Source organism: Prorops nasuta, unplaced genomic scaffold (assembly GCF_024137725.1).
Source record: "Prorops nasuta isolate Cenicafe-Biocafe unplaced genomic scaffold, Cenicafe_Pnas_1.2 PNAS00007, whole genome shotgun sequence".
Lineage (NCBI taxonomy): Eukaryota > Metazoa > Arthropoda > Insecta > Hymenoptera > Bethylidae > Prorops > Prorops nasuta.
The window spans coordinates 4,595,022-4,667,110 of record NW_027116804.1 but is presented as its reverse complement, the minus strand read 5'-3'; the positions used below and the strand labels follow the sequence as shown (position 1 = coordinate 4,667,110).

At 31.7% G+C, this 72,089-nt stretch overlaps 2 protein-coding genes and 1 long non-coding RNA gene across 5 annotated transcripts; all 3 read right to left on the bottom strand.

The window, feature by feature from the left end:
* Positions 1-14,758: 14,758 nt before the first annotated feature.
* On the bottom strand, positions 14,759-15,907 carry LOC136775114 (uncharacterized). Its single transcript, XR_010822886.1, has 3 exons — positions 15,833-15,907; positions 15,633-15,767; positions 14,759-15,270 (listed from the first exon to the last, which is right to left on the bottom strand). It is a non-coding gene; the product is annotated as an uncharacterized lncRNA (long non-coding RNA).
* Positions 15,908-18,259: 2,352 nt separating this feature from the next.
* LOC136774821 (uncharacterized) lies at positions 18,260-21,028 on the bottom strand. Of its 3 annotated transcripts, none has more exons than XM_066729306.1 (11): positions 20,986-21,028; positions 20,612-20,830; positions 20,450-20,536; positions 20,252-20,329; positions 19,691-19,907; positions 19,488-19,604; positions 19,338-19,415; positions 19,080-19,244; positions 18,782-18,996; positions 18,500-18,659; positions 18,260-18,425 (listed from the first exon to the last, which is right to left on the bottom strand). In XM_066729306.1, exons 2-11 carry the CDS (start codon positions 20,645-20,647, stop codon positions 18,307-18,309), a joined length of 1,272 nt encoding a protein of 423 aa, XP_066585403.1. In that variant the 5' UTR covers positions 20,648-20,830; positions 20,986-21,028; the 3' UTR covers positions 18,260-18,306. The 3 variants fall into 3 exon arrangements, with proteins under 3 accessions (XP_066585403.1, XP_066585404.1, XP_066585402.1); XM_066729307.1 differs by having other exon boundaries at positions 20,612-20,655; positions 20,733-21,013; XM_066729305.1 differs by having other exon boundaries at positions 20,612-21,013.
* Positions 21,029-44,766: 23,738 nt separating this feature from the next.
* Positions 44,767-48,103, bottom strand: LOC136774924 (uncharacterized). The gene is made up of 7 exons (XM_066729396.1): positions 47,968-48,103; positions 47,812-47,898; positions 47,571-47,699; positions 47,366-47,500; positions 47,183-47,266; positions 45,046-47,064; positions 44,767-44,972 (listed from the first exon to the last, which is right to left on the bottom strand). Exons 1-7 carry the CDS (start codon positions 48,101-48,103, stop codon positions 44,767-44,769), a joined length of 2,796 nt encoding a protein of 931 aa, XP_066585493.1.
* Positions 48,104-72,089: the final 23,986 nt, after the last annotated feature.

The following is a 72,089-nucleotide window of genomic DNA, read 5'->3' as shown; positions in this document are numbered from 1 at the left end:
CTACCAAGAGGGGACTAACCCTCTGCGGCATTTTCCTCCCTCCTATGGGAGATTTCTCCGGGGACTGCCCGGGAGAAGTTAACCCTCTCCTTCCCCTCCACACTGCCTCCGAGGACTACCTCGGACCCAGTGTTCCGACCCTAAACTCCAGGGCTCTCGACAGAGTCGGGTATTGGGAGGGGTAGATTCACTCTAGGGGTTGGGGCGGCTCAGAGCCACCATAGCTCTGGGAGAAGGGGGCTGAGGGGTAAGGGGACTTCCCCTTCCCTAAATCCAACTCTCCTACTTCGCTTCCTCCCGTGGCTGGGGATTTTACTAGGGAATACCCTAGGGAAAATTGTCCAGTCCGGGAGTTTATAAGTCCGCGTTCCTTCCTGGGGAATTCTAGTCTTTGGGGTTCTTGGGAATCTTCGATTACCGAAATTCCCTAGAATTTGACGACAACAAATTCCCTAGGAAGTCGATCATTTTAGTCTAGCGGTTCTTTGTAAATATATTTATACATTTTATTTATTTAAATAAAAACTCCTTTTACCTCTTATCTTGGGCTTTGAAATATTTTATTCTAGAATAAGACCTTCTCTTCTGACCACAGGTTCGGAGCCAACTTGGGACATTGTTTCGCACATTATGTTAACTATAATATAATTTCAACACCTAGTCAGGAAGCAATTGATTGAAATCAAACTATGTACAAAGATATAAGTAAGGAAGAAAAATAAAAGTATATAGATATATATATAAATTTGGCATTAAAGCCTAATTCCTGTCATCGTACAGGCTATGGAATTTATAATCCGACTCATCTTAATAATAGTTAACTTTCCTTATTGGAAATACTAAACTATATGAGTGCAATTGGAAGAGCTTTGTATATATATCCTATATTTGGAGTTGGATTCAATAATACTTCCTACGTAGACCTGCTATGCCCTACTAGATCTGGAGCCACTAAGCTAATCACAAAGGAATATTAATACTTAAACGTTGAGTCCTACTGTCGGTCCTCAACGCTTACCTTCATGCAATAAACAATATAGCAAAGTATAAGCCAGGCATGCACAGCAGTGTCAAATTTAAGGTTAGGGGTAGTGGATGGAGTGAAGTCCCCAATTGAACCTCTTGACAGTTCCCAATTCCCTGTCTAGCCTCCTTCCTTCCTTCTTAGTATATCGAATCCAGTCTCGGGGTCCACTTACATGGGTATCCGAACTCGATTAAAGCTTTCCTTGGATTTTCCACAATTCGTCCTGCCTCAATGACGGGTAAAAGTGGTGTGTCTGCGCCTCAGTTTTCGGTCGACCAGGCGATCGTGACAGCTGTGCATGGGCCACAGCGCCGCCACCCGGGATCGAGCGAAACCTCATTTGAGCGCGGCGTTTTAAAAATCAGAAACAATTCATGTAGCAAGGCAAAAGAATTTGCCTTGTTACAATATAAATTTGAAGTAAAAATTTCTTTGCCCCTTTTTACACGCAGGTAAGCAATTTGATCTCTCATTCCGTTATATATATCTGCTTCTTGTAAACAGTTAATTTCAATTTCGTTTAAATTTATTTGTTGGGATTTCCCTAGAATTCTGACATCTTCGTTCGTATCTCTGTTCATTTTCATTGACAATTTATGTTTCATGATTTTATGAGCATTAAATGTTTTCATAGTATTCATTAATTCAATATCTATTTTGTTTGGACCATGATTAACTTTCTTCAGATATCCATTACCGTCTTCAAAGGGAAAGGTTGACCACATCCACATTGGACCCCAAACCCTAACATATTCAACGATGTGTGTCAACTGATGCACGTTAAACGAACACTTTTTTAAAACGTACAGTGTTTCAACACCTTTCACAAAAATAAACATTAGTCTTTCGGCTAAATTTAGATCGTTGAAATGAATATTAACTTGCAACAAAATTCTTGTAGCATACACAAGCATTAAATAATGTTCATAATATTCTGTCTTCATTCTGCCTCTCAAAATTATACGGGAGTAAAATAAAAGAAAATCTTTTAACTCTGAAGCTTTACAAAATTTCCAATGTTTAATTTCTCTAGGTTTTCTTATGTTTATGTCTGTAGATTTAATGCACAACATATATTGATTGATTTTTTTGCGTGTGCAAAAAATTTATGTAATATGTCTCATTTTTGTTGTTAGTATCAAACCATAACATCATAAGCATTCGAACAACTCCCAAAAGAATTGCATGCATATAATCTGGCACAAAACCCTTACTGATGTTAAAAGAGGGAATCAATGATGTAATAGTAGGTCCTTTAATCCCATTTATATGAATTAGATTCTCTTTACCAGCTTCTTTGGCTTGTATAATCATTCTTTCTTTAGTTCGAATGATTGGATCAGTTTTAATGAGAGGATAGATGCGGTTATGCCCCATCCCTGTTTTAAAAACTTCCCCAGGATGCTCACAAAACGTACATCCGTACTCTCCATTGAATTGCATGATGTTTTGAACTGAAGCTCTTGCTGGACACTCTAGGGTTGCGATTGGTGCTAGTACCTTACTATTTACGAAATAGTTGGTTACCTTGTCGCGCCACATAAAACCTTCTTCATACAGAATTTTTAGTTTTTCTTGAAATGGTTGCAAGTATGCATTCATATTTGGTTTTCCGGCTCTACTATAAAAAAGACCGCATAAAAATTGAAAATTTCTTCTATTTCTTGCTGGAATATTCAAAATTTGTACTTGGATAATCCACAATTGAGCGTTAGAACTGTTGGCAATGGGAATTCCATCTGTATTCCATGATAAAATAATGTCGTATTCATTTTGAGAATAGCTTTTCTCCATTTTTCTGTATTCTTAGCCACATGACACATCACATATTAAATTTGAATTGTTAGTATTACGATCTGCTCTGTGCTCGACAATTAATACTTTTAAATTTTGCGTTTCAAATGCATTAATTAATAAGGATTTTAAGTCATATTCGTGAAAAGTTCCATTAATACTGTGTATGGTTATTCCCGTCAGTGTGAGGGGCCACTCACACTACGGGTTTTCCCATTACCTTCGCCCGTCCTTTTCTATCGGTATCAGGGCGCCAGTTGGTCAGTTGGGTGGCCAACAACCCTACGTTATCAATTGGGTCCTTCGACCCCATTCTCTATGCATCTTATACAGCCCTGCGGCCATGCACATGGACGGTAGCGGTAGCCAGGGTCGCTCAGTATGCTAGGTCGTGGAGAGAGGGGAGGGTTCCTTACGGAAGTCCGAGCCTCGCAGACCTACCTGCTGAGGGGCATACATTCATCCCTCACCACCCACACCCAGGTGGTGGTGAGGAGTGCGGGAACATGCGGTATCATTTGCCAAGCATAGAGCCTGCCAGGAGCGGACCACCACGGAGGCAATGTTCGCGGCCCGTCCAGCCATAGCGCAAGCCTATGGGATTACGGAGGGCACCGGGACACATTCCAACGGGCTAACTACGCCCCTGCACAACCCACTATGCATTGGCCGGTATCGAGTCGTGACGTACGTGCAGGCTGGCCTATAGCACACGTCTCACGTACGCGAACCGACCCATGGCTGTCTGAGTGCAGCGTCACGCGCTCACCAGCACGCACGGACACATCAGCACAGTCCCATGGTCGCGTTCCGACTGCCCTGCTATGGCAGTCTGCGCACGACATTCGCGCAGCCTGCTTGACGCGCGTAACCAGCGTTCAAGCCAGACTCGATGTTCTATTTCCCCTCCTCGTGGGGACTTATAGACACTGTCATTCCTTTAGGACTCCCCGAGGCCGCTTCTCCTTATATCAGGTTGCCTGGGTTGTTTGGCATGGCCCAGCCTTACTTCCCAGGACAACCTGGACATCGTTTACTGGGGCTCCGGTCTTTTCATCCGGGCCTCTGCCTGTCAACGGGGTCTATCCTTGACGTTAGCTATAATCCACTCGTGAGCCTATCTCACGAGTCGGTAACGTAGGGTTTAATAATATCCACTGTTCGGTAGCTTTCATACTTTTTATTCGGTATCTTGCATACGTAACGGGGAATTTCGTTACAACTGTCATTAGTACAATTATCACAGATAAGATCAAATGAGGACTGGTTATTAGATGTGCCCAAATATCGGGAACATCTTTCACAAAAATTATGTTTTTTTATTATTTTACAATTATCCGGCATTGTTGTTTCCAAAAGTTTCATTAACTTATACTTTGTTTTCGGCATATTATTTGGTTTTGGCAAGAGCAAACAAAGTAGTTTCAATAAGCCATCTAACGATTTTTTTGACAAAGAGTTTTCAAAACAAAAATTTAAAATATGAACAATTGATTCTCCTACACTAAGATCCCCGTTTTCATAAATTTTTTGGTTTACCAAAAAAACATTATATTCAATTTCTGTCATTATACTTGAATTCGATATACTAGTTCTTTCCGAATTTTCATTAAATAAATCCTAGTAATTATTATGCGCATCATATTCATCACCATAATTATTAATTTCATCAGAAATATCAATATTTCGCTCGCTACTTTCAGAATTATTACTGCCTTCTTGGTTTTTATCATCGTCGTATTCAGTTGTTTTGTAAACTCACTTCTTAAATTGTTATCTTATCACTTTAACATGAGGGCGTAAGATAATTCGTAAGACATAAGGACATAATGTATAGGATGACCATAAACCATAACTTTCGATTTTCTTAAGTGACTACCGGACGACGTACCTCTCTCACGGATGTCTCCCGAGTGTTCGCTTGCACCATCCCCACTCTCTTACTTTTCTACAAGCTAACCAATAAGATTTAAGCAACAACGGTTACTCTAATTCTCGCAATCCCAATTCCTAGTATCCTCAATTGGGCTCAACCATTTGTTTACACTTTTTAGTTCTCTAACCGTTTCGACATAAAACATAATACCTTAGCATAATACTGTTTACTACATTCGGCCATTCCTGATTTTAGGTCGTCCCCGGCCGTCACTTAACATTTATTTTGATAATTTACAAACAAACAAAATTAAATTGAAGTTTCTTATAATGATTTTGTATAACACTTATTTTGTATTAAATTATTCAATCACTTTCGTATGTGTGATTTTCTCGCCATGGTTTCATATTTGCAGCCTCCCATACTCCTTCATACGGACGCTGTGACATTTGAAAGTCTTCGAGATCTGCAATTACATATCTTCCATTTCTCAGTTTCTTTTTGACACGATAAGGTCCTTTATAATATGGTGCTAACTTATTGGATAATGCTTCTACATTTTTAATTACCACTAAGTCATCTACGTCGTATTCATGCGCTGCTTTTCGTCGCTTATTTACATAGTTTTCGTTATACATTTGCGCCTTACAAATTTTTTCGGATGCAATGGTCCTAATATCATTTAGGTCTCTTTTTTCCTCAGTATTTTGTTCTTGTAGCGCTTCTTTGAGTTTGTCTAATACCCTACCTTTCTGTTCAATTCCGAATAAAAGTTTACTAGGCGTTTCTCCTGTAGTTCTACATTTTGTATTATTAATAGCAAATTCTATATCTTGTAACGATTTATGCCATAATTCTCCTTCATGATATTTGCCTAACGCGGGTCCTAAAATTCTATTTATTCTCTCTACTTGTCCATTTGCTTGCGGTGAACAAGTTGCTATTTTTATATGTTGCACATTAGATTCTTTCATGTATTCTTCGAATTCTTTAGAGGTAAAACTTGTTCCTCGATCGGATATCAATATTTTCGGTCTACTATATACTCGGAAATAATCTTGCAAACAACGTATTGTTTCTCGAGTAGTTGTAGTTTTAACAGCGTAAAATCGTACAAATTTCGTAAAAGCATCTACAATAAGAAATACATATTTTTTTGACGCCTTAACCCTTTCTATGGGTCCGTAATGATCTATATGGATAGTTTCAAATGGTAATTGACCCTTAGGTATGCTGTGAAGTAATCCTTCTCGTTTTCCTACAGGCTTTGAGTACGCTAAACACTTTAAACAATTTGTTATGTGCTCTTTTACCTTCGCTTTAAGATTTGGAAACCAATAATTTTCCTTAATAAGTGAATACGTTTTTTCAGTTCCAAAGTGACCATATTCGTTATGATACTTTTGAATAATTTCTCGCTCCATTTCTTTTGGTACGAAAAATAAAAGCTTTCCGTCATTTTTTCTGTAGATTACACCGTTACGCATTTCATACATCTTGTCCTGTTCGTTTTCTAATCGCAATTTTAGGTTTTTAATTACAGGATCTAAGGATTGACATATAGCAAGGTTTAATTCGAATGCATTTTCTTCAATTATAGCTATATTAGCGCGGCTTAACGCATCTACATGGGCCATTTTCGATGCTAATCTATGTTCAGTTGTATAATCGAAGTTTTGAAGCTCTAATGCCCATCTGGCTATTCTAGGGTTAATTTCTTTCTTGTTTAATGTCATAACTAAAGCATTACAATCTGTCACTATCTTAAAAGGTATTCCTTGCAAATAAATCTTAAACCGTCTTAGCGCATATATTATAGCTAGAGTTTCGAGCTCATAACTATGATATCGTGACTCAGCTTCAGTTGTTTTCTTCGAAAAATAAAACACGGGATGATATTTATTATCAGCTTTGCACTGTAACATAACAGCACCAAAACCTAAAGCGCTCGCGTCACAATGTAACTCGGTTATATCGTTAGGATTGAATATACTTAATACTGGAGCATTTAACAATTTCTCCTTTAGTTGATCAAACGCGTCTATTTCTTTGTTACCTAACATAAATGGAGTATTCTTTTTTAACAAATTATACAAGGGGCTAGCTAACAAGGAAAAATCTTGTACAAATTTTCTAAAATATGAACATAACCCTAAGAAACTCTGTAGTTCTCGAGCATTATTGGGGATCGGAAATCTCTTGACTGCAGCTATGCCTGCGTCGCTTGGTTTTACTCCTTGATTGGAAATCACATATCCCAAGAATTCTATTTCGGTGTACATAAATCGACATTTGTCTAACCGTAGCTCTAAACAGTTTTCTCTTAATACTTTATACACCCGTTGAAGAATATTCAAATGTTGTTCTGTTGTCTCAGTTGCTATTAAAAAGTCGTCCATATATGCAACAATATGACCTTCGTTAATAAACTCACTCAATATCTTGTTTACAAATCTCTGAAAATTAGCCGGAGCATTTTTTAAGCCAAAAGGCATACGTAAATACTCGTATTGTCCGAATGGTGTTACAAAGGCTGTATACTTAGTGAGCTGGGCCATTCCACGTCAAAACAGACAGATTTCGGAGTACAACACCGATTTTTTTCTTAAAAATATGTGTTAATATATAAGAAAATACAAGACTTTTGGCGCTAGTTTGAGTCAAAAATCTTTTTTCGTTTCGGAGATACGAGCTGTCAAAGTTTGCAGTTTTACCGTTTTTGGTAAAAACACGTAATCTTTAAAAATTTATATCTCCTAAACGAATAAAGATAGAAGACTCTGGCTGGAACGAGTGTACTCAGAAAGAATCATACTTTATTAGAAAAATATAAAAAAAGACAGTTTGTTTTAATTGGTTAAAACTATTAACAATTAAAATAAACATTTGAATTAACAAATGTGTTGTCATGCTCTGACAATTATAAAAAAATATCAGGAATGTTCCTTGGAATGTCCTCTACAAAGAAAAAAATTAAAACGCGTATACTCTCTTGGTGTTCATAGTAAAAAAAATTATTTTATCACGACGCGCACGGCCAGAAGCGTCGTTCGAGCGGCGTAAACCGGTGAAGCGCATGCGTAACTGAGCGCGACTAGTCTCTACATGTCGGAATCCATCAATCTATGAATAATGCGAGTTAATAACATGTTTTAATTGTTTGTTTATGTTTTTATAACTATTATAAATTAACAATATATTTATTATTATTCTGCTTTATAAGCAGTCGTTATTTATTTACAAAATAATTAGCAATAAGACATTTGAACATGGCATTGAATATACAAATTATATACTAATTTATATTTACATATTTTATTAAATTATGGCAGAAGAAAATATTATGAATATGAAATTTCTGTACTGAAAATATTTAACAAACTTTAACAATTGTATAATTATCTGATTGAGGAAAAGCTTTAGTTTGTAATTGTGTCTTTGAATCTATCGTTAAAAATGCACGATAATTTCTAGTTCCTTTAACTATTTTTACTTTTCAAAAAAATCTCGTTTAAATTATTTTAATGCTTATTAAAACACTTCGTACGAGATTTTTTTGAAAAGTGAAAATAGTTAAAGTAACTTGAAATTATCGTGCATTTTTAACGAGATTCAAAGACACAATTACAAACTAAAGCTTTTCCTCGATCAGATAATTAATACAATTGTTAAAGTTTGTTAAATATTTTCAGTACAGAAATTTCATATTCATAATATTTTCTTCTGCCATAATTTAATAAAATATGTAAATATAAATTAGTATATAATTTGTATATTCAATGCCATGTTCAAATGTCTTATTGCTAATTATTTTGTAAATAGATAACGACTGCTTATAAAGCAGAATAATAATAAATATATTGTTAATTTATAATAGTTATAAAAACATAAACAAACAATTAAAACATGTTATTAACTCGCATTATTCATAGATTGATGGATTCCGACATGTAGAGACTAGTCGCGCTCAGTTACGCATGCGCTTCACCGGTTTACGCCGCTCGAACGACGCTTCTGGCCGAGCGCGTCGTGATAAAATATTTTTTTTCACTATGAACACCAAGAGAGTATACGCGTTTTAATTTTTTTCTTTGTAGAGGACATTCCAAGGAACACTCCTGATATTTTTTTATAATTGTCAGAGCATGACAACACATTTGTTAATTCAAATGTTTATTTTAATTGTTAATAGTTTTAACCAATTAAAACAAACTGTCTTTTTTTATATTTTTCTAATAAAGTATGATTCTTTCTGAGTACACTCGTTCCAGCCAGAGTCTTCTATCTTTATTCGTTTAGGAGATATAAATTTTTAAAGATTACGTGTTTTTACCAAAAACAGTAAAACTGCAAACTTTGACAGCTCGTATCTCCGAAACGAAAAAAGATTTTTGACTCAAACTAGCGCCAAAAGTCTTGTATTTTCTTATATATTAACACATATTTTTAAGAAAAAAATCGGTGTTGTACTCCGAAATCTGTCTGTTTTGACGTGGAATGGCCCAATGTGACAAAGATACATCTTAAGAATTTCTTTATGCAAATAATACAAAATGTAGTGAAACTCTTAAAGTAAGAATGTGTATTCTAATAATTAAATTTTATTGGACGGGAATATAAATTGAAATATATAAATAATTATATTGTTAACAATAATCAATTTTATTTAACAATATTAAAAAAGGAAAAGTACAACATTTTAAATAATATATTGAAAAGTGACATATCAACTCGTTATAAATAGCTTTGCTGAAGAAAGATACAATAATTTTCTACACAAAAAATATGTATTACAAGATTTTATTTGAAACTGCGCGATACTCAGTGAGAAATTAATTTAATAATGATAGAAACTCATTGTGGAAATCATATCATTTTTAAATAGTTTTCTCACTAGATATATTGCAGCCGAAGGCGCTATAATTGCGGCCAATATTTAGTGAAATGGCGTTTTAAACGCAGCCGTGGTGTTAATATTGTTGAACATGTTAAGATGTTTTTACCCATTATAACAACTTTCAACATTTATAAAAGCAGCCGTTAGAGATACGAATAACGTAATATTGAATTAATTAAATTTCCTTAAAGAATATGATAAACGTACCTTTTGAATTTCTGGGCCATGTTTTCTTTTGAACGATATGATCGTTCGCATATATCCATGATTTATCCTTACGTATCATAAACGTATAATGACCAGTTGCAGCATCCTTGCCGTCATGGAAAATCGCACAATTTGCTTTATAAACTTTATCACCCATTTCTAATTTCTCAATAGGTATACCTTTAATGTTTCAGTTTTTAAGAACAATCCAATCTTTAACGTTTTCTATATTTTCAGTTTTGGTATTATATAATGATAATTTAACAATCAGAACTTTGTTAGTAACTGTACTAGCAATTTTTTGCTGAAGTTCTAAAGAACTCATGCAATTACTGCACAAAGAATTCAATAGTTTTTTTCCACTTAGAGAAGTTGCTCTAAATTATTTCTTTCATGTGCTCCAAGAATTACTTTTGCATAATTTTTTGGGAATTAACAAACTCTTCATACCATCAAATAGCGTAAGTAATAAAATATTATTATAAGATTGGGTAATATTTGTATGATAACATGAAGTACTACATTTGTCCGTTTTTGTTAGATGATGTTGCACAACGCGATTCAAGCAACTTAATTTATCACACAGAGCAGTGATTAAATCACCAGCATCATACTGCCGCTTTCCAATAAATTGGATTTCAGCATATTGTCTAATATCAATATTCTCTAAAGATTTATCAAAAGTTTCTGTAAGCAAAAATAAAAGATTTTAGAGAATTGTCTGCTCCTATACGAAATAGTACACTTCTAATTGAATAACAATTTACAATGCATTGTATAACTGCATTTGCGTATGAAGAAATATAATCACGTTTCATTATTCCTCTTATGTATTAATCAATATCATTTACATATACAGCAATTAATGACAAATTTAGATGATGAAAGTTCTACTTATTACTACAACCTTCTATCCTCATTAAAATTAGTCACCAAAAATTTTCGTAAGTTATAATGTTTCATCTGCATATCTTTACGCAAACATGTGACTGCTTAGCCTATTTCCCACTATTCTAGATGCTCCTTCTTGTTTCTGATATAACCAGTAAATAAGAAAATTATAATATAAACATTGCTAATTAAGATAAAATATGTATAAATTAAAATTAGATATGTATTATACGATACAATTTTCTTTCAATTGTTGCTTTGCTACTTATAGCTCAAGTCATATATAATAGTTCCCAGGCTTACTGTTTAAACATACATATACATCGGTTAATGAAAAATTAAAATGATGAAAGATCTGCTTATTACAACAACTTTCTATCCTCATTAACATTAGTCACCAAAAGTTTTTGTAAATTATAATGTTTTATCTGCATATCTTTACGCAAACATGTGACTGCTTAGCCAATTTCCCCCTATTATAGATGCTCCTTCTTCTTTCTGAAATAACCTGTAAATAAAACAAAATTTTAATATAAACAATGCTAATTAAGAGAAAATTTGCTTGGATTAATGTTGGATACATATTAAACAATATAATTTTCTTTCAATTGTTGCTTTGCTACCTAAAGCTCAAGTCATACATAATAGTTCCCAGACTTACTATTTAAATATACATATACAAAAATTAATGACTATTTTAAATGATGAAAGATCTACTTATTACTAAAACCATCTATCTTCAATAGTTAGGCACTAACAGTTTACGTATGTTAAAATGTTTTATATGCTTATCTTTACGCAAATATGTGACAGCTTAGTCAATTTTCCACCATTGTAGATGCCCCTTCTTATTTCTATGATAACCTGTAAATAAGATAAATTTATAATTTAAAAAAATGCTATTTAAGAGAAAATTGGTTTTAATTAAAATTGGATACGTATAATACAATATAATTTTCCTTTTAATTGTTGCTTTGCTACATAAAGCTCATCTCAAACATAATATAATTGAATAATTTTATAATATCCACAAATGGTTCATACTCAACATACAGCTGCTGGATACAAATTATTTCTACTCTTTTTTTTCATTCGGATGCTTGTTGTTGCATTATTTAAGAATATATTGCCTGGCAATCATTTTATAAGAATATAATAACAATACAAGAGGCTATGAACCGAAAATGTGATAATATTTAAATTTCCACTACCTGTAGGTCACAAATTAAATTGAAATAAGTATCTCAATATTATTGTATTAGAGTTTATTGATAAGCACCATGTATCACTATATACCAAACAGAATTCTCCAACATAATCTGAAACTAATACAAAAAAATATATCTGTAAAAACATGAATATGTATTTATATATTTTAATATTTTTGTCTTACAATTTTATAGATCTTACGCAGTGTAAAATACCAGACCTCTTTTTAGTCGAAATCTATATTTATCATCCTCCGTAGCATTGTCTAATTGAATGATTTTCTAATATCCATAAATGGCTCATACTCTACATAATCACCCCGTTACCAAAATTGGCTCAAATGATGTAAAAATGACTGAATTTCTGGTCATAATGACGTCATCTCGACCAATCTTGCTACTGGGGCAGCTCCTGGATACAATTTGATAACTTCTATTTTATTTTCTCATTCCGATACTTGTTGTTGCATTTTTGAAGAATATATTACCTGCCAATCATTTTATAAGAATATAATAACAATAGTTTAAAATATTAATGGTATATGACTGCATATAAGTATATAAAAGTACTTATATATAGATTCATTTTTTAAACATACGTACAAACCAAGTTATGGCCAATTTAAATGATGAAAGAAGATTTATTTTGTTAATACAACCTTCTAACCTCATTGAAATTAGTCACAAACAGTTACTGTATGGCAAATTATTCTTTCTGTCTACCTTTATATATTTATCATTCTCATTGATCTTCGATTATTCCAACTATTTTTTGCATATTTCCAAAACAATCTGCTATTTAGGAAACAATAATAATATTCACTAACATATATAACAGAAAGACGAAGACTGAATTAAATCTAAATATTAATTGTTAAATGTTATTTACTTTCTAATTTGTCCATCGTAATCCATTATATCTGATTTAAATAACCTGAGTAAGCTTAAAGTATATGCTGGTATACAACTGCGTATATAAATATCCCACAAAAAACAAGCTTTGCTTGTAAAAAAAGGACCGCAAGTACATAAGTCGTATCTAGTATGATTAATATATAGTAATATAAAATATTTTAATTAAAAAAAAATAGTGAAATCCAAATGTTAGGCAAGTATAAATTTTTTCCATGGCGAAAATTGAAATTTAGAAAAAAGTAAATAGTAATACAAAAATTACTTGCCAGGCCCGTTGTATGCAATCGTATTAAATAGCCACATTTTTAACTTACGAGAAGCAATGCTTATATTGCAAGATAGCAACTTACACATGAATATTACGGGCCCGGCAAGTAATTTTTGTATTACTATTTACTTTTTTCTAAATTTCAATTTTCGCCATGGAAAAAATTTATACTTGCCTAACATTTGGATTTCACTATTTTTTTTTAATTAAAATATTTTATATTACTATATATTAATCATACTAGATACGACTTATGTACTTGCCGTCCTTTTTTTACAAGCAAAGCTTGTTTTTTGTGGGATCTTATAACGTTTTGTAAGAATATAGGAATTAAAACTAAAAATTGTTTTAACTAATTCAATCTAATAAAACATTTTCCAATGTTCTCATCGTTCCATAATGTAAAGCTTCAATTCGAGATATTAATTTATTAATCTATTAAATATAATACAAAATATTACAATGATGAGTTCTTATCATAATTACACTTTTAGAGGCATTTAACATAGGATTCAATGACTGTTTGAGTTATATTTTCAACATCATATACCCAATATCACATTAAAGCCTTTCGCTTTCAAAAATTTGTTTCTAAATTTACCTTTAAATCCACTTTTTTCTTAGGTGTTACTCTCACTATCATCTTTGCATTATGGCTCTTTCCCTGGTAAACTAGTGACATTTATATATTCTTTTCATTAATATAAACTGTAAAATATATACCAGTTAATGCAATGGAAGTCTATGTTTTTTAGGTATACTGCTTTCAGTTTCTTGAAGTTACACACTGTATGTTCTATTACATGTGAAATATTGAAATTATGAATTCCTTTCATATTTACACATTTACATGATTTTATTATAATTTTCATCAACTATGTTATTTCTAATTCCAAAGTTGTATGCCCAAAATCACCTGCAGGCACTTCACTCTCAAGGATTTTCTTATAAATTAACTCTTATTTATCCATCACTTTTTTAGCTGTTAACCTCAACATCAACTTTGAAATATGGCACTTTCTCCAGCACACTAGTGCCATTTATATTTTCCCTTCATTAGTATAAACTAGGAAATACACCAATTTATACAATGGATGCCTCTCTTTATTAAATATACAGCTTTCAGTTTCCTAATTTTATTCACCATATGCCTGATCACATGTAAAATATTGCAATCATGAATTCTTTTCATATTTACACATCTACATAAATTTATTATAATTTTCATCAACTATGTGATTTCTAATTCCAAAGTTGTATGCCTAAAATCACCTGCAAGCACTTCACTCTCAAGGATTTTCTTATAAATTAGCTCATATTTATCCATCATTTTCTTAGCTGTTACCGTCAATATCAACTTTGACTTATGGCACTTTCTCCAGCACACTAGTACCATTTATATTTTCCTTTCATTAATATAAACTAGGAAATACACCAATTTATACAATGGAAGCCACCCTTTGTGGATATACTGCTTTCAGTTTCGCAAAGTTATTCACTGTAAATTCTATTGCATGGAAAATATTAATATGATGACTTCTTTTCATTGTTTCATTTCTAGATGACGTTATCATTAAAATTATGATTTAATTGACTTATATATTTCAAAGGGTTTATGCCCAAAATCACCTGCAAGCACTTCACTCTCAAGGATTTTCTTATAAATTAGCTCATATTTATCCATCATTTTCTTAGCTGTTACCGTCAATATCAACTTTGAATTATGGCACTTTCTCCAGCACACTAGTACCATTTATATTTTCCTTTCATTAATATAAACTAGGAAATACACCAATTTATACAATGGAAGCCACTCTTTTGTGGATATACTGCTTTCAGTTTCGCAAAGTTATTCACTGTAAATTCTATTGCATGGAAAATATTAATATGATGACTTCTTTTCATTGTTTCATTTCTAGATGACGTTATCATTAAAATTATGATTTAATTGACTTATATATTTCAAAGGGTTTATGCCCAAAATCACCTGCAAGCCTTTCGCTATTAAAAATTGGCTTCCAAATTAATTTTTTAATTTCTCCACCTTTTCCTTAGGTTTAACTCTCAACATTAACTTTGCATTATGGCTCTTTCTATGGTAAACTGGAATCATTTCTGACTTCTTGTATTAAATATTACAGCTTAACCCTGCACAATGACACAATAAACATGTTATTGTAAATCAATCTGAAATAAAATCTCACTAAGTACCAAAAGATATATTACATATTATATTATAAAAATCAATGTTATTCTTATAAAAAATTAAATTTGAATAATTTTTTTGGTAATAATAATAATTTCTTTCTATTCTGATTGGGGAAGTGTAGGTAAATATATGGTTTTAATACTTTTTTATATTATAATTGAATATTAAATAACGATTAGAAAATATTTATCTGCTTTTCTTTAATCGTAGTAATAAGAAAGATTTATTGTCTCGTGGAAAATTGTTTCTATATATGATATAACCTATCGGACAGTTGAAATCCATATGAGTTTAAAGAAAAGAAAAATTTAAACATGAAATTTGTTATTGATTTCCATACCTGGATGTTTAGCATATGTTTAAACCTCATCCTTCTCTGTTTCATTTACAACCTTTGTTAATCTGCATTCTCCAATGACAGGGTATTTCCAAGAATTGTTATAGCATTTGGCACTGGTTGGCATCAAACTGCAAACTATGAAATAATGCCTATATATAACTTTGTTTTAATTAAACAAATTCTTTTTACAATGTACTTACTTTACATGAAAATGTTTATGTTTATAGCTATTGAGACACTACCGTGTGTCTTAATTATGAGTGAATGTAACAAGATTATCCTTATCTGTTTTATCTGCAATAATCTGCATTTTTGAATAACAGGGTATTTCAATAACCTTTGAAGTACATCTGGAAAGAGAGACTCAACAAAGTAATTGTTATATTTTAATACATGCTTGAGCTGAATTAAAAAATAAATAAATAAACAATTAATTTTTAATTACATACATTTTAAGCGGTTGAATGAGTTACACATACTTTACCATGTGATAATGAACAATTGGCTTATCTTTTTCTTTCGCTAGTAAATTGACATATCATTGAGTCATCAACAGTTAATCACATTTCAAACTACTGTTTCCATTGCTCAACCAGTACTCCGTAGTTGCATTAAACCAAAGCTCTGTTTTCCAGCAACACATGGCAGCACTATCTTCATTATCTATTTTATTATAAAAAGTAGTAATATCCACTGGAACTGTAACTGATTCCTCTTTAACTATGGTAGTACTTTTTGGTGCTTGCATTTTTCCAAGAATTGTTATAGCATTTGGCACTGGTCTGGCATCAAATTGCAAACTATGAAAGGATACCTTGTATATAACTTTGCTTTAATTAAACTAATTTTTTTCACAATGTACTTACTTTTCTTAAAAACGTTTATGTTAATTGCTGTTGAAACACTACTATGTGTGTTGGTTATGAGTGAACGTAACAACCTCATCCTTCTGTTTCATTTACAATTTTCGTTAATCTACATTCTTCAATAACAGGGTATTTCCAAGAATTGTTAGAGCATTTGGCACTGGTATGACTTCAAATCAGAGGTGCATACAAGGAAAATATTTTATTTATAACCTGAAATAAAATCCCACAAAGTACCACAAAATATTAAATTTTAATATATTTTACAATGTTGTGTTACTTATCTGATTCTCCATCAGACTCCTTCATGTATTTATTCCTTTAGTTTGTTTAATTATCTACACTTTGAATTATATCATACTATTTTTATCCCAACAGAGTAATTTTGATTTTGACAGTTCTATCGAAATCGATCGAAATTTAGGGTTATGCCGGTATTGAATATAGCAGGTGAATATAGCAGCCAACTTCAGCCCGAGACATACAGAGAAAAGGGAGAAGAATTTCAACTTCGGCATATATATAGCTAACAGAGTATGAGATCTCTGGATTGCGTGAACCGATTTTAATGTTTATGGGCTCAAATGAAAGCTCGTTCAAAACCATTTTAAGAAAAGCTTTGCTTAAATCATGATAGTGGATTATTCACAAAGAAAAATCGGTTTGAAAATTAGGACAGCCAAACTTGCTGTATAAGAGAGTAGTGCCTCGACGGCCGTATATACATGTCATTATCTACTTTTTTCTGTACTTGCCGTCGAGACACTACCGTGTCTCTTGATATAAAAATATCTAGATTCAATTTTTAAACATACGTACAAACCAAGTTATTGCAAATTTAAATGATGAAAGAAGTTATATTTATTAATACAACCTTCTAACCTCATTAAAATTATAAGTCACAAAAGATCAATGTATGCTTAATTCTTGTTTCTGCATACCTTTATATATGTAATCTGTTCGATCTGCCATTCGTTCATCTGCTTTCTGCATTTTGCTAACACAATCTGTAATTTAGAAAACACATACTATAATAATAATATTGATAAACACATTTAATATTAAAACTGAGTAAATAAAAATCAGATATTGAAAAATGTTATTTAACTTTTAATTTGTTCTTCAAGATGCATTGAAACTAACCTAAATAATCTGCGTATTAAGGGTTATAGACTATACCACAACTATTTTCCTTGTTTTGGCATCATTTTGTAACCAATTACTTTATTAATTGGAATGTGATGAGCGTTTATAAACGCATGCCCACGTAGCACAATTGTGACAACCACGTCACGTCAGCGTCAGTTTTAAGTGATTTTTTCGACGTTGATCTTTAACATCACTTCAACGTGATATAAATGTTTTCTTTGCTAATGTCACTTATGTCCCATCTCTTCAACTTCAGTTTTGTAATGCCTTTACGATGTCGATATTTTAAACGTGGTTATGACATAATATTTAGTAACATCATTTTTGGGTATCATATTCACGATCCTTATGATATTATATTAACATCCATTTTTCACGTTGTTAAAATGGTAGTAATTAATCAATTTTGTAGCGTTATGAAAACATCTAACTTATTTAATATAATATAATCATGTCGAACTACACATTGTATTAATTCTCATTTTAAAATTGAAATTAACATTCGCTACTCTCTGAGAAATTGTAGTCATCATATACATATCGGAAAAAAATGATTGAAAGGCTTTAATATTTAGCATACATAGTTATAGAAATATATCATGTATTTGACAGTTCTTACATACATACACAACTATTTATACACATAGATTGTGGTAAGATCAATCTTCTTTATTTTTGTTCTTATTTTTAACTCTTTGATTTGCATATCTAAAAAAGTCCATCGTCGTATTTTCCATTTGGATATCTGTCCCATTAGGAAACATCAATTTAACCGTTTCTATAAATACAAATAATTAATGTAAATATTGGAGATAAGTTATTAATATTAGATTTAAAAAATGTTTTATTTACCCTTTAATTCGGCTATCAGTTTTAAATTTTCTATTCGAAAATTACCCTTTGCTCCGGTCCAAGAGCAATTTACAGATACTTCGTCCGTAAAAAGTTTAGAAAGGCACCGTCTTGTAAAATTAGAAACATTGTTACCACCAATAGTTCTTAAAACTTGTCGCTATATTATTTGGTTGAAAAAGAAGCAAATTATTCTATATTATATTAATGTTTATAAGATTCCAACTTTCAATTAAATATTTTAATAAGTTCAATTTGTTAGGACTATAAAAAAATAATTACAAGTTTCTTTCTTTCTTGTGAATTTTCTAGAGTCTTTTCTACTTCTTTAATTTGTTCAATACTGTTTAGTGGAAGCATACAATTAAATAACTTATTTAGATTATCATTTCCCCAAAGTCCACTTGGCGAATTCTCCATATTAGCATTCATTTGCTGTAATTGAAAATTCATTTCCATAATTCGACGAGATAAAATACTTAATTCCTGCTGACATGCTGAAATACAGAAATAGTAATTTTTCATTGAATATTTTTTGCAATTATAAAAAGTTATACTATTTTATTAAATTAATACTAACCTTGGCAACATGTATGTTCATTTTGATTTATCGGAATGTCTTGTGAAGTAATAACTGCATGTTCCTTTCTAGAATTTAAAATTACAATTTGTGACCCTTGAAAATCAGTATTAGATATTGGTTCAGCATTTATAAGATCATTTTGACATAAATTATTACTATTATCTGAAAAAAAATTAAATAATGTTCCTATCAAGTCCATGCATGGTATAAAATACATATCTGTAACTAAAGATAACACATAATAAGATTTTATACCTGCATCATTATCACTAAAACTAAACAATTCAACATTTTCATCTTTGTCACTACTATTAGAGCTCTCACCCACAAAATCTGAAAAACGAAAAATACAACAAATATAAAATGAAATACACTTAAAGTCATTGAACTATATAAAATAAATACCTGAAAAAATTTTAGGCTTGATTTTCCTTAGCCCCTTTCCCATTGGCTGATTTTCATTATCCGTAGCCTCGAGAGACGCAAATTGATGCTCATATTTACTAGCAGATTTAAAGTCAACTATAACAATTAAATTTAATAAAGTTAGGTATTTTAAAGTGTTCCTCCTCCTAAAAATTTAAGTTAAATTATATAAATCAACTAACCAAATGTTTTTATAATTTGACACGCATAAGTTTTCCATGAATTTTGAGGATCAGATAACCTTTTAATATGCAATTTAGAATCTTTTGACTTTGATGGCCATGTACAATATGATATATTGTTTTTAAAAAATGTCCATTTTAATGGTACAGTGGAAATCTCTTCACTGCTGTCATCTTGTACAAATTTAACTACTGCGTAGGCTTTTAAATTAGTTTTCTACAAGAAAAAAAACTGATTATTTTAAATCTTGTACGGTTAGAATATCTGGACAAAATTTTGTTAGTGTTATTATTAAGCTTAAAAATTACTGATATATTAATCAAATTCAAGACTGTTATAACCATGCTTGCAATAAAAAGTATATTACGCAAACAATTCAGCTGTGTCATTGACTATAAATCTATAATTTTATTATAAATTCACTATTAGCAAAGCATGAGTAATATTATTTGTATAAGTAATAACCGTTTAGATATTAATAATATATTAAAAATGATTAATGAAATTGATATGTTGCTTAAAAAGTATTATAAATATACGTATGTCTTGTTATTCCTTACTGTAGCATCATTAGCAGTTAAATTCGCATCTGACTGGTATTGACTCGTTGATGCTAATCGACTTTGAATATGCTGTATCTATTGAAGCAAACATTAAATACTTTTCATACTCATTTAAAATTAACAAATAAAACTATTAACAACTTTTTCTAAATATTTCATGTTTTTTGAAAGATTAAATTGTAAAATATAACATACACATGTATTGGTTCTTTTAGCATTCGAATCCACATTGAGTTTTGACTTGCTCCTTGACGAATGACTTTGAGGATCAGTATGTGTATTCTATGAAACAAATATGATACATATTCATCTAAATTAATTCAATAAAACTGCAAAAGTAACAATTAATTTACATACTTGTTTTTCTTTCAGTACATTTGTTAAATGGCTCATTTTTAAGTCTGAAATTAATTAAAATTGCTCAGAAGTTTCTTTAACTAATTATCCTATTTGTATATATGCACACTTATGTATTAACAGTTTTAAGAATTCCTTTTTTTCATATTTCATCTGCTTTTCAGTCATTGAAACTCCCGCGATTCATGTGTGCGAAAACTGTTATTTTATTAATTGCACCTAGAACAGGAGAATGTCATCAAAATTTAGCTCATATGCACAGATTTATATCTATCTTTTTTTTCTTTCACAAAGAGTTGTCCAATTTTCTGCCAACTATTGAAGTAAAGAACATAAGAATTCCCGTAATTTTAATACAAGTAATATTTTTTAACTTATTCTCTAATCGTCAATATCCACGTTCAGTCCTATTCAAACGCCGCCATCTTGCTCTATCAGAGACTGTGTTCCCTTTTTGGCTGTGAGTACTGGAAATATCTACAGTTTAGTGGGACTAAGTATAGATATTTCCAGTACATACTCACAGCCAAAAAGGGAACACAGTCTCTGATAGAGCAGGATGGCGGGGTTTGAATAGGACTAAACGTGGATATTGACGATTAGAGAATAAGTTAAAAAATATTACTTGTATTAAAATTACGGGAATTCTTATGTTCTTTACTTCAATAGTTGGCAGAAAATTGGACAACTCTTTGTGAAAGAAAAAAAAGATAGATATAAATCTGTGCATATGAGCTAAATTTTGATGACATTCTCCTGTGCTAGGTGCAATTAATAAAAGAACAGTTTTCGCACACATGAATCGCGGGAGTTTCAATGACTGAAAAGCAGATGAAATATGAAAAAAAGGAATTCTTAAAACTGTTAATACATAAGTGTGCATATATTCAAATAGGATAATTAGTTACAGAAACTTCTGAGCAATTTTAATTAATTTCAGACTTAAAAATGAGCCATTTAACAAATGTACTGAAAGAAAAACAAGTATGTAAATTAATTGTTACTTTTGCAGTTTTATTGAATTAATTTAGATGAATATGTATCATATTTGTTTCATAGAATACACATACTGATCCTCAAAGTCATTCGTCAAGGAGCAAGTCAAAACTCAATGTGGATTCGAATGCTAAAAGAACCAATACATGTGTATGTTATATTTTACAATTTAATCTTTCAAAAAACATGAAATATTTAGAAAAAGTTGTTAATAGTTTTATTTGTTAATTTTAAATGAGTATGAAAAGTATTTAATGTTTGCTTCAATAGATACAGCATATTCAAAGTCGATTAGCATCAACGAGTCAATACCAGTCAGATGCGAATTTAACTGCTAATGATGCTACAGTAAGGAATAACAAGACATACGTATATTTATAATACTTTTTAAGCAACATATCAATTTCATTAATCATTTTTAATATATTATTAATATCTAAACGGTTATTACTTATACAAATAATATTACTCATGCTTTGCTAATAGTGAATTTATAATAAAATTATAGATTTATAGTCAATGACACAGCTGAATTGTTTGCGTAATATACTTTTTATTGCAAGCATGGTTATAACAGTCTTGAATTTGATTAATATATCAGTAATTTTTAAGCTTAATAATAACACTAACAAAATTTTGTCCAGATATTCTAACCGTACAAGATTTAAAATAATCAGTTTTTTTTCTTGTAGGAAACTAATTTAAAAGCCTACGCAGTAGTTAAATTTGTACAAGATGACAGCAGTGAAGAGATTTCCACTGTACCATTAAAATGGACATTTTTTAAAAACAATATATCATATTGTACATGGCCATCAAAGTCAAAAGATTCTAAATTGCATATTAAAAGGTTATCTGATCCTCAAAATTCATGGAAAACTTATGCGTGTCAAATTATAAAAACATTTGGTTAGTTGATTTATATAATTTAACTTAAATTTTTAGGAGGAGGAACACTTTAAAATACCTAACTTTATTAAATTTAATTGTTATAGTTGACTTTAAATCTGCTAGTAAATATGAGCATCAATTTGCGTCTCTCGAGGCTACGGATAATGAAAATCAGCCAATGGGAAAGGGGCTAAGGAAAATCAAGCCTAAAATTTTTTCAGGTATTTATTTTATATAGTTCAATGACTTTAAGTGTATTTCATTTTATATTTGTTGTATTTTTCGTTTTTCAGATTTTGTGGGTGAGAGCTCTAATAGTAGTGAAAAAATGAAAATGTTGAAATGTTTATTTTTTTTAATAATAATGCTGCTGGTTCGTATAATGGAGCTTTCATATTAGTTATATGTATTCTTGAAAAATAGAATGTAACACTTCATAAACGCCGCATCTGTTTTCATTCTCTGAGTAGATTTGGAAGCAAACGAAGAGGTATCTCATTTCCAAGATGCTACACTACATCCCAATTCTATTAGTAAAGAGTTTATCACGATTAAAGATGTTTCCACTGCAGAATGTGTATCTAAGGTATAGTAAATATAACAAAAATAATAATTTTTTAATTGGTCAAGTGCCTGTATAAATGATAAATGGCTTTATAGAATTATTAAAATTTTATTTCTATTTTATCTTTAGTCTTGTAAGATAAAATATAAGAGGAAAGCAAAATCTATATTACACGTCTCTAGACGAACGAAAGGAAGATTAATTAAAAATAACTTAGAAGGATTAAAATTGCAGCTCCAATCAGAACTTTCTGAAATAAGGGAGGTGAATTGTGAATATAATGCAAATTATTCTACATATTTTTATGAAAATGCAACAGAGACTAATGATGAAAAAGGAGAAGAGAATAGATGCGTTAGAAGAATTTATTGTGAAAGACAAATAGAACCAGAGATGACGATGAGTGATATTTCGGGAACTGTTTTAAGTTCTGAATTGATGAATGATAGTTTTAGTTCTGACTATGTATATAAGGAAGTTATGGAAAAAAATAAATATGACTCTAATTTGTCGCAAAAACTAGGTTTATGCACTGAGAGAAAAATGTCGTATTTCGTACTATATAAATAAGGATGAATTAGGCATCAACTATATTTTTCGGAGTTATAATAAATATTGACATGTTGTAACAGTGAACATGCAAAGAAGAGTGAGAAATACTGGGAAAGATAGTGGAATTAACAACAAAAGTATAGTGAGAAAGACAAAAATATTTTAGCTTTCCTTATAAACAAAAAATAGTATAAACCACAATAACAGCAGATGTATATAACACAACAATAATTAATTATGTCATACTAATATATTTTTGTATCTGTTACTGAAGAAAAATTATTATTCACACAATAACTTTCATAGTCCTTGTTGCAACATTTAAATAGCTACCTATACTACTACCAAATAGTAAGATATACAAGAGATACTGAAAGTAATTATAACTATTTTTATGTAGTATAAAAAACACTTTATTATAATATTTCAAAATACATTTAGAAGATACGTGGTAACTAAAAATTATTCAAACACAACGCAAATTATATTTTACGGAAACTTAACAAGCTTATAAAAATGCCATTATTATATGGGACACTTGCTGCATTTATTTATTAAGACAAGTGATTATCATATAAAATGTATAGAAGTTCGTTCACCGTAACAATGTATCTTGGTTCTTTAAATAGTAATGAATCAAATAGTACAAATCTATACTCTTCTGTTTCGTTAAGCTGATAACTTTGTAACAAAAAATTTTTTTTAATGGATTGATAAATCCTGATAATAAAAGCAAAATTGTTGGAATTTTCTTCATTATTCTTGAAAATATTTATTATTTTTCCAAAAGTTGGCATGCCATCAGATGAAACTTTAATAACAGTCTCATAATTGTATCTTATACTTTGAAGAACGACGTACTTAACTTGATAAAAATTATTGAGAACAACGCTTAAACAATTTGGAATAGGACGTCCAATATCATCGCTCATTTTTTCGTATTAAATATTTGTTTCAAAGCTTTCGCAATTAAGAAAGGAACTAGCCAAATGCAATTGTTCCTTAATAGCGATTGTAAGAGGCAAATTTTTTCGATTACAGGATGTTTGCGCAATTTGTTTTAAAGTTCGATGCTTGGCCTCAAAGCGCATCGCCCAAATATGCACTAATGGACCAACAGTTCTCATTATGTGCGGATAATGAAGCATATTGTGGTGCTTTGGCTTCAAAGTATTTTTAAATAACTTTACATATAAGTGATGATGTTGTTTTATAAGTTTTTCAATTAATATAATATCATTTTCAGAAATAGCACACTGTAATACAATACAGACTATTTGTCTAAGCAAAATGTATAATCTCCAGACTTGTAAAGCTGGTTGCGGAATTAAATCTCCAAATATTACAGCCGCATTTAAAATAAAACACTTCATTTCAGATGCCGACATCTTTAATTTTAAGTTATTTAATTGAGATACTGAAAGTATTGGAGGTTTATTACTATTCTTTGGATAATTAAAAAATTGTATTTTAAAATTTGCAGATTCTAACGAAAATAATTTTTTAACGACAATTAGATGATGGAAGATCAACCCCATTTCATAAGCGCATACTCCCTCCAACAGATCGTGCATAATGTCAACACAAAAATTCTCAGTCGCATGAAAACCAGTAACTTTGTTGAAGATGCATATCTCTTTGATTCCTGTTTTCGTAACATCATTTTTCTTAACATCAATATCGTATTTATCTTTATCGCGTAACAAATTTGGTTTTAACCCGAGTAGAAATTTGTTAGCGCTCCAGTCAGGGCCGACTCTGGCATGCCATGTTTCTAATCCGGCCCTAGTAAGGTTATCCGATTCGGCCCGGACTGGGGATGTAACGCCTCGACGGAAATGGCCCATATTTAAGTTAACGATCATGGCCCTAATCAGGCAAAACAGATTTGGAGCGAGTCTCAATTGTAAATCAGGCTCTAATGCGGCTATCGGGTTTGGCCCTAAACTGATAATCGCAACTGGCCCTGACATAGCACAACCAGAGCTGAGCCAGATGGGAAGTTCAGGTTTGGCGTTAATAAAGAAAAATTGATTTAGGCCGGATCTGAAAATTCCAGTCTCGCCCTGATCCGGCAACCCAAAATATAAAATTTAAAAAAAAATTGTTTCTTTTACTATATTAATTTCTTCACAGGGATAGGACATTATATTTTTTTATTGCAAATATTGATGTTATTAATTACATAGACCTAACATTAATCAGAAAACACAGTACTTAATTGAAATATTATTACTCCGATGACGGGACTCGAACCTGGAACGAAATTGAACCTCACGCACAGCAGCAGCCTGCATCTTTAACCCACTCGGCTATCCTACAACCTGGTGTGTTAATGTTTGGATGTTACATATACATGCTATTATATCTTATTTGATTTATTTTACATTAAGAGACATTTGTATAATAAATGCATATTATCTTAGTCAAACAAATATTTTCGTACCAAACATCCGATCTAAGGATACTTATCCGGGATAGATAATGTCTAAGATTCCTTTTATTTGACACAGCAACTAAGTAGTGCAATCTGTATAAACTGTATAATTTATGTTACGTTTATTGTAGAATGCTGAACAGTTTCATGTGCACACATACATAATTCGGAATGAATAAGGAATTTAGAAAAAAATTTTTACTTCAAATATATTTAAAAAAAGAGTTAACGGTAACAATGAATATTTACTACGAGGTATGAGAACGTTTTTTGGTTAATTCAAAAATAGTGTAGATTTAGTACGATTGAATTTTTTGGAACTTTTTAACCGCGTACAAGATTACAATAAATATATATATTTAGGTGGTAAAATTTTTAAGAAAGAAAGAATGCTAAAAGAAAATACCGTTTATTATATTTGTTTCATTATTTGTAAGTGATATAAAATTGCCTTAAAAATAGGTATTAAATTATTATACATTAATATAAAGTAATAAAATACATCCAATACATATATATTAAATAAGATACACATGCATAAATATAATACTGAATGAAGCTATGTATCAACAGTATTAGTAAGCCCTCTGAGTTTCCTGTGGCCATCCCAATCCTTAGCATAACTTATCATAGTTCCCAATGCTTCGTGGAATTTCTTTTCCCGCACAGGAGAAGCCTTAGGATTTGTATTGTAGACTTTCGTAATGACATCTAAAGAGTAAATTATTTTCAAAAAATATAGTTTACAAATAAATCACGTCATAAAATAAATATTTAATTTTAAATTAATCAATAAATATAGTATTCCATGTAACTTACAGGCTCTACTTATAATTTTGTATATTTACTTAAAAACGTAATGATTAAAAGTAGTGGTTACCAGAATACCATTAGTAACTTAATAAAGCTATTATGTTAAATTTACATTATTTAGTAGAAAATAAAAAAGTCTGTACATTACATGTACTATTTTATCTGCTAAGAAAATATCTTTTACTAATTCAACAAATAATCATATTTGACTGAAGAACAGAAATAGAAGTAATATTTGCTATTCTACTCTAAATTCAAATAATAGTTACCAAAGAGAATTGTGGAAAAAGTTGTATTCTTAAAAATAAATTTCTCTTTTATCTTTTTGACTGCTGTAAATTGTAATATGACATCTCTACTAATAAATCTTGAGACGATGGTGGTGACTGTCTTCGATAACTTTTGTCTAGGTTCAATTAAAGGCAAAATCATTGATACCTAAAGCAAATAGAATTTTAATTACAGTGAATACAATATTCTTAAGTACCGTCAATTTAAAAAATATATAAATACTTACTAATTCACTGCGAAATGATTCATCATTTTCTAGCTTTTCATTGAACTCCCAAAATTCATCAATTGTTGAAAAAGGAAGAGATAAATTTTTCTCAGGGATCTTGATATGAAATAGGTTCGTATTAGCAAAATTTGTCAATTTGTTTATTGAATCCTGTGTATTTATAACTTCTTTCATTGCAGATCCTACTTGAGCCACTAACTGATCAAATCGTTTATTTATTTGTTGCTCTAGTTTTTCTGAAAAATAATAGTATTTTAATCTACCATTAGCTTGTTCACTTTTATAGTTTGTAAAACTATTAACTTGTATATAAATAAAACTAAAATTATGTTAAAATGGCAAAAACCTATTGATTTAACATTCTATCCATTAATGCTTGATTTTTCTTACCAAATTTTTCATCAAACTCTTGACTGTTTTTGTCTTTTTTTAAAGTTTTCATGCGCTTGCTTGGTAATGTCAAAGAATCTTGGCTCGAGGAACTTGTAGCATCATCTGAATGACTGTTTTCTGAATAAAATCTATGACGTTTCGTTGGAGCTATAATTAAATTACAAAATATATTTCTATTCAAATTATATAAAGTTAAGATATTCACTTCAGTTCCTTTAACCCTTTACACTCCGCTGTTATCTTATAGAGAGCACTATGTCCCTTCAGAGAAGACAGCGGAGTGCAAAGGGTTAAAAGTAATAATATGTAGGTATGAAATACTCACCAGTGGAAGGTTCCGCAGACTTGAAAATGCTTTCCTGCAGTATTTTCTTAACAATGCCCTGCGAACTATTTTCTAATGGCTTTGTATGCTTTGCCATTTTATTTTTCACTTCCCTCTGTTCATCTTCGTAGTCTGTGCTGAATACGTAAGGCTTTTTTGTTAATTTATTTAATTTATATTCAGCTACTTCATAATTGCCTAATAAAGAAAAGTCAATATGATCAATAAAATATATATGTTTACTGCAACAATATAATAGTTCAAATCCACATGTAAAAAAACTTTATTATTTTAAAAACAATAATAATTGTAACTTACATGCATATCCTCTAATTTCCACTTCATATGTGTTCCACTCTTCTGAAGGATTTTTAAGATTTCTGACTAAATCATTTAAAAGTTTAATATTTTTTTTTGTAATTTCCTGAGGGAATTTACAATAATAAATATTGGCTTTCATTGTAATCCATGACAATGGCACTATATCTACACTTTTCTTATCATCTTTATCAAAGTTTGTAAACACAATTAATGCATATTTGTATTCCATTTTGCAGTTGCTTCAAAAGTGATCGACTTAGTTCCTACACTTCCAAGATGCATACAGAAATGACTAGCCTGCGTGTTTTCAATGTTGTCAAGCATCTTAGCTCACGAATCAGTGCCTTCTACGTAGCACAGATGCAGTCAAACCAAAACAGAAGCACCATACACAAACACAAATTTTTTTCTCAGAAGTTCACAATCATAATACATAACATCCATAGGTCTTTTTGGATACTTTACAAATATTATTTTCTATCCTGCTTTCGAGAACAATAATAAATTTATTTTTAACAATGTAATAATGGCATTACATACATTTTCATTCCTTTATTGCTGGTAACTTGTAGCTTTACCATTTTTACAGCAATAGAATCTATTGAGTATTTTTCTCGTTTTTTATTCATTGTTGAGACTTTCCACATATGTAAAAAATCGGTGCTGCAGGGATAATTAGTTAAAGGCTTTATTTTTTGTAGAATATTGCCAGTAATAACAATATCTTTTTTAGAGGGATTAATCGGTAATGTTTCTATTTCCTTAATTTCAAAAATTTTATTATTGTTTAGTAACACTGTATTATTTGGTTCTTTGTTAGTTATCGTGAATCCCTTTAAAATGATACTTTTTATGTTTTTGTTGTTTTTCCATAAAATCTGAAATGTTGGTTTTATTTCATTATACCCTTGCCAATATATTTCATGTAGTCTACGGCAAATCTGAGCTAATGGCTTATTACCGCTTCTTATTAATTTTCTTATTTTACCTAAAGAATTCTCAAACGGAAAAGCCGTAAAATTAGTTATTGCAGCATTCAGGTTTTGGCAATCATCGGATAAGTGGATCATGGAATGGACATTTAATACAGCGAATTCTTTTCCGTACAATAGGATAGCAGATTTCACAAAATTAGTTAGCAACATATTGACTCGATCACTGTATCTTGTAGCAATAGAACTTGACGACAATATTCTGCAGGCTATATGTAGTAATAAAAAATTTGTATAATAACTATCATCTAAAATATCTTTTAAAATGACAGGTCCGCAATATAATAATAAGAATCGGAACTCTGTAGCTTTCCATTTCTGTACATTTAATAGATCTCTTGTGGTGCGCTGAAATTCACAGGGTACTTGATTTTTAATAGATAACAGCATTTCTGACAATCTGGTTTTGTTCCGAGGGCTTATTTTTCCTGCAAATTTCTTGCTAAGCCAACAGTCTACTAAGAGTTTTTTCATAACACCCAGGTATGCTAAATGCATGAAATCTAAAACGAAATGGTCAATCATATTAATATCTTTCAATTGAAGCAGTGGAGATACTCCTGTATGATGCTGTTGATTTGTTTGATTAACAAAAGCTTGGTGTGTTCTTTTCACACAATCAGTGTCTAAGTATACAGTTCTTCCCGAAACTCTCTTTCCTTTCACTTCACATCTTTCACAAGCATAATATCCCCCATGGTTTTTAACACATTTTAAGAAAGAGCGTGCAGGTCTGTCACAGATAAATGATTTTATCATAATTTTGTACACTGTATTTTTAATAACAATTCCTTCTGCTGTTAAGGTGTTTAACTCTTCTATAAATTGTTTTAAATATTTGTCCACATCACTGGGTTTACCATTTCCAGCATATATCGCTACAGGAAACGGTGAATAAACTAAATTTTCATTGAAAACACAACATAAAATTGGCCAAAATGCTTTGAACGACGAATTAAATAATGTAAGGCCGTCTACGTTAAATAATAGCTCAATCAAGTTGTTCGGATGTAAAGAACTTTTTACAAAAGTCTTCAAATATTGAGTTATTCCAAAATACACGAATTGTGAGCATTCGTCAAAAGATTCTATTTTATATGATGCTTCGTTTGTCCTCAGAAACGATTTTGCACTCTTAGGTAAATTTGGAAATGCTTTTCTCCTTAATATAAGTAAAAGCTCGTCTAATTTTTGGTGAGGAATATTTGATGATACTGACCATTGTCGAAGTCTTTCGACATCATCTACATCCTCTTCTGTATCTTCATACGAGTCAGAGTCTATATTATTGTTTTCACAATCATCTTCAGACGAAGCTGAGTCCGTATTGTCGTTCTCATAATCATCTTCAAAGTTTTTGTCACTTTTGCTTGAATTTGATACATCAAAATACGATAAATTTTGATTATCAGCAAGTTGATTATAATCGGAAGATATATTAGAATCTTGTGTACACTGTTGTGAAGTTGTTTTTTCTATTGTTGAACGTTCATATTTCAATTTTTGCAATTCCCGAAATCGACGAACACGTAACTGCGTGGCTAATCGTTTTAGTTTTACTGAACGTCTATCACTCATGGCTGTGCAATAGCGAATGAATGATCTAAAATCTAATTTTTATGATTGCTTCATCACCGGAGTCGCATTTTCCGATTTGTTCTAATTAGGTAAACCCGGACCAAAACTAAAATAACTTATACGGCTGTGATTTAAGAGAAACATCAGGTCCATATCTGATATTATTATGGCCACCCGTACCAGATTTACTCAGTTAGGGCCAGATCGGGTATACATTTGGTGAGCCATATCAGGGCATTCTATAGGATATTTGATGCTGGGCCACATCAGAAATAATAATATGGTTACGTTCTTGCAAAAGTATTTGGACCCACATTTGATATTGTTAGGGCTATCCACATCGAATAAACTTCATTAGGGCCAAACCGGGCTCCAATAAAAAGAGCCACATCCGATATTATTGCGATTATTCGGACTCGAGCCAAATCAGAAATTTGCTAATAGAGTTGCGCTCTGGTAAGCCTTTTCAGGGCCAGATCTGCATTTAGTATGGCAATTCTCATATGATAATATTAACCCAGGCCAGGTCTTGCCCAGCTATGGCATTTTTAAAAACGGCGTGCCGTTCTGTAGCCTGATTCGGCCCAGAGTAAAATCCGGCGTGCCCTAAGAAATTTCTACTCGGGAACTTTAATAATGAAAGCGACATTTTTTTAGACACTGTACAAAACCGACAAAAGAAGTTCGAGTTAAAACTTGTAGTGAATCCGAGGATGGAATTTAATCCCAAGTTGTCTCCTATAATTAAAGCTAATTTAAAGAAAACAGTTATTACTTTTTCTTTAATCATTATCTCAATACCATCTGTAGCTAAATTGTTTAACTCTTGAATTACACGACTATATATAAGTGCATGAGAATACTGGTTAATATCAATTGAATGTGCAATTTGATAAAGAAATATGTTATTTAATTTAGATCGCAATTTAGGCGGTAAACATGGAAGAGAGATATACATCCCAGTCATCTTATTTATACCTGCGTGAGAACCTAGTGGGTTACCACATTCAAAGTCATCTTCATAGAGGAATAACGGTAGAACTAAATCAGTAGACTCTATACGTTTCGATTTCCAAAAATCTGTCTGCATTATGTTCGTTAATTTTTGTTCTGAAGTTAATTTATTTATATAATCAAGAGTATTCTCCAACACAGACGGCATTTCAAAAAACTTTTTTAAAACGCGTTTTAATGGAATCACAACTCCAGCACATTTAGCATAATCGATACTATCTAAATGAGACTCTTGTCTGTACGCGTAAGTAACTGTTTCTGGATCTATTAAACAGTCAAGCTCTCGTAATTTTTGAAACAATTTTTGCTCAGTATTTATTTCTGTAAAGCATGATTTAATATCATTCAGCTGTGATAATATTTCATTTGATGCAGAATCATGGACTGAGTGTAACATTTTTTCTTTTAACGAATTCATAGCTTCATTATTTAAGAAACTTTCAAATAATGTTATTACTTTATTAGCATGACTACGACTGAAATGCGTATCCCCATATAGTTCTGCTGCAATTTTTAATGCAGCCTGGGAAAATGATTGCTTATTTTGTTTTATATTCACTACATTTGTTTCAACGCATTCCATCTCTAAAGGAATATCAAATGAATTATTTTGTACAAAAGCCTTGTTACTGGTTTTTTGCTTATTTACCTTTGCTATTGGATTGTGTCTCTGTCTGTAATGATTTGATAGACACTTCAACGTACTAAAAGTTCTACCACACGAGGAATTTACGCAGGCATAACTAAAACATTTTTTCTTATGAATGTATTGAGTGTGCCATTTCAATAGTTTTCCGGAAAATATTTGTGAACAGTCCAAGCAGCGAGCTTCCATACTGTAATTGCAGTAACTAATTATAATAAAATAATGAATAAAGAACAAGCGCTTACATATTAAAATTACTATTGTTATGAATGTTTTTAAAATATATATATCTTGCGGATTTATGTGATAATTCACTTGTTTCAAACTTACTGAAATTACTGCAGGATTATTTATGCAATGCTTAAATATTACTTAGTAACTAGTTATAGATAAAAAAAATTAATAAACGCCGATTCTTGATGTCTCTTGCTGTACAGGTTTATAATAATCTAAGTAAATGAAGTATCTTCGTCATCATATAAGTCATTTAAGCAATCTTTGACCCATTTAACACTTTGGTAGGAATTGCTTTTATTCTTTTTGTATTCATAGATTTCTTCTTCGATGAATTTCCATATTGGAGCACACGAAACAGGATATTCAGCATTGAAGACGTAAAAACTTTTCCAGCAAAAGTCTACAGCATTTGTCATGTTTGTGAATTTATAATGAACGTCATTAATTATGACATAGGCCTCTTTAATGTCTTCTTTAGATCCCACCGCAATAATGAATGGCTGACAGGTTAGTTGACGTTCTTTTATGAAATTTCCATGAGCGCAGACAGTTTTTTCAAAATCTATGATTGCCTATACAGATAAATGTAGTATGTTATGCAATTAACAAAGTTCAGAAATAAACAAATAACGAAGATGATTATGAAAGATTTATAGCTTACACTTATCAACGTAATAAATCCCTTAGATTGTTCATCCAGCGACGGTTTCCATGGTTTTTTATTAGATCCAGTTTTCATTAAAACAGGTCTAAACAAAAATGGCAAAACTTGCCAAGCCAAATCCGGTGTACTTGCCTTAGCTTCTTTTATTATTTCTGATGCTATACGGTGCTTGCCAGCCAATTGAAGTACTTTCGGATATAAATATGTCCATTTTTTAATTAAAGCATCTTTATCTGCTATATTCATTAATTCAAAATCCAATTCTATCAACTCTGATCCGAATGGAGTGCTTAATTGAGGATATTTTTCATAGTAAATATGAATTGTATTACTATTGTCGTTTCTGCGGTATTTAAAAGTTTCTTTCCACAGATGTACAATACTTTTTTTATCTGCAAGAGAAGTACCAGCTAATTCCGATAAAAGTACTTCTGATGTAACTGCAGAGTCAATACAACTATCTTCTTCCTCTTCTGAATATGAAAACACTCCTTTCAATTTTCTAGCTTTGTTGGTAAAGTGATAGTATAATTTTCCAGACGCAGGTTTTCCACGCACTGAAGGCTTGTACCACTTGTGTACTTCTTCCTTCGGCCATAAGCCTAATATTTCATTTGACCAGAATACAAATTGATGCTTAAAAACTCTGAAATACATAATATTATTAGATAATTGTTATTTTGATGAAGTAAATTTTGCTCAAAGAAGGAAATGAATCAATGGTTCTCACTTCAATTTATTGTTAGTAGTTAAAATATGATCTATTATTATTTGTACCAAATCTTGCGAATAACGAAATGGGCTGCCTTGCTTTAAAATATGTTTACCTTTTATTGATTGTTTTAAAAGTGCTCGTAATTCCTATAAATTATTAAGAAGTATCATTAATTATGTAATAAGAAAAAATATGTATACACTAGTTATATCGTACTCATGTGTTAACCAGAAAGCAGTGGAAATTGTAATAGCTAATCAGTAGCTTATATAGAACATTAAAAAAAATTGTATAAAAGTTTATAATAGCCTATAACTATTTCTATTAACAACATTTAAGTTTACAAATGAATACCACATATCTTAGAATAAAACTAATATTCATACCGTTCCTCTTTTACTTTGTAATTGTTGACTGCTATCGTGACTTTTCTACACAGATAAAAAATACTAATGGAATTAAATTGGTTAAATAATAATAATCGTTAGAAAGTTAATGTAACTTACCAATGAATCATCCAGCTCTTCTTTTAATTTGTTACGTTCAATAATGAATTTATACAAATGTCCTGCAGGTTTAATTAATTTTTCGACAGCTTTATCAGGTATCATCAAAAACATAGATTTATCTATTTTTTCACCTATAAAACAATAGTAATTTATATAAGTGTATTCTCAACACATTTATAAATTGCAGTCGCCATATTTAACGTCCTCTTCATTTCGTCTTTCATCGTATAAAACGTGCACAAACTATAAACTTACTTTCAAATACTTCAACATATTCCGAAAGATTCCACTCAGATAGTTTATCTCGTACAAAAGTTTCATTTATAATAGAATCATGTAATGATTGTCCACTTAAACTTTCACGATTATTTATTATATTATCCATTTTTTCTTGGGTTGCCATGTGTGGCAAAACGGTACTGTCATAGAAAACTGTCTTTATACTGCACACCACCCCGTACGATACTCACAGCCCACAGGCACAGCGTATACTTCCACTTTCGATTGAAGAAAACAAAACACTAACGTCCTTCCTATGAGACGCTGTGAGACGGAACATAACGTACGCTATATAAACATTAGCCAATAAGAAGAAAGTTTAATATGAGTGGTAGCTACAGGTATATCAATAGGCTGTAATATCTCTGCTCATTGGTTGCTTTCCAGTTAGCCTGAAAACCAACGCAGTCAGACACAATCAAACACAAATGTTACGTTATATGTCACACAAACTATGTATTTGTATCTGATCGTGTCGATTTTCAGACTAACTAGAAAGCAGCCATTGGTTACTTTTTATATTGCCTAAATTAAAATAAATGCTTAATATCACAAAAAAGTATAGTTTGTATTACATTATTGTGTGTTTTTTCATATAAAATTTTATATTCACTGTTTATATACAGTATAGCTTACAAATGGATTTCAGTAATATGTACAAGAATATTATTCAATCGCAACTATTTTGTTAATTTTTCACTCAATTACATTTTTGTAGTCTTCTTAACTATATAATATAGTTATTTTGACTACAAATATATAGTTCATGCCATAACAGTCTACACATTTATAGTACCATGAACAATTAGACATATAGTACAGCTAAGTAAGATGACATAGTTCAGTTAACCTTTAACATAATACTAAAAAATATAGAGATAAGCACTATTCATACAACTACTATAGGAAAGTAGTTAATGTGTCAGAAGTCTTATAGTAATGTTAACTACATAAAAGATGTGAAACATCCATTTGCTAACCTTCACTATATATATATATAGTATATGATACTACATCATAGTGCAAGATACTATAAAAATATATAGTTGATGCCCTATAGTGATTTTCACTATGCCTTTTTCTCTCAGTGTGGGTGACTAAGAATAACATTAGTCACTGTGCAGTGAACGATTTGCTGAAGATTCTACAAGATGAAGTTAAATCTACTTTACCTTCAGACTCAAGAAGTCTTTTACGAACCAACAGACAAACATGTCAAATTACTGAGATGAAACCCGGAAAGTATTTTCATTTCGGAATTAGCAAAAGTATCACTTACTTGTTAGAAGCTGCAAATGTAGTAGTTCCTAAAAAATTATTGTTAATGTTGAATGTTGATGGCCTACCGCTTTTTAAATCTTCCAATACACAATTTTGGCCTATTTTGATTAGTTTAACTAATTTTATGATCAAAGAGCCCATACTCGTGGGAATCTATCATGGTACCACTAAACCAGACTGTGGAAAGGATTTTATGCAGCCATTTGTTAATGAATTCATGGAAATACGAGATACATGTTGTTATAAAGATAACAATCATCTTTTAGTTTTGAAATCTATTGTGTGTGATGCCCCCGCCAAGTCCTTTTTACTTGGTATTAAAAACCACACTGGCTACTTCTCATGTACGAAATGTACGGAGGAAGGCGAGTATGTAAATGGTCGCATATCATTCTTTGAACTTAAAGCGGCATTGAGAACAAATAACAGTTTTCGGGCAAAAGAGCAAGAGGAATATCATACAAGAGATACTGCATTAACACAATTATCAATAGACATGGTAAAAGATATTCCCTTAGATTATATGCACCTTGTATGTCTTGGAATTATGAAAAAATTAATTCTTTTTTGGGTAAGAGGACGAAAGGATATACGATTGGGACAAGAACAAATTGAGACCATTAATTTCAAGTTGCAGAAACTACGACATGTTATTCCATCTGAAATGTCAAGGCTGCCGCGTAAACTAGAACATGTTGATAAGTGGAAGGCGACTGAGTTTCGGCAATTCTTGATGTACACTGGTTCTATTGTATTAAAAAGTGTATTACGACCTAATCTCTACAGGCATTTTATGCTTTTATGTATTTCTATAAGGATACTATGCAATGAATTTCATCTGAAGAATTATCTGTCTACAGCTAAAGACTTTTTACTACAATTTGTAGTAAATTACTCAGAGCTGTACGGTATTGAATATATTAATCATAACGTCCATAACTTGGTTCACCTTTATAATGATTGTGAAGTTCATGGACCATTAGATACATTCAGCTGTTTCCGATTTGAAAATTATTTGGGTAAGCTAAAAAAAAAAGTAAAAAATTCCAAATCACCGCTGCAGCAAATAATTAAAAGAATAGAAGAGGAACGAAGTAATTTAACAATCTGGAATCATACAAAATATCCCATTTTCAAAGGGTGTTTTACAGAAAATTCTAAAACTTTTTATAAAAAGGTTATAACAGAAAGATATATTGTTAGCATTGTGCTTAAAGATAGCTGTTTTCTTATGAATGATAAATGTGTCGTGTTAATAAGAAGAATACAAATCGATGATGAAATTATAAGATTGAAATGTAGAAAATTTACTATTTTGAGTCCAGCTTTTCATTCACCTATAAATTCTGAAGAGATTGGTGTTTATTTAGCAAGAAATCTTTGTATTGATTTAATAGATTACAAATTGAATGATATTAAATACAAAATGGTCCCTTGCAATGTAAATTCAACGACGACATACGTATTACCTATAGTACATACATGCCATAATCAATAATGGAGTTTTCTAAATATACACAGTAATTTTTAATTTTAATGTTTAAAATTCTTTTAAACAGATAAGAAGATATATTATGTAATTAATTATAATATTTTGTCTAATATAGGTACACAATACACAATGATGAATGGTTAACTGGATAAATGAATATTTAAATTATGTTTTATCGCGGTTCAAGGTGAACTTAAATATATAAATTGGTATTTAATATAAAATCAGATACTAATTACGGATGGATTGAGCGAACCAGGTAATTACTTTACAATTAAATTAGACTTCTTATGCAATTTTAATAAATTTAAAAAATATTAATTTTTAGATAAAATATTATACTTAAAATCCAAATAGCCATTGGTCAGGAGCTAATACTTGATATCGGCAATTGAATCTAAGGGGATACACTGTTCAAGGACGACTATGAGCTTAAAGGAAGTGTATGAACTAATTATTAATATATATTCTGCTTTTTGCCATTTTCGAATTATGTTGAAAGAGACGTAGAGTTTTAAATTATCTCATGATTTTAAATATTATCCAATATAGGCATTTGTGAATGCAACGATAATTTCTGAATTTGCTTTGTTTTCTTAAAATATTAAAACTTAATTTGGGATAATGCCTTATAAAAGAATAAAGTTAAATAATAATATCCTCAATATTTTGATCTATAATAAATATTAAACTGCATCTTTTATACTTTATATATATATATATGTATATCAAGGGATGAATGCAGGGACAGATTTTACGGTCTATTGTTTATTTCAAGAACATCTGTATTATTTGAGGACTGGCTTGGAAGTTCTATATATCCAAGGTTGTGTTCCAGGTCAGTCTTGGAAGTTTTCTTAAATGGTTAATAGTGACTTTCAGAACATAGTAATGATTTGATTTTCGTATTATTCCAAGACACTTTAAATATATTTATTGTTTAGTTTCAGGACAAACCCGTTTTTATTTTATTGGTCCTATTGTTTTATTACTTACTTTTTATTTTTGTATACTTCTTAACGTTATAGCTGTACCAAACGTGAAATAAAAAAACATAGCTATGTTTCATCTCTTTATTCATTAGTTATGTGTAATTCGAATATTAAAAGAAATCCAAATATATTGCAAAAGAAATGATCATGCACTTTTTATGTTCAACTCAAAAATAAGTGGAAAATTGTTGTTAATACAAAATTTCTTATTAATAAAAAGTACCTGGAAGCAAACGATACATTACACTTACGTCTTTGAAGGATATATGTTGTAACGAGGTTCTCTCGTTACGTATCAAGATAACGGATTTAATAAAGAAATTAAAGAAAAAGCTAACGATTAGTAGTGGTTATTTCAAACCCTACATTACCGACTCGGTGCATAGGTTTCCGAGTGGACAGGAAGTACCGTCTAGGAACATCCCTGTGGACCGTTAGAAGACCGGATGAAAAGACCGGCGCTCCACTTAAAAGTCCAAGCCGACCAAGCGATCAAGGCAGGGCTGTGCCAAGTAACTTGGTGGCTTGAGACGAGAAGTGGGCACAGGGACTCCTGCGAAAGGCGAATTCTCTAGTCCCCTGAGGAGGGGGAAATAAGAGAGTGAGTCGGGCCTGGGACGTCGCGCAAGGCGGACGTACACCACACCGGCTCACCGATGGGTGTGTCCGTGTGCATGAGGTGAACTTGCTCCCTACGCAACGAACACACTATATGCTATCGATGCATAAGGGACCTGTGCAGGTATGGTAGGTCTCTGCCGCATGCCGGGTGCCGCCGCTAAGTCCATGGCAACGCGCATGGCACCGCGGACTTGGGCATTACGGGGATGCACCACCCTGACAGTCCCCTATGAGAAAAGATCTCGATAATGTTCTCGTCTCCTCACCTCCCCTCACATGTGTGAGTGGGTGGGTGGGAGAGTGTGTCTACTATTGCGAGGCTCGGGCTACCTGTAAGGGACCCTCTCCTCTCTTCACGACCTAGCACACTGAGCAAACCAGGCTTCCGTACCGTCCTCTATGCACTACCAATCAGCCCACTGGAAAATGCATACGATTGGAATGGCGGGGTAAGACCCCTATGTTAACGCTGGGTTGTTGGCCACCCACATGACCAACTGACGCCCTGAAAGTACCGAATGTAAGGACGGCCGAAGGTATTAAGAAGATAGCTATCACGATCAGCCCATCGTGGTAGAAGAATCTATTACAATGTTTATCACAAACTTCATATACGGTAAAATACGTATAGCATATTATGTGTGTGCGTGTGTATAAACTATTACACATATCATATATATACTTGAAAGATCACAAAGAAACTAATAGTATTTTATTAAAACTAGAGTGATAAAAGAGAAAATAGCAAAATGTGATTTCCCTGTATTTCAACTTAACATTTGTTGTTTTTAATTTTAGTTTACTCGACAATATATACCGTATTAATTTGTAAGATGACTATTTAAAATAAATAATTAATTAGGTGCTTATAACTAGAGAGCTTTTATGTGTATATGTATATGACTAAATTTTTCGCATTTTCATAAATTATCTTTAGTGTTTTATTAAAACCAATATTATAAGATGAATTTTTCTTCGATATTTCTATTTTTAGTCTGTTAGAATGAATGGTTCAAAAACATGTTTGCGATGTATTGAAAATTTCTATGATACTTAGGAAATAAACGACAATTTCTGATCTGCTTAAAATTGAACTATTTAAGTCCTTATCTGCAAACAGCAATATTATCAACATTCGCGTTAATGATATGCAGATCAATATTTTAAGGATCATAAATGATTTCTACAATTTGCTCTAATTCTGTTATATTAAAACTATTGTTGATACTTTAGAAGTACTGTATTCTCTCTATATTTAGTAAGCAATTTATAAATTTTTGGGATATTATTACGTCCTCTAGATAAAAATTATATTTCAGAGACGAGGGTGATATGTATTGCATTCTTCCAGGTCCTACAGAATAATAACACATTTTTCCTCCCGAGTATACGTAATGAATGTCCAATCAGATATATTTCTATAAAAAATAAGATAAACTGTAATTAATGTAGAGTTTCAAATTTAAAGTATTTTAAGATTAATATATGAAATGTAATAAATTAAGTAGGATTTTTGTAATCCAATATTAGTAAAATACCAAAATCAAATGCATATTCTGTAATTTGCAAAAAGTTCCGAAATTATTAATAAAATACAAATATATTTTTCAATTACACATTTTAGAAATAATTTGATCTATAAAACAGAAGGTTCTATTCATTGTGAAAATATATCTATAAAGGTAACACTTTTTCTGTTAATACTACGAATTTAAGTGTATTAAAAATGTTAAAACTGACATGCCCAGAAATCGTTCTGATTTTGCTTGAGGAAAAAAAACACATTTCTTAATGACAATTTTAACAAATGAATGGCTATTCCACTTAAACTTGACGCATACCCATATACCACCTATGAATAAATGATGACATTAAGGTGATGTATGCTGTATTGTTAGATAATTTCAATTATTAAATGAAAACTGTGTGAGCTATACATAATATAATTATCATTTTAATAATATGCTTATCTAAATTAAATGCTTTTGCTCATTTTTAGAGGTTATAATGCATTGAAACAAACTATTTTTATATTTCATCGAATATTTCTAGCTCATTCAAAGGGTATTGGTAATAACTGATATCTCGTCAACATGTATTTAAACCATTCGTTCTTGAACTTAATAAATTAGGATACTAATTGAAATTCGATCTGCAAATTAATATTAAACGATAGAGATAAATAATATATAGTTCAGTTTTCATTTAAAAAGCCAAAACTATCTACCCTTATAGCGCACATGATTCTAAAGTCATTGTTAGTAATGTAAACTGTATGGGTAAAAGATAAGTAGAAGAGTATCTGCCATTTATTTTTTGACATATATAAAGGACAACTTAGGAAACGCGATTTTCTTAAAAAAAAAAAAATGATTCATAAATAAAAATTCAGCTATACATTAATTATTTATTATTTAAAGCATGCATATGGAATTTAAATTATATCCCTAATTATTACATGTCAAAACGAATTGTACAAAGATATTAATGTTTTATCGAATATTTCCAGGACATGCAAAAGGTATTGGTAATAACCGATATATCGTAAATATGTCTTTGTACCATGCGTTCTGACATCTAATAATTCAGGATACTAATTGCGATTCGATTTGCTTATTATTAAACGATAGACTAGTAATATATAATTCAATTTTCATGTAAAAAATTGAACTTATCTATCCGTATAGTACATGTGATTTTAAAGTCATCTTTAGTCATTTGTACCGAATGCGTAAATATATTGAGGAGACAGGGTTCGCTAAATACTTTTTGAAAACAAATTCAAAATCTGTGTTTTTTTGTCCCCAAAAAAAAATCAAAATGATTAAATGAAAGCTCAACCATACATTAACTATTTATCATTTAATAGTATTCATATCGTATCTTAATTAGTTTCACAAATTATTAGATGCTAGAACGCATGGTACAAAGACATATTGATGTTTTATCGAATATTTCCAGAACATGCAAAATGTACTGGTAATGACCGATCTATCGTAAATATGTCATTGTACCATGCGTTCTGGCATCTAATAATTTGGGATACCTTTTATGTTCGATCTACATATTTTTAAATGATAAGTAGATAACTAATATTGGTGTTTTCATTTTAAAAATTGATATTATTTACCTGTACAGTACATATGCTTCTATAGTGATTCATTAGTAACGTGTGCTGAATGGCTAAATGTTAGGTAGAGGAATAATCGTCATATTTATTAAATTGATGTTAAGAAATATCCTGTAGTTTCTTAAGCAAAACAATAACAGACTGCGACTTGTTTAGTGTTAGCATTTTTGAATACACTTAAATGCATAGAATTAACATAAAAAATACTTCCGTCCTAGATATATTTTCACAATGAATAGAACCATCTGTTTTATATATTAAATTATATCTAAGACTAATAATTTGAGTATATATTTGTATTTTTTTGAATAATTTCGGAACATTATGCGAAATGAAGGAGATCCATTTAGTCATAGTGCTTCACTAAAATTAGGGTAAAATCTTATTCTATTTAATGCTCAAAAACCGAACTCTCTTTCGTGGCACCTTTTAGTCGGACACGTGGGTCATTCGTATCACGTCATATGAGATAATCCAAGTCTGAACCATCAAATCTAAAAAAAATTCATAGAGCTGTTTCATCATCATAACTAGTAGCTGAGATTATAATAATATTAATATATTAATTCTGTAATTGTTAATTAAATGATTAAAGATAACAAGCTGAGTAAATGCATTTTATAATGAAAATCTCGTGAAGGAAACCGATCCATACATTAGATCTGACGGTTACATTAACGTTTCATGTTTCCATTTTAATATTCTTTAGTGTTGCAACTTACATTGATTAAATTTTATCTTATCTTTTATAGAAACATATGTGAAGAGACACTCATTTTAAGTATACACATGACGGAAAGTGTATTTTTATTACATAGGACCTGGAAGAATACAATACATATCATATTTGTCTCTGAATCATAACTTTTGTGTAAAAAAAGTAATTAGCTCCTAAAAAATTATAAGTTGTATATTTAATGTAAATGGAAACAATTACGCTTAAAGTATCTTTAAAAGTTTAAAATCATCAGGGTTAAATGGAAATTTACAAAAACATTTGTAGCCATTAACATTTTGATTTGTGTAACTTTGGAAGTCATATGTAGGTAATATTGCTGTTTTGGAAAATGAGGATTTTAATTACTTAATTACAAGTAGATTAAAAATAGTCATTTCTTCCCTAAATATCCTGGAAATATCTGACATATTGCAAACTTGTCTTTGAACCATGCACATTCTAATAAATAAAAATTCGCGTTACATATAGATATCCTATTCGTATTTTAATAGGCAAGAAAGAGATAATTCGAAATTCAGCTCAAAAAATAATTTAAACTAGCTGAATGTTAAAAAATAAATGAATTATTGTTTTTCATACTAATATTTTTAATAAAAAACAAAATTTTGATTGTGTTGTAGTTTTATTTAATTTTCCAAATGTTTCGATAGAATATATTGCATTATAAATACGTCTCAAAGTAAAAATGTTTAATACACATTTTTTTATACGCAAAACCAGAAGTTCTGTTAATTGCACAAGTACATTAAAAATAGAAGCTTTTTTTTATATAAAAATAAACATTATCTATCATATAAAAAACTCAGAAAGCGTCTTAGTGCTACAATATTTCAATATTAATTAGTTTGGAAGAACACAACAAAGCACACAGATATCCTTGAACTATGTGTTCTACATACTAAATAATACGTTACAATTTTTGTAGAATTTTAAAGCTCTTATACTTATTTTATTCTGATAACAATATTCTAAACTGTACTAAGCTAATAATGTAAATGTAAATTAAACAGTTGTCATTTGGTTAAAATATAAAATTTATATATCACAAGTATAACTAAAATTAATATTATCTGTAGAATGAAAAGAATTTGACATTTTCAATAGGATTGCGGGTAATATTTTAAATTAATTTTTTGAGTTATAAATGTAAAATATCTATTTCAGAATTTTTGTCATTGCTATAAAATAACGTGTAATAATAAGATATATCACGTGTGTGTAGTATTTAAGCTATCCCTTTTACATAGTAGGTGATAATATCTCCAATTGCATATGTGTGTGAAAAACAATAAACTTTTATAAAGCAAACGGCGATATAATTCATAAAACTATTCCATGAATAACTAAATAAAATCATGTTTAAAATTTAACGTATCTAAATTATGGTATAAACGTGAAGAAAAGTAGTTATATAATTAAGCAAGAATTTCGTAAAATTTGCTTAAAATTTTAATTACATAATCTTAATTTGATTATGTATCCATGTTTTGATTTGGGGTGCTGTTCGATTCTGCAAACGTGGATTGTTAGCAATTACATTTTCTACTTGTTTTAGAGAAGGAAGCATTTTGTCCGATATATGTTTGCCAAATATTCTTAAAACTATATCTTTTTCGCTGTTGCTCCAGCGCCTACGCTTCACTTTACCATAAGGAGATGCTACAAATGAAACAAAAACTTCAATAAGAAATTTAAAATATATATCATTAATTATTTATAACAAAATGCTTACTTGATCTCTTTTTTTTTTTATTTTCCTTATTTGATGAGTGATATTCTGGGGTCTGAACACCATTTGACGAATTTTTTGATTCTTCTGTTGCTTCTACCTCGTTTGGACTATCTTCTGCGTTATCTTCCCCATCCGAATCTTCCGAATTTTCGCTTTCTCCTTGAGCTTTTTCCAGCAATCTCGACATTCTTAATATTTCTCTATTTATTAATGGTTGACGGTATATATTTTTGTGAATTGCTTCACCATGCCCCATAAAATTTGCAAGATCACCAACCTCATTTTCAGTTAAATTTAACACAATACTTTGCGTTGCAATATGCTTACGTAAAATGGTACCACGTAAACGTTCAGGGTACTTTGCACCGCATTCGACCGAAAATTTCCTGATTAATGTGCAGGCTCTGAAGTACGTATAAACTAATTTTTTTTTGTTAGGTGAACCGAAGACATAAGGATTACTATTACTAACGTTTGCATTTTTCCTGAACTTTAAAATACAGTTTACTGCTTTTACATGTTGCTCATTTAACAGAATAGAAACTGTTCTGTTTAATTTACCCCGTAAATTAACCTTAATATATTTTTTCGCAGCTTCTTGCTTTTCCTTCGATAAAGAATAAAATAGATCTTTATCGGTTTTTTCATCAACCTTCTGATAACACTCAAAATCTTGAATCAAAACTCTTTCGAGTTCACCTGGTCTTCTGCGATTAAATGTTAATATAGAAATTAAAGTAGATTCTACTAACTCTGTCCATTCAATGATAGAAAATGATTTTTCTAATGCATTGAAAGCATTATCCATTTTCTTCATCAAAAATGTTTTCAATCGCCTTATATCGTCTGTAGGTGGTAATTCCACTGTTTTTCGTCGTTTCTGCTGTATTTGGGTTTCCATAGCAGTTTTATTCACATTAATTGCCACTTCCAATAAAAATACTTTAAGAAAATCTTTCACACATTTCTTTTTATCTTGATCTTGATTTTTTATACACTCTATTATAAGTATTTCACCAATTTTTTTTAACAAAGTAGTTAAAGCAAATGCTACACTAGGTGTTTTATAACTATTTCTTGCATCGTTAAGACCCGCTTCAATATTTATTGATTCAATAACGCTGTCAATATATTTTGGATAAAATACAGAGGCCAAATCTGTAATATCTTTTTCTTTATTTTTGATAGTTTTCAAGAAACGACCTACAAGTCGTATACGTGATCTGATCATATCAAAATGATGATTGCTACTTTTGTACTTTTCAACCATTTTGTTAGCGTAAATGATGACTAAAATGTCATATCGGACGAGGCGCACTATCTCATCTTCTCTAAGAACAGGGAAGAGATGTTTTCTAACTGTATTAGATGCTTGAGCATGTATTCTACCAGCCACTGCTTTTCCCATCACTTTAACAATTCTATTCTTTTTACTATTTCGACCAGTGCATTTAGCAAAATGTAGTCGAAGAGTACTTTCTGAATAAAAGCCTTTACAATTAGCGCAAGGCAAATAATTTTGGGCAGTTTTTTCAGAATTCTGCATCTTTCTTCTGGCAACGATTAATGTGCCGTCATTGTAATTTTCATTTGTATTGTGTACAAAATTACCCTGTTTACGTATTGCCGCAATGATATCTTTTCTTTCTTTACAATTTTTCGGTAAACTTATAAATTTACCGACATCAGTTTCCTCTCTGTGTTTAATTTCCAAATGTCTGGCTAATTTTTGCTGTTTTGTGTGACAATAGACACAAAAGTAATATTTTTTATCTCCTTTTCTTCCTCGAGATTCTTCAACGGTTAAATATTCTGGGTTACAAGCACTCATGCCTTCGACATTTAATGAGTTGGAAAGATTAAAATCATTTGTACTGTTATTAGCTTTATTTAATTTTGGATTTTTTTCCAAATTCTCAAGTAAATCTTCGGATTCATCTGAGTCAGTATCAGTGCTATTTTCCTGAGGGTCTGGTTCATAGTCAGATGACGTTTCCATAGATTCGGTTATATCTGTAGCTAGTGAAAGAGCATTTATTTAATTTCAATAAATATTCAATATGAAGTATTAATATTATGTATCAGTGGCAAATGATTTTAATACAAAGCTCAAATATACATATATTTTTAATATTACCTGCAATTTCTTCTTCAAATGGTATTTTATTTATACCTTCATCATTATTATTACAGTCGGTTTTATCATCAATATTACTGGTCTCTGTTTAGTGAAAACATTAAAAGTATTTGATAAATAGAAATAATAATGAATATTTTAGTAAGTCATACTTAATACATTGATTATAAACAGGTAAAATACCTTTAATGAAAGTGGCATTTAACATTCTTCTTTCTACTGAAGTAGTATGTACATCGCCGCATGATTCATTATTGCTAATATTACAATTATCCAATGTCGCTGGGCATACTTCATTTATTTTCAAAGTTTCACCAGCTTTATCATCATAAAGAAATATAAATTAATGAGTATATTAGACATTAAGTTTCTCTACTAAATAACTCACCAATACTCATATTTAATGGTGTACTAGATAACAATGTATTTTTATCTAATGTGTTATCTATATTTAACATGATAAAATCTACAGTTTCATTTCCAAGTATATTTGTATCTTCAGACATCTTAGTAAAATCTGAAATATAAGTTTTACAATATATTAATTATCCTATAGTTTTCTATTAACAAAATTAAAAATACATGACTTAAGATAAAATTATAAGCTTTTAATCAGTTATTATTAAAACCTTTCATTGCTACAATTTCCCTGATTTGTGCAACTGACTGAGATGTATAATGGGCTTGCATAGTTTCTTCCAACTGCTCTATTGAATCTAAATTATAAATCTGATTAAACACAATTATGAGAATACAACAATTATTTAATGCTTTTTTAATTATACCATTTGTGTTTATCAAAGTAGCCTCATATCTTCCCGTTGAACACTTTACTATACAACTATCATCTTGTATTATCTGTACTTTATTCGATGGATATATTTTCAATGAACCATGTCCAAAAGACACAAGAGAATACATTTTTCTAAAAAGAAAGTTCAGTTAAAATACATAACAAAGTATTGTGTTGTACATAATGGTAGTAAAAGGTGAAAATGTAACATAATATAAATACACTGCTTGACCAATTATTTTAATTTTAAGTTTTTTACTAAAAGTGATATAAGATTATTAAATTTTAAGAGCGTAACCCATAATTGTAAGATTATGATATATATCTTATATAAATTTGAAATTGATTCAATAAAAAGTCCTTTGCTGGGGAAGCTTTTATATAAATCATTATATTATCTAAAATACATACAAACTCTGTGTAATATTAATGACTTCCTCTTAAGTGTACATCTAATATAAATATTGTTTTTCAGCTTATTTAATAAGTCGAAGAAGAAATTGAACACTTTATTCTCTTTCGAATATTAAACCATTAAGTTACATACCCTCTTAAACTTTAGTAATCGAAAGGTATTTTTCAAACTTTTTATACAATAAATTCAGTATAAATTTTAATTTCTCAGATTTATATTCAAATAAAAATTAGTCATAAAGATTAAAATTAAAAAGGTAAATCATTATTAAAAAAGTAAATCTTTCTATATTTATATAAAATTATCATGAGATGGTTAAATAGGTCAAAAATAGTCAAGATAACATTTTAAATAAATTGTTATATAAACCAGTCTGTGACTAAAAATATCAGTTTTTCATTTTAATATATAAGGGAATTCATAAAAATTTGTCGAACATTGAATTAAACATATTTATAAATGCAAGATTAAATTCGATGACAATAATATAACCCAAATTTTGATACTTACTTTTATGGAGAGAAGTTTCTACCTCACTTACTTTTACAATTATCACAAAATCTTTTGAAACTGCAATTAGACAACAAGTAGCCGTGCCCGACTTAATCGTACCAGGTAGTTGCAGCGAAATAAGAAGGACATCAAATTTTCCCAACCGCCAACAGTCTCTAACCGCTTTATATTGAAAAAATCGAATTCAATAATGCCAATATACAAGTTAACCTGTGGTTATTTCGGACGACACATTACCTGCTATGAAATTGAAATGATTGGGTTAAACCATTCCTACCTTTTAAAATTGACCAATCATAACATATCATTGAGTAAAGTCACTAATACAGCACTATGGGCGCGTTCACGGAGCGCTATCAATACTACTGCATACACATACTAGGCAATATTCTCTGGGCAGCATCGCCAAATAGCGCCAACAACGTCTCCGTGAACCCACCCTATGATTAATGACGACTTTAAAACGATGCTTGCTTTACAGGAAAATAATTTTAACTGTTAAATAAAAGTTCCAAAATTCGTTATATATATCCACTTATTGATTAATAATAAGCACATGGAATCGTAGTTAGTATCCCAAATTATTAGATGCCAGAACGCATGGTACAAAGCCATATTCACGATAGATCGGTCATTGCCAGTACCTTTTGATTGTCCTGGAAATATTCGATAAAACTTCAATATGTCTTTGTATTATGCGTTCTAGCATCTAATAATTTGTAAAACTAATTAAGATTCGATATGAATACTATTAAATAATAAATAGTTAATGTATGGTTGAGCTTTCATTTGACCATTTTGATTTTTTTTGGGGGGACAAAAAACACATATTTTGAGTTTATTTCAATAAGTAAATAGCGAACCCTTTCTCCTCAAAATTTTTCCATGCAGAACACATTAGTGAAAGATGATTTTAGGATCATATGTATTATGTGCATAGATAAGTTCAATTTTTTAAATGAAAGTTAAACTATGTTACCTATCTATTTTTGAATAATAAGCATATCGAATTTTAGTTATTATCGCAAATTATTAGATGCCAAAACGCATGGTACAAAGACATTTTCACGATAGATCGGTCATTGCCAGTACCTTTTGCATGTCCTGGAAATATTCGATAAAACTTCAATATGTCTTTGTATTATGCGTTCTAGCATCTAATAATTTGTAAAACTAATTAAGATTCGATATGAATACTATTAAATAATAAATAGTTAATGTATGGTTGAGCTTTCATTTGACCATTTTGATTTTTTTTGGGGGACAAAAAACACAGATTTTGAGCTTATTTCAAAAAGTAAATAGCGAACCCTTTCTCCTCAAAATTTTTCCATGCAGAACACATTAGTGAAAGATGACTTTAGGATCATATGTATTATGTGGATAGATAAGTTCCATTTTTTAAATGAAAGTTAAACTATGTTACCTATCTATTTTTGAATAATAAGCATATCGAATTTTAGTTATTATCGCAAATTATTAGATGCCAGAACGCATGGTACAAAGACATATTCACGATAGATCGGTCAATGCCAGTACCTTTTGATTGTCCTGGAAATATTCGATAAAACTTCAATATGTCTTTGTATTATGCGTTCTAGCATCTAATAATTTGTAAAACTAATTAAGATTCGATATGAATACTATTAAATAATAAATAGTTAATGTATGGTTGAGCTTTCATTTGACCATTTTGATTTTTTTTGGGGGACAAAAAACACAGATTTTGAGCTTATTTCAAAAAGTAAATAGCGAACCCTTTCTCCTCAAAATTTTTCCATGCAGAACACATTAGTGAAAGATGACTTTAGGATCATATGTATTATGTGGATAGATAAGTTCCATTTTTAAATGAAAGTTAAACTATGTTACCTATCTATTTTTGAATAATAAGCATATCGAATTTTAGTTATTATCGCAAATTATTAGATGCCAGAACGCATGGTACAAAGACATATTCGCGATAGATCGGTCAATGCCAGTACCTTTTGATTGTCCTGGAAATATTCGATAAAACTTCAATATGTCTTTGTATTATGCGTTCTAGCATCTAATAATTTGTAAAACTAATTAAGATTCGATATGAATACTATTAAATAATAAATAGTTAATGTATGGTTGAGCTTTCATTTGACCATTTAATTTTTTTTTGGGGACAAAAAACACAGATTTTTAGTTTATTTTAAAAAGTAAATAGCGAACCCTTTCTCCTCAAAATTTTTCCATGCAGAATACATTAGTGAAAGATGACTTTAGGATCATATGTATTATGTGGATAGATAAGTTCCATTTTTTAAATGAAAGTTAAACTGTGTTAACTATCTATTTTTGAATAATAAGCATATCGAATTTTAGTTATTATCGCAAATTATTAGATGCCAGAACGCATGGTACAAAGACATATTTATGATATATTAGTTATTACCGTACCTTTTGCTTGTCTTGAAAATGTTCGGTAAATGGCATCTATATTCGAAAAACCATACGTTTTAAGATATATAAAGATTTGTTTTTACGAGTAAATTGCCATATTGTAATCATTTATTTGTAAGCAGTTATGGAAAAAAAGAATCATTTGATTTAAATAACTCACTCATGCCCGGATTAGACCACGTAAAATGATTTATTTCATTTGATAAAATGACTGTTTGAATTGAAACAAAAAGATTTAGATGATATATTACTTTTTTAATTTAAACAGATATTTTTGCAAATGAAGTAATTTATTCTATTAAGCTTGTTCCATGCATGAGTTATTAAATCAATTTTTGTTCCGTGGGTGATATATTTTTATTTAAAATTTTCTTTGAATAGTAAACTACCTAAGTTTCAAGTATAGAAGAGAGAGCCATTTCTTTATTATAAATAAAATTAAAAAATTCACTTAATTTATAATGTTTGACAATACCCAGAATATCTCACAAATTTCGTGGCTGCCTTAATGACTGAATCTTTACTGTTTCATATTTAGTGATATATAATAAATATTGGTTTTAACTAAGGGAAATGAAATTTTATGAAACACACAAAGAAACTTGTTCGACTTATATAAAACTCCAATCAATTATAAGAAGCTCATAACTTCCCGTGTTATTGGTTATTTTATTTTCTCATATTTATATGTACTATAGTCTAATTCAAGAATAAGTGTGAATGTATTACTTGTTTTCAACACATATTAAAAAGAGGAAAGAATATGTGTATAATATTCATACGCATTCTTTAATCCTTAATAGTAAAAAATAACAAGCAAGATAAAATAAAAAGATGACTTTAAAATGCTAGTTATCGGTAATCAAATTAAATGATGCATTTTAAAAATTTGGGAATAGCACAAACTTTAAATGAAATATTTGGTGTCATCAAAAAATTTACTAATTTTTCTAGACTTAGAGTATAATTAATTCCTTAAATTGTTAGTTGTATGATTGTTTTGTAAGAAGTTATTTATATTTGTTTCAATATTCTCCATATCGATTAAAATAATCTCAATTAGCGAAAAATTTGAGGGTTTAAATATAAGATTCAAACACACAGCTCCAAAAAATTGGTAGAGTTACAAATTGAGTATTCTGAACTATATTTTCAGTAAACATTGAAGGTCATTAATCTCTTTTGGAAATGAGAACTTAAAATGTCATTAAAAATAACTTAATTAACCTTCACAAATATTAAAAAGGCATCATATATGAATAGTATATTATTCATTCAAATCTTTGATTCCAAAAACAGTATTTGTCTAACCTTGGTTTTAAATAGTTTTACGTATAATTTATTTAATTTTCTTTTAATAGCATTAAACTGTTTTCCATATTGGGTATAAATTATTGATAATCGACATTTGTATATAAACAAATGTCCTTGTATACTACAATAACTATTATATTCATCATATTTTAATTTTTGATTAAAATATCGAGTATACATTAGCGAAAACGTGTATACATATGATATGTATACTAATTTCAACGATTAAATGTACACAATAATAAATGTCCCTGCACTCATCGTTTGACATACATATATATATATATATATATATATATATATACATATATATATGTTTAGAATAAGTATTTCGGTATATAAGCCGTAAACGTTATAAATTGTAACTAGTTATGTTAAAAATAAAAAAAGCATTATTTAGTTAATATTTGTTATTATTTCTACACCCGAGAAGTAATAAACTATATAAATGTAATATTAAATGACGTCTTATTCACGTATTGCTAAACACGCTATCTCAACGATGTGATTGAAACGTCATTATCACATCACTGTGACCACGTCAAAATAACGTTATACATATAACGTTACTTATGTTACGTACATGTAGCGGGCATTAAGCGTCAATATGACGTGCTTTCGATGTGATTTTCAATATGAAAAGTAACGTTATTAATCTGACGTCCACGTTATATTCACATCATTATGATGTTTCGGTGCTACGTGGGTGGTTTTCTATTAGTCACTCTATTTTTTGTAACCTATAAAACAAAGAAATCACAAAGTAACATTGCTCAAATATTTAAATATTTGTTCTAACAAACAATACTTATCTAATTGTTTTCTGGATCACTGCCATATAATTGATGCATCCAAATTTTAACTATGAATTCACGTGGAAAACTCACGTGCGAATCATACTAACAAAACGAACACTTCGATGGATACTACATATACGTCGCGCCTGCGTTGCGGCCATATTGGAATCTGTTTCACACCTATAGCACGAACACATTCGGACCTTATCGGAAGAGTGGTGGAGAAGGACAGAAGATGTCGTTGATAGGCTTCTATTGTGAAAGAGTGAGACTTCCGAGCGAGACAACAATTTTCGGTCGGAAGAAGAAGAAAAGCTGAAACTAAAATAGCTGATCGTAATTGCTCAATCTTGATATCTCAGCATTGAGTGTACCGATTTAGACGTTTGTAGTCTCATTCGAAAGCTTATAATCGATTTATATAATGAAAGTTTCATTAAAATTTTCATTAAATGAACCGATCGGAAAATATATCCATCGGAAGAATCGAGTGGTATAGTTTGGTTCAATCTTCGGGTAAAAGTAAGTAGTGTCGCGCGGCTCGTATTTTTTTAATTATCTGCCGCGTAACACTACCGTGTTACTTGATTGCTATATAAGCTTCAGAGTTATAGGTTAGTTTAATTTATTTATAACGTATTGTTGTGTGTTTATATTATAATGTAGCTGATGAGTTGCAGCTTGTGGCTTTAAAAGATAAAATACTCAAAAAAAACTTAAGTGTGATAAAAATTAAGAAACAGAATAATCCAAAACTAACAAGAATGATCAAGGAGAAAGCAAATTGTAAGGTAAAAATATTAGAGACCTTTATTCACAGGAGGAAAAATATTTAAAAATGATAGAGATTTAAGTATTTAAAAATTTTTCGGAAAATGAACTATATGATAAGCGATCGAGACAGTTTTGCTACGCAAAAAGCAAACAGGTGCCCCTTTTATTTAGCTGTCGTTTGATAATGTAAAATTTTAGCATATTCACAAAATTAAAATTGTTCAAATGTCCCCAATATATGTTTAAATCTCTCTGTATACCCGCTTATCCCCAATTTGTAACTATATATCGAGTGCCTAATAACAACCGTATATGTAATCGTAGAACAAGTGATCATTGACGGATAAGGAGATAATTAATAAATTAGAAGATATAATAGATGTACCAGGATCTGAATATCCAAAGGAAAATTTTAATATTAAAATGGAATTGGTACAGCTGCAAAATACATTTGAATGTGCTATTGAAGTAATTTGATATTTGCTATGAGATAAATACTACACATATTAATATATTTGATTCTTATCTTCCATAAAATTAAATATTTGATTCATGAGGTAGAAATGAATGAAAAAAGCTCAAAAGACCAAGATACAGATGCATATGTAAGAATAATTTAAAAAAATTTTTAGATATATTATATTCCATTGACAATTACAGTATATCGAGGAAATCTGAAGCACATTCACTGTACTAATTATAACTTTCACAATACTCTCATTATATTTTAGCAAGCTCTAAAAAGAATTGCGATTAACGTAATGTGGGTCATTTTTAACTATATAATTACAAAGTAATTTTTATTAAAGCATTTTCTTCTATAGCAAAAATTAATAACCTGGCTCTCTTCTTTAATTAATTCAGCAGTCTTCTAAGGCATTGCAAGATTTGGAAGATCCTAATAATAGCAGAAGATCATCGTATGTTATTATTTCGTCCGATGAATGCATATATGATTCAGACATTTCTGATAATGCTGAAAGCTTTGTAGAGATTCAGGAAGTATACGTTGTGCTATAGAATATATCTTTAATTCTGTCTTATTGCAGTATCTTATAATATTAATTTATTTATTATAATAATAGAATCGTGACTCTACCAGAATTTTGGCTTCATTAGAAAATAAAAAGCTTGAGATGAAATACGTAAATACTTTAATTATTTCCTCGGTAAAAGAATTGGAAGACAGAGTATTTTGTAACGAAGAATACGACGTTCCAATGGTATCAAGAGACACGGTAGTATCTCGACGGCAAGTACAGAAAAAAGTAGATAATGACATGTATATACGGCCGTCGAGGACTACTCTCTTATACAGCAAGTTTGGCTGTCCTAATTTTCAAACCGATTTTTCTTTGTGAATAATCCACTATCATGATTTAAGCAAAGCTTTTCTTAAAATGGTTTTGAACGAGCTTTCATTTGAGCCCATAAACATTAAAATCGGTTCACGCAATCCAGAGATCTCATACTCTGTTAGCTATATATATGCCGAAGTTGAAATTCTTCTCCCTTTTCTCTGTATGTCTCGGGCTGATCTGTATGTCTCGGGCTGAAGTTGGCTGCTATATTCACCTGCTATATTCAATACCGGCATAACCCTAAATTTCGATCGATTTCGATAGAACTGTCAAAATCAAAATTACTCTGTTGGGATAAAATAGTATGATATAATTCAAAGTGTAGATAATTAAACAAACTAAAGGAATAAATACATGAAAGAGTCTGATGGAGAATCAGATAAGTAACACAACATTGTAAAATATATTAAAATTTAATATTTTGTGGTACTTTGTGGGATTTTATTTCAGGTTATAAATAAAATATTTTCCTTGTATGCACCTCTGATTTGAAGTCATACCAGTGCCAAATGCTCTAACAATTCTTGGAAATACCCTGTTATTGAAAAATGTAGATTAACGAAAATTGTAAATGAAACAGAAGGATGAGGTTGTTACGTTCACTCATAACCAACACACATGGTAGTGTTTCAACAACAATTAACATAAACGTTTTTAAGAAAAGTAAGTACATTGTGAAAAAAATTAGTTTAATTAACGTAAAGTTATATACAAGGTATCCTTTCATAGTTTGCAATTTGATGCCAGACCAGTGCCAAATGCTATAACAATTCTTGGAAAAATGCAAGCACCAAAAAGTACTACCATAGTTAAAGAGGAATCAGTTACAGTTCCAGTGGATATTACTACTTTTTATAATAAAATAGATAATGAAGATAGTGCTGCCATGTGTTGCTGGAAAACAGAGCTTTGGTTTAATGCAACTACGGAGTACTGGTTGAGCAATGGAAACAGTAGTTTGAAATGTGATTAACTGTTGATGACTCAATGATATGTCAATTTACTAGCGAAAGAAAAAGATAAGCCAATTGTTCATTATCACATGGTAAAGTATGTGTAACTCATTCAACCGCTTAAAATGTATGTAATTAAAAATTAATTGTTTATTTATTTATTTTTTAATTCAGCTCAAGCATGTATTAAAATATAACAATTACTTTGTTGAGTCTCTCTTTCCAGATGTACTTCAAAGGTTATTGAAATACCCTGTTATTCAAAAATGCAGGTTATTGCAGATAAAACAGATAAGGATAATCTTGTTACATTCACTCATAATTAAGACACACGGGAGTGTCTCAATAGCTATAAACATAAACATTTTCATGTAAAGTAAGTACATTGTAAAAAGAATTTGTTTAATTAAAACAAAGTTATATATAGGCATTATTTCATAGTTTGCAGTTTGATGCCAACCAGTGCCAAATGCTATAACAATTCTTGGAAATACCCTGTCATTGGAGAATGCAGATTAACAAAGGTTGTAAATGAAACAGAGAAGGATGAGGTTTAAACATATGCTAAACATCCAGGTATGGAAATCAATAACAAATTTCATGTTTAAATTTTTCTTTTCTTTAAACTCATATGGATTTCAACTGTCCGATAGGTTATATCATATATAGAAACAATTTTCCACGAGACAATAAATCTTTCTTATTACTACGATTAAAGAAAAGCAGATAAATATTTTCTAATCGTTATTTAATATTCAATTATAATATAAAAAAGTATTAAAACCATATATTTACCTACGCTTCCCCAATCAGAATAGAAAGAAATTATTATTATTACCAAAAAAATTATTCAAATTTAATTTTTTATAAGAATAACATTGATTTTTATAATATAATATGTAATATATCTTTTGGTACTTAGTGAGATTTTATTTCAGATTGATTTACAATAACATGTTTATTGTGTCATTGTGCAGGGTTAAGCTGTAATATTTAATACAAGAAGTCAGAAATGATTCCAGTTTACCATAGGAAGAGCCATAATACAAAGTTAATGTTGAGAGTTAAACCTAAGGAAAAAGGTGGAGAAATTAAAAAATTAATTTGGAAGCCAATTTTTAATAGCGAAAGGCTTGCAGGTGATTTTGGGCATAAACCCTTTGAAATATATAAGTCAATTAAATCATAATTTTAATGATAACGTCATCTAGAAATGAAACAATGAAAAGAAGTCATCATATTAATATTTTCCATGCAATAGAATTTACAGTGAATAACTTTGCGAAACTGAAAGCAGTATATCCACAAAAGAGTGGCTTCCATTGTATAAATTGGTGTATTTCCTAGTTTATATTAATGAAAGGAAAATATAAATGGTACTAGTGTGCTGGAGAAAGTGCCATAATTCAAAGTTGATATTGACGGTAACAGCTAAGAAAATGATGGATAAATATGAGCTAATTTATAAGAAAATCCTTAAGAGTGAAGTGCTTGCAGGTGATTTTAGGCATACAACTTTGGAATTAGAAATCACATAGTTGATGAAAATTATAATAAATTTATGTAGATGTGTAAATATGAAAAGAATTCATGATTGCAATATTTTACATGTGATCAGGCATATGGTGAATAAAATTAGGAAACTGAAAGCTGTATATTTAATAAAGAGAGGCATCCATTGTATAAATTGGTGTATTTCCTAGTTTATACTAATGAAGGGAAAATATAAATGGCACTAGTGTGCTGGAGAAAGTGTCATATTTCAAAGTTGATGTTGAGGTTAACAGCTAAAAAAGTGATGGATAAATAAGAGTTAATTTATAAGAAAATCCTTGAGAGTGAAGTGCCTGCAGGTGATTTTGGGCATACAACTTTGGAATTAGAAATAACATAGTTGATGAAAATTATAATAAAATCATGTAAATGTGTAAATATGAAAGGAATTCATAATTTCAATATTTCACATGTAATAGAACATACAGTGTGTAACTTCAAGAAACTGAAAGCAGTATACCTAAAAAACATAGACTTCCATTGCATTAACTGGTATATATTTTACAGTTTATATTAATGAAAAGAATATATAAATGTCACTAGTTTACCAGGGAAAGAGCCATAATGCAAAGATGATAGTGAGAGTAACACCTAAGAAAAAAGTGGATTTAAAGGTAAATTTAGAAACAAATTTTTGAAAGCGAAAGGCTTTAATGTGATATTGGGTATATGATGTTAAAAATATAACTCAAACAGTCATTGAATCCTATGTTAAATGCCTCTAAAAGTGTAATTATGATAAGAACTCATCATTGTAATATTTTGTATTATATTTAATAGATTAATAAATTAATATCTCGAATTGAAGCTTTGCATTATGGAACGATGAGAACATTGGAAAATGTTTTATTAGATTGAATTAGTTAAAAGAATTTTTAGTTTTAATTCCTATATTCTTACAAAACGTTATAAGATCCCACAAAAAACAAGCTTTGCTTGTAAAAAAAGGACGGCAAGTACATAAGTCGTATCTAGTATGATTAATATATAGTAATATAAAATATTTTAATTAAAAAAAAGTAGTGAAATCCAAATGTTAGGCAAGTATAAATTTTTTCCATGGCGAAAATTGAAATTTAGAAAAAAGTAAATAGTAATACAAAAATTACTTGCCGGGCCCGTAATATTCATGTGTAAGTTGCTATCTTGCAATATAAGCATATCTTCTCGTAAGTTAAAAATGTGGCTATTTAATACGATTGCATACAACGGGCCTGGCAAGTAATTTTTGTATTACTATTTACTTTTTTCTAAATTTCAATTTTCGCCATGGAAAAAATTTATACTTGCCTAACATTTGGATTTCACTACTTTTTTTTAATTAAAATATTTTATATTACTATATATTAATCATGCTAGATACGACTTATGTACTTGCCGTCCTTTTTTTACAAGCAAAGCTTGTTTTTTGTGGGTACATATATAACTGTAATAGCATTTTGCGGATTATTCGTACCTTATTATTCTGATATTAATAATTGCTTATTTTATACGTATTCAATCAATAATGGTGATTTATTAGAATGCTGAAACTGCTACGAGAGAAGAAACTTGTCCTCTGCTCCCACTCCCTAATAAAAATGATAAAACAATAGAAAAACGAGGAATAATATTATATTCTTCTTCAGGAGAAGAAGAAGAAGAAGAGTTTATTAAAAATGTTTATCAAAAACGTTCTAAAATAATCGACAGAGACAATCAAACTACGAAAGATGAAGAGATTCCAATGTTAAAACATTCAACTAAAGATAGTGATAAAGTTCAAATTTATTATATGTTTAAAGATCGATGATTATGATCTAGCGCGTTATAGACAGACACGTTTATATAAATTAATAATATATTTTAATTTTGATGTTTTCATTGGTTTTTTTTAAGCTAAAAGAATTAATGCCAGGTAGCGGTATTTACGTCAATAAGTTTCAATTGCGGAATGCAATTGAAATATCCGAAAACCATACAAAACTAGCCAGGTCATTACTGGATTTAGTATTTACACCAGAAGCACTGAGAAGCTGTTCTTGGAGCGGTACAGAACCAAAAAATAAAAATTGTAGTCAGATAACGGCTTTGTGCAAAACTGCTAAAAATACTATTTTAGGTAGGATATAATTTAAAAGTTTCAAACGTATGATGCCTAATTAAACTGCTAATTCATTTGATTTTATTCAATTTAGCATTCGCAAAGCGCCAAGCCAAAAAAAATGGTTGGCATGTGCTTGATGACCAGTCGGTTATAAGAAGCCTTCAATGCAAACTAACCGAGAATAGAAAAACGACCAACATGAATAATTTTGGAAATTAATACACATTTTTCATTATATGTGAATGTTCTACAAGAATTTGTATAACTTGTGTATAATTTATATATTAATTATGCATGTCGAAATTCAAACATAAATTATAAATATTTTATGCATGTAAAAATTTGAATAAGTTTTGTAAAACCTATACATATTTTTTTCACATGGGCATCCAACGCACGACATGTATATAACAATCTTTTATCAACGGTGGTAGTCCATCCGCATGAGTAGTATTAGGTAGATTCAAACGTTGTAAACAATAGCGATATTTTTGAACCTCATGATCTGCACGAATGTGCTTGGGTATTTTATTCCAATATCTGTCAACACTGTGTGAAAAGTACTTTAAAAGTACAATTTTCGGTACGTATTCCAATTGATCACTGCTTAACTCCTCCAAAATTGTAACATGCAACACAAATGCAGGCATAATGAAAACTGATTGAATTCTCCGATTTCATGCCTATAAATAGCTCGTGCAATTACGATTTAACCTCACAGTCGTTCGAGAATGCATTTCGTAAAGCAACTATTAACGGGAATCCGTATACCGTCATTACAGAGCGAAAACTATTTCGCATGCAGCGTCGTTATTTGTTGACGGATTGTAAAGTTATTACAGGTTTTTGGAAATGCCAGAAGCTTATCTACTAAGTTACGTTCGGAAAATTAACAAAAAATGAAAAAAAATTTTTGTTTTAATAAATATATTAACATTATTGAGAAACAACAATTAAATCGCAAAATCCCCTAACGTACATTACTAGATAATGTTCATATGTTTCCAAAAAGTCTACATAAATGCAAATCCGTCAAGAAATGACGACAATGCATGCGAAATAGTTTTCGCCCTATAATGTCGGTATACGGATTCCCGTTAAGTATCAATATCTCTAATACCGATTATCACACTGCCGCCGTTAGTGATATGAAACGTCATTGATCTTTGCTACCATCAACTATTCGCTGTATAGTTTGCGGACCCTCAAATTGTGGGAAAACAAACGTATTGCTAAGTCTTATTGAGAGTCCTCACGGTTTAAGATTTGACAACCTGTACGTTTACTCGAAATCGTTGCAGCAACCGAAGTACCGTTACTTGGAACAGCTATTGACAGATATGGAGGAAATTGGTTATCATCAATTTTCAAATAATAGTGAGGTTATAAATGTGACAGATGCATTACCAAATTCAATCTTTATATTTAATGATGTGGCAAGCGATAAGCAGGACAATATAAGAGACTACTTTTCAATGGGTCGGCACTCGAGCATCGATTGCTTCTATTTTTGTCAGACCTATGCCAAGATCCCGAAACATCTGATTCGTGACAATGCAAATATGTTAATCATTTTTAAGCAGAATGGGACTAACTTGAAGCATGTTTACAAAGATCATGTAAACACTGATATGACATTTGAAAAATTTTGTGAATTGAGTTCAAAGTGGTGGCAGGAAGATTATGGATTTTTAGTAATTGATAAGGACAGTGGTATGCAAAATGGTCGTTAACGGAAGGGTTTCGATGAGTATGCAACCATCGAATAGCATATAGCATCATATCAATGCTGGAAAATGTTAGTTTAACGTAGAGCATTGAACAGTGTAAAGCTTTTAATTATACAAACGGACCGGTTATATTATTAAGCAAACCAGTTTATACAGATAAACGGGTCACTTGGATCGGTAAACCGGTCAGTCGAATCGTTAAATAACTCGAGTGAACCACTAAACAGGTCGGTCGAACCGCTAAACCGGTCAGGTGAACCGTTGAACTGATCGCTCGAACCGCTGAACAGCTCGATTGAGCCGCTAAACAGGTCGTTTGATTCGCTGAACAGGTCGGTTGAACCGCTGAACTGGTCGGTTGAACCGCGAATCAGCTTGATTGAACCGCTATACAAGTCGGTTGAACCGCTAAACCGGTCGGTCGAACCGCTGAACCGGTCGGGTGAACTGCTAAACAGCTCGATCGAACCGCTAAACAGCTTGGTTGAACCGCTGAACTGGTAAGTCGAACCGGTTAACCGGTCAATCGAATCGCTAAACAACTCGAGTGAACCGCTAAACAGGTCGGTTGCACTGCTGAACCGGTTGGTTGAACCGCTACACCGGTCGGTCGAACTGCCAAACTAGTTGATTGAACAGCTATAAAGATCGATTGAAGTAGTACATTGACTGGTTAAACAATTAAGTTTACAATAAAAAATGAGTGAAAAGTCACTACTTAAGAAGATTGCTGAAACGAGTGAGGTGATTCGTGAAAAACATCGCGCAATGAAATCGGAAAGATCAATGTTGGAAATTAGATTGAATGAAACTTTTAAACCAATAGTTGATCCATTGAAAAACTAGTTATGCAAACAGATAATAACAATGAAGAATCTTATGACTTAAACATTGATCTAAATCATGACAAGAAGCGGAAGCGTTATCATACTTCAACCCCCAATGAGTATATTATCAAGAAAAAAAGAAATTACATAACAATGACGGTACTCTTACAAATAAATCATTGATGATCTATGATGATAATGATGAAAAATCTACTTTTGATAAATCAGTATTACCAAAGAAATTAATCCAAGAATCTACATCAGTACATTTACAGTTTGGACAAGAATCTGCATCATTACATTCAGAGCCTGGACAAGAGTCTGCATCATCACATTCAACATCAAGACAGGAAACCTTAGGATTGCTTAAAAAACAAATAAATCATTCCATAGATTGGAGATCTTTTCCACTTATTGCACGTCATTATATGCAGTTGTTTCTTTTCGGTAGTAAAGATCAAATCAATCATGGTTTCGGAGTTACATTAGATAAAAGGAACCAATATGTGACAGAAAGATGTACATTTGATCTTAGTCATGATGGTGATATTTTAATTGATAAAAAGCGATATAATGGTACGAGACGTCTTTTTGAATTAATCTTCATGAAAGAGCCTGATAAAAAGCTCTACACCATTGATGACAAGATCATATATAAGCAAATTCTTTAACAAACTAAATCATATAAAAGAGCAAATGATAGTTACCAACAGGTTCAAGGGAATAAGGGTCCAAAGTATAAGAAAATAATTCAACCATTAATTTACAATAAAGAACCATCCCAACGAGTGATAGCTTGTAGTGGATTTATGCGTGTTACTGATGAGCCTGCAAACTATATTCATTGGAACGATCCTAATGAATTAGTTGATCGATTGCGACTTTGAATTGCATCAACCACCGCAGTTCATATAAACCACCATAATGAAATACAGTCAATAATAGAAGAGTTGCGTGAAGAGGATCTTATTCTATAAAAGGTATAATTTATAAACATTTTCTTTAGTTGCGTACCACACGTCAATATGCCAATTAACAAATTTGGTAGTGGTTTTAAAGTAAGGAAAGAATTTAATATTGGTACATTAAATGAGACTAAAAGAGCACTGGATTAGAATTATAAAAAAATAGTAAATTTGACTTTTGATTCTGATAATAATACATGTGCTGTGAATATAAAGTTCTTGCAACACAGTTTTGCTAAATTGGAGGAAAAAATTGAAGAGAGAATAAATAAAAAGTACAGGAGATTGAGGCAAAACTTTTGCAAACAAACAGCAAGATTAATCATGGATCCAAAAAGTGAATGTTTAGGATGCATCATACATTTTATACTCATGATAATCGATTGCTTTCGCAAGAAAAAGAATCATGATTGAAGAAAAGAAACAAAAATTATATGTGTTTGGGGAAAGGTTGTAAAAAGAGAATCAAGGAAAATCGTGAGTGAAGAAAAGAATTAGCTGGTGCAAGAGTTACATGTCCCTGCGAGAAGAAATTTTCCACGACGAAAAGTAATAATACGTGGTTTCAATGATCTCTGGCAGGCTGACTTGGTAGACATGCGTTCTTATGCTGACACAGGTTACCACTATATTCTGACAGTGATTGATACCTTATCGAAGTATGGTTGGGCAATAGTGCTTAAGACAAAAAGCGGTAAGGAAGTGACCACAGCTATGGGAAAAATCTTAAAGAGTGGAAGATGTCCCAAAAGTTTGCAAACTGATAACGGTAAAGAATTTTACAACAGCGAGTTTCAAATGCTTATGAAAAAACGGGGAATAAATCATTACTCCACGTATAGCACGTTAAAAGCGTCAATAGTCGAGCGTTGGAATCGAACTTTAAAAACCGAAATGTGGAAACGTTTTACACTGGACGGTAGTTACAAATGGCGAAATATACTGCAACAGCTGGTAGATGATTATAGCGCACGAAGACATCGTACTATAGGAATGCGACCAGTTGACGTGAAACATGAGCATGCTGAGTATCTGCTTGCTATTGTATAGAGAAACATTAAGATCGTTGGAAGTACCAAGTTCAAGGCCGGTGATTTCGTGCGAATCAGTAAATAAAAAAATGCGTTTGCTAAAGGTTACACACCGAACTGGACTACTGAAATATTTCGTTACAAAAGTTCAAAGGACAAATCCTGCCACGTATCTACTTAGAGATTCTCGTGGCACAGAAATACATGGTGGATTTTATGAATATGAACCTTTAAAAATAGCTAATCCTGATGTATACTTGGTAGAGAAGATATTGCGTAAGAAAGGGAATAATGTTTTTGTAAAATGGTTAGGAATGGATAAAACGCATAATTCGTGGATAAATAAGAACAATGTTTTGTAATAATAATAATTTATGTAATATAATATAATACAACAAAAACAGCTATTAATATCTACTCTTTTAATCTATAAAGTCCCCAAGGTAGAGTCGCTACAGTACCGGGTGTTATGTGACGTTTATCGTCATACGGACTGAGAGCAATTTTTCGCTGAGTAGTGGAAAACACCTTGTGCAATTTCGAAGGAATTAACTTTTGGTTACGGGACTGTACGGTGAAATTATCCAAACAATCCTTGTAGTCGTCAAATGTTATGCTTCTATCGATAACATAACCTTTGACTCCCTTAGCCTTTTTGGTAATTTTCGTACATTCCTGAACCTTAAAGGTGTACATTTTCGCTCTCAGTCCAACGAACTCGGTCATGATCTTTCCATTGTTCTCGTCCTTCATTAGCCCTGGCACTTTTTTATTGACTCGTGGTAAGCCGTACCGATTAACAGCAGGGTAATCGCTGGTGTCGAATTTGACCAGATCATGTTTCATGACCGAGTAAACATCGTCACACTCGATACTGTACACTAGACTGTCCGTGTCGGTATACATCGCTTTACATTTACTGCCGAATATAAGAAGCATATAATCGTAATGGAATTCATACAGACAGGTCTTTGAAATATCTAAAATACTCATGCCTACGTACACGGGGTTATCAAACTTCGCGGATAATTTCGACAATTGAATAGCGACCAAATTCTCTCTAAATATCGCACGACTGAAAATTCGGTTTGGAAATCAGAGCTTCCGCCCCGTATCTTCCCTTCCACTTGGTTACGAGCCTCACGTCAACTCTATTCTTAACATTTTCCATAGTCTTACCAAATACTGCGTTGTTCATTAGCTTGAAGAGATTCTTCTCGAAATCGTTTTTCGAGGCTGTCCGCAAGCGTGTATTTAATTCGATATACGCCTTCAGCCAGGTGGACTGCCGGAACTTTAAACCGCGATAAATGCGTTTTAAGACGATACCGTTACGTATACACTGCTGTAGAGCACGGTAGTTTTCACATAACGCGTCTTATCGCCGACGGTTGAGAGCAGTTTCTCCTAGCGTGAACCTGGCGGCTTCTCACGCACCGGGCAGAATGGTAGATCGGAGTGTTTATTGTGAAGCTCGCGTGGATATTCCAAGTCCACCTCCAAAATATATCCTTCGGACGAATCCTCGGGCACATTAAGGATGTCGAGATTGGCAGCCTCATCGATCCATTGGAAACCGTGGGTAGGCAACTGTTGACACATTGCCCATCCATATAGATTATTAACGTCGTAATACGTCAAGTATTTCGACGGTTCCGCCGGATCGTAGTTTCGCATGTACCGATTGTTAGCTCTCTCGTAGCGGTGGGAGCACTACCTCAAACCACCGCGTATACTGCGTTCCATAAAAAACAACTTGTCCACGTCTGTGAAGAGTTCCAGACGGATTTCCGTATGCTTGAGCATCGCGTCCCAAGTGAAGCCTAGAAGCGTATAATAGTGAGCGCGGGATCTAAACTATAATTTTTCATGCAGCTATCGCGAAAACTCTCGAAAACATCGGCCAACAATAGGACATCGGTCATTAAATAAAGATCGCTGTACTCCCCAAGTGTTGTCACAAAGGATTTGGTCCATACCTCTTTGGCATGATTATATACTTCTTCCGTGATATCGCTATCGGACAGTCTATTGTAGAACAACTCTCGTGCAGGAAAATCCGTTTCTTCCAAGCGAGTAATGTTATCCACAAAATCGTAAGGGAAAATACCTTTTCTTGTAAGCAGGGTGAACTGCTTAATATTTAATTCCGAAAATTGTGACTCTAAATTTATCAGCTGAGATCTATTAAAATATGAACTCAATTTATCCAAACTGGATGCCATAAATTTGAACGAATCGATGAATCTTACCTGTATATTATACTTTCGCAGATATTTACTAAATGAAGTGTATTTTTCCTTATTTACAGGCAGCAAATATACCGATCCCTCAAGTGTATTCGCGATTGCCTCAAAAATAAAATGTAAATCATAGCCGAATAAGTTATGGAAAATTACAGGAATAACATGCGAGTCTTTAAAGTTTAAGTTGCAATTATTATGAGCCGGTCCTCTATATCTGCCAGTTAAGTAATCAATTATCGCGAATAACCACTTAATTTGGAAGAAACGGTTTTTCACAAATGTGGCAATTAGGTTCACTGTAGTGCCGCGAAATTTCAACATCACTAAGAGTATTCATCGGTATTACAGTCTTCAATTTTTCACTGACGATGCGTGCAATGCTCTCGAGCTCGCATACGAACCATTCGATGCAATTAGCACCTCGATGTGAATTATAACATGAGAGTGACGCATCGCGAGCAATTTTTAAGTAATATCCTACACTAAAAGGTACATGTTTCTGATCATCGTAACTATTTTTACTACTATTACTACTATTGTCAATGTTCTGTAGTAAACATTCAAAGTCTGCATAGACGACAAACGGCACTCTTTCACTATTCTTCTGGTTCTTAAAAGATACCCAGCAGTCTTCAGCTTTCCTTGGTAGAATTACATGCAGGTTGTCATTTAGCTGCACACAATCCATCTCCTCATGCGACTGTAGCTTATCTGCACTACGGAAATAGTGTAAACAGCTGAAACGAATTATTGATATTATTAGTATTTTTTATAAAATATTAATATCTCTAGTATAATTCTTACTTACCAATCACAAATATGAGCACTATGTTCTCTTTTACTTATTTGACTGCTTATCAAACTTGGAAGATTTCTTATAAAAAGAAAGTGTGCAGTTCCCTGGTCATCCGTGATGAGGAGGAGGTTAATATGCCTAGAACGTTTCATCTTTGTTATCTGAAGCGGTACAATGTTCACTTTGGCTTTACAATTATGTTCCTCCTCCACCTACTCCATGGTAAAGACTGTAACGTTATTCCTGTTAGTGTGAGGGGCCACTCACTCTACGGGTTTTCCCATTACCTCCGCCCGTCCTATTCTATCGGTATCAGGGCGCCAGTTGGTCAGTTGGGTGGCCAACAACCCTACGTTATCATTTGAGTCTTTCGACTCCATTCTCTATGCATTCTTATACGGCCCTGCGGCCATGCATTTAGACGGTAGCGGTAGCCAGGGTCGCTCAGTATGCTAGGTCGTGGAGAGAGGGGAGGGTTCCTTGAGGAAGTCCGAGCCTCGCAGACCTATCTGCTGAGGGGCATACATTTATCCCTCACCACCCACACAAAGGTGGTCGTGAGGAGTGCGGGAAAATGCGGTATCATTGCCAAGCATAGAGTTTGCCAGAAGCGGACCACCACGGAGGCAATGTTCGCGGCCCGTCCAGCCATAGCGCAAGCCTATGGAATTACGGAGGGCACCGGGACACATTCCAACGGGCTAACTACGCCCCTGCACAACCCACTATGCGTTGGCCGGTAACCAGTCGTGACGTACGTGCAGGCTGGCCTATAGCACACGTCTCACGTACGCGAACCGACCCATGGCTGTCTGAGTGCCGCGTCACACGCTCACCAGCATGCACGGACACATCAGCACAGTCCCATGGTCGCGTTCCGACTGCCTGCTAAGGCAGTCTGCGCACGATATTCGCGCAGCCTGCTTGAAGCGCGTAACTGGCGTTCAAGCCAGACTCGATGTTCTATCTCCCCTCCTCGTGGGGACTTATAGACACGGTCATTCTTTGTAGGACTCCCCGAGGCCGCTTCTCCTTATATGAGGCTGCCTGGGTTATTTGGCATGGCCCTGCCTTACTTCTCAGGGTAACCTGGACATCGTTTACTGGAGCTTCGGTCTTTTCATTCGGGCCTCTGCCTGTCAACGGGTTCTATCCTTGACGTTAGCTATAATCCACTCGTGAGCCTATGTCACGAGTCGGTAACGTAGGGATTAATAATATCCACTGTTCGTTAGCTTTTATACTTTTTATTCGGTATCTCGCATACGTAACGGGGAACTTCGTTACAAGACATTAACTGAAATGTCATTATCCACCTCAAAATTCGAAATTTGTTTTAGAGTGGTCGGAAACATTATGCTTCCTAAATCTAAAACAGAGCGATAATGTAGATAGGAGGATATTCGTTAGGATTTGGCAGGTGGAATTGCAGGGAACAGTGCCACTGTCGCAGCCCATGCGAAACATGCGCTATCTTCATTGTCTATGTTTATCACAGCTTTTTTATGTAAAATTGCGACTGGAATCTCAATTCTGCATCCAGCACGTAGTGGATTGCAATGATTAATATTAACTATTAAAATCAGAATATTCTCCAGAACCCAACCACTATCACGTTCTTGAAACTCACTCAACTCTTTTAGTAAAATCTCTACCATATTTAGCCTATACCATTCCTTATAATTATCTGTTTTATACAATACGCTATTCTTTATACATACATGCTTATCATCACTAATGTCCTTAGAAACAAATTGTCCATTAAATACACAGTTTATCTTAACACTATTTACACTATCAAACACTTGGTTTACACGGGTGTACACAATTTCTTCTGCATCAAATAGAAAGCTGCGTGGTTCTATGTAATTACTATTTATCACCATACCACTACATATTCGGCTATTAAACGCTGATCTGAGCTCCTCCCAGATAAGTTCTCCCGCATTATGAGAACCAGAACCAAATTTATTGGAGCTTTTATCCTTTGATGCACGAATCAGAAGGCACTTGATGTTCGCGATTTCAGCAAAATGTTTCTGTCGTATACCCACTTATGCATTCCGATTATCATTCCTCAGCTCCTGGATACGGCCACGACATTCACGTACCCATGCAGAGTATTCGTGCTCAGTTTTAATTAAGCTAAACTTTTTTCGAAGTTTGGTATACATTTTAAGAATGTAAAATTGATGCGAAAAATGGGAGAAGAAGAAGATTGATTCGAGTCCGATTATAATGGAATGAGTGAAACATGTCATCCATGATATATCTTTTTATAATTCACATATTGAGATGAAATTTAATATACTTAGTCATCAATTGGTATGTGTGTGTTTATATAAAAATTAGTTTTAAAATAGAATTACTGGAGAAACTCGATATGCTTATTCTTCAATTGAAACACGTGTTAAAAATCGTTTCAAAAAGACTGTTGTAGGAATTTGCTTAAATAACTGAAACGTAATTTTATTTTTTTTCTTATTTATTGTACATTTCTCTTTCATACATATATTTCATAAATTAAACATTTTCAATGCACATAAACCTTCATGATTCATGCACATGTAAAGCTCCAACTTGTCTTTGCTGTCTTTCAATTTGAAATCTCCCCACTCGCATTCATCTGCATTACTTATTGTATAATCACAGATACCACTAAGCCAATTCCTTTTTTCGAGTCCTTTCAAGAATATCTCTTGTTCTTCTTCTTCAGTTATCACATATTTCCTTATAACATTTTTATACCTATAATACGGTGAATAGCAATCTGTCCAATTAAAGCCGTGATGGTTATAATATAACCAGCTAGAAGTAAAAATAAAAATGTTACAGAAAAATGCTTCGGTATTAATTAAACAATTTCACTTACTTTGCTTGTTTTATCTCTGCCTCATTTAACTAAGCATATGGGACTTTCGTTTCCGGTGTGTATATGGATGGATGGAGTGAATGTGAAGGAGGAAAAAGGAGTAGGAAAAACAGGTTAATCAGAAGGGGGAAAGTGGGAAAATAGAAAAGGTGAAGGCGGAAGAAAAGGGAAGGATAAGGGCATAATAAGTGAAGTGGAGAAAGGCGAGGAAGGGAGGGAAAAAAGGGAAAGAAAAAGAGTGGGATTTTGGAGGTTAGGAAGAAGAGCGGGAAAGTGACAGGTAGAATAGGAGACAGGTGAAAGTGAAAGGTGGGAGACAGAGGCATCTGCGAGAGAAAAGGAGAGTAAGGAAGAGGAAAGGGTCTGTAAGGTAGGAAAGAGGAAGGATGTTAAAGAAAGTTGGAGAAATGGAGGAGGCGAGAAAGGGGAAGGAAAAGGAAAGGAATAAAGAAAAGGAAAAGGGAGTGGAAAGAAAGGGGGAAAAGAAATGGAAAAGTTACAATTAGGGAAACTCGGAAGGATGGGAGGAGAGGAAGGGAGAAGAAGAATTGGGAGTATAGGTAGCTGGGAGGATTTCATGAGAGGAAAAAGGAAGGAAAGGGAGGAGGAAGTGGAAGAGGAGAGGGGAGAGGGGTGGGCACTTCAAAAGAGTGCAAGGATAGGAAGGACACCGGAGAAGGAAAAAGGGGGGGAAGGGATGGAGAGGGTGTTAGGAATATTGGAGGATATACGGAAAAAGATTGAAGGATTAGAAGAGGGAAAGGAGATTATGGGAAAAATAGAGGGGGTAAGGGAAGAGATGGAGAGAGATAGAAAAGAGTGGAGGGGGGAGATTGAGAAACTGAAAAGTAGAGTGAGCGTAATGGAGGGGAGAGAGGAAGAGAGGGAAAAGGCGGAAAAAGATGGGAAGGAAGGAGGAAAGGGAGAGAAGAAGGAGATAGAAAGGAGGCTGAGAAGGCTCGAATGGGAGAAGGAAAAAAGGGAGAGGGAAAGCAGAAGAAATAAGGTGGTGGTATGGGGAGTAGAGAAGGCGGAAGGAAGTATGGAGGAGTTAAAGAAGAAAGTAGAGGGGATAATGAAAATAGTAGGGGTGGAAAAAGGGGTGAAGGAAGTAAGAAGGATGGGAAAAAGGGAAGGGGAAGGAAGAAAGGGAGTAACGGTGGAAATGGAGGATAGGGAGTCAAAAAGGAAGGTGATGGAGGGGAAGCACAAACTAAGAGGAAGGAAGGAAAGAATAGAAGAGGATTTGACGTGGAAGGAAAGAAAAGTGATGGGGATAGTGAGGAGAGTGGCGGAGGAGGAAAGGAGGAAAGGGAGGAGGGTGAATGTAGGGTATATGAAGGTATGGGTAGATGGAAGGGAATGGAGATGGGATGAAGAAAGGGAAGAACTCTGGGACAAAGAGGGCAGGAGAAGGGGGGGGGGAAGGAGCAAGGAAGCGGGGAAT

Excerpts from the sequence above, each read along its gene's own strand:
- LOC136774821 (XM_066729306.1), bottom strand. The coding sequence starts at position 20,647 with ATGAGCCATTTAACAAATGTACTGAAAGAAAAACAA. Across the intron at positions 20,537-20,611 it reads ATGTACTGAAAGAAAAACAA|AATACACATACTGATCCTCA; the intron begins GTATGTAAATTA and ends TTTGTTTCATAG. Across the intron at positions 19,416-19,487 it reads CAAGCCTAAAATTTTTTCAG|ATTTTGTGGGTGAGAGCTCT; the intron begins GTATTTATTTTA and ends TTCGTTTTTCAG.
- LOC136774924 (XM_066729396.1), bottom strand. The coding sequence starts at position 48,103 with ATGTATTCTCTTGTGTCTTTTGGACATGGTTCATTGAAAATATATCCA. Across the intron at positions 47,501-47,570 it reads ACCATTAAATATGAGTATTG|CTGGTGAAACTTTGAAAATA; the intron begins GTGAGTTATTTA and ends ATGATGATAAAG. Across the intron at positions 47,065-47,182 it reads ATTTGAAGAAGAAATTGCAG|CTACAGATATAACCGAATCT; the intron begins GTAATATTAAAA and ends CTCTTTCACTAG.